Genomic DNA, 72089 nt, shown 5'->3' on the forward strand with positions numbered 1-72089 from the left:
CCACTTCCCCTTTCCCTTTGCCCCTTTTCTTCCTATTTCACATTACCTATTATACATTTAGTCCTTATTTACACTTTCAGTTTCTCACACTAGAGAAACTATTAGGTATTTACATGTGTGTCCTATCTATTTCACTTCAAAGTATCGCCTCAATGTACATCCATTTAGCTACAAATGTCTCTAATTTCTCATTTTTTATGGCTGAGTAGTACTCCATTTTATTAAAAAAACCATATTTTCTTTATCCAGTCTCCAGTTGATGGACATTTGGGCTGCTTCCAAGTTTTAGCTATTACAAATTGTGCTGCTATAAACATGGGTGCACATATATCACTGTGGTATGATTCTTTTAATTCTTTGGGGAAGATCCCCAGCAGGGAAATAGCGGGGTCAAATGGGACTTCCAGTCCTAGTTCTTTGAAGTATCTCCATACTGATTTCCACAGTGGTTGCACCAGTCTACACTCCCACCAGCAGTGGAGCAGGGTTCCTCTTTCCCCACAGCCCTGCCAGCATTCGTTATTGGTTGATTTCATGATAGCAGCCATTCTTTCTGGAGTGAAGTGGAATCTCAGCATTGTTTTCATTTGCATCTCTCGAATGACCAGTGATGTTGAACATTTTTTCATGTATTTATTTGCTATTTCTACTTCTTTGTCTGAGAAATGTCTGTTCATTTCAGATGCCCATTTTTGGATTGGGCCTTTAAATTTGGGAAGTCTGATTGTTTTAAGTTCTTTATAGATTCTAGATAGTAGTCCTTTGTCTGGGAACAGCAGGTGAAGATTTTTTCCCACATTGTGGGTTGTCTCTTCACACTGCTATAACCAGGACTTTCTATGCTAACCCTCCATAGTATGCAGCTAGGGTGTGCAGATTGCAGGGGATTATGGGTGACCTGTAGCCAAAGTCAAAATGAGATGTTTGCTTTTCCAGGAATGCTGTGGAAGAATGATTCTAATAGTAACTCTGATGTTCTAAGGCTACATCTTTGGCTTTTTAGTCCACAAGCTATGTAAGTCCATCCCATCCTGGAGAAAACAAAGTCAATGTCTCTAGCCTCCTTTTTCCATGATGGAAAGGGATGCCCCAACAAGGGAACCAGCTTGCTTTACACACCATTTTCTCAAGAGCTGGGAGTTCCTAGGCTTGGCAGAGGCTGAAAGCGTCCTTTCCCTTGGGTTATAGGAATTCAGTTAAAAACTATGCCTTTAGAAACACTTAGGGGAGGGTGTGGAGTGTGCAAAGAGCAGGAAAAGTCTCCCATATGAAGAGCCCAGGAGCCAAGGGACACTGCTGCAGCCTTCCAGCCTGTGACTCACCAGCCCACTTCCCTGCTTATCCCAGCCAGGACCCCAGCTCTGTGGCCACTGTGTCTCAGCTTCTCTTCCTGTCTCCATTCTTCCCAACCCCAGAACAAAGCTGAAATCTGGAGTTCAAGGCAAAGACTGAAGTGTTGTGTATATATTTGTGTGTCATCAGCTATTTTGAAAACAAAAAATAGCTTCCCTGCCTTCAGAAAAACTTGATGAGCTCTCAGAAGTACATACTTAACATCTGAGACTAAAACCTTAGTTATCAGTTCTTGAAAAATGAGTGGAGAGGATGTATTCTTTTCCATTGATTCATGACAGATAAAGTGTTTATTGAGTATTCACTATGTACCAGGCTCTGTACTGAGTTCTTTATATCTATTACTATATTTAATTTTCACAATAATTTTATAAGATATGTACTATTATTATCTTTACTTTATGAATGAAGAAACTAGAGCTAAGAGGAGTTAAGTAACTTGACCCTGATCACACAGCTCATAAATGGTGGAGCCAGGATCCAACCATGGGTCTCTGCACTTGATCTGAGGCAAAAGGTCGAGAAGCGATCAAACATGCGTCTCTGTCACTGAACAACTCAGGGAACTTGAAGGCCTCCTGGTCCTATTGCCTACTGATTTCTTCACTCCTCTCTAACAACCCTACAGACAGTCACCACTTACTCCAGGGAGGGGAGACCCTGGGAGGAAAAAAGGAAAGGGCTTGTGTGTTGGGGAATCAGATGATGGAGGCCCTGCCTCTTTCATGGTTCCTATCCATTGATCTGACTTTGTCCTTTGAGAGGACAAAAGAAAGCCCAAGTACTTTCCATGGAAACCTCTTTGTACATTGAAAGAGTCCTTGCATGTCTCTTTGTATTCTCCAGTCTAGCTATTTCCAGTTCTCTGGCCATTCTCTACATAAGACCACAGTGCCCAGCCTTCTCTAGGCATTGTTTTTACCCTTCAACATGGTACAAGCATTGAGTACCAAAGTCTGGCTGGGTCTGACCATCTCAGAGATGGTAGGACAACTCCCTGCCTTATCTAGTTATGCAACTGAAAATTTCCCTCACTTTGGAAAATGCAATTTGCCCTGAAAATACAGTCAACAAAAGCCTCTGAAGATTTTTATGGCTAGTGCTAAGGGGAGCAGGTTAAAATGACAAAAGTCAACTTGCTAAGAACCAATCAGCTAAGAGTCTGTTCACCAAATGACAGGTTTTACCATTGTATCCATAGATATTTATTGATCACTACTGTCAGGCAATTTTCTAGGTTCTGGAATTAAAGCAGTGAACAAAATAGGCAAAGGTATACTAGGATTATGGAACTGCTCCAGCCATTTTTGAGTTCTTCCCATTCCTTTTAGATTTCATTTGAAATTTTCAATATAACACTTAATGTTGCATTTCTAGCAATTGGTAAAGGAAAAAATCAGCATTCATTTTGATGAGTTTGGATCATTCCACAAAATTTTTATATTAGTGAAAAATACTACTATAATCTTACACTGAATTGATAAATTTAAATGAATCATTGAAAATGGTTATATTCCTGGGGCTGTTAAGCTTACTTCCCTCAACTTTCAAGTAATTGAAACTCTTATAAAATTGTTCTGTGAAGACAGTAGGAAACAGCCCATTAAAACTTGACAGAAATCTTCAATACAAATTAACATGAACTTTATCACTAATTCTTAAGGAATCTAGTTTATCAGTAAATTTAATTCAGTGAGTTAGTTGGGAAAATTCGCCACTTGACAAACTGATTTTTATAAATCGATCACCGACTAATATATGGCAAACTGTTGCTGTCCAACTTAAAGCTGTTCCTGAGCCACAGTATCTCACCCAAAACTTAAGCAGAAAAATCATATTAACTTTTTTGATTTAGCTGTTGAATCCTGGCCGGTGAGCTCTGTCTACATCTTGACTCCAATACCATATAGCCTTCCAGCTTGTTCTTCATACTCCAAGAGTCTTTGTGCAAGTCTGTAAACCAGGTGGACTGAGAGAACAGTCATTCCTGTGGAGACCTCCATCCAATTTGTGGATGGTAAGTTAACTAATATAATAATAGCTAATCTTCGTTGAATGCTTTCCACCTATCAGGTAATGTGTTACATGCTTGACACACATCTCATTTAATCCTCATCCATGAAGAACAAGGAATACAAAGCTCAAATAGATTAAGTAACTTGTTCAGGTCCACATAGAAAGTAACACACTTTCTTTCCTCTGGAAGTTAGATATTTATTATGACACTGACTTTTTATGCTTAGCTATTGTCTTGTGAATTTATCTCCTAGATAAAACTGCTCTAAAGATGGGAATGCTGAAATGAACACATACGGACCAAGACTCTTAATAGTATCAGATGACCTTAACATGTTCCTTTCACATGTTTGACTGATTTATTATATGATGAATCAGCTCACTGCCTTCCATCATGAGAGAAGATCCTACCCTGTTTCTTATCTCAAATGAGAAATTTTCCCCAAGATATTCAGTACAATGAAATCCTGGCATGAGCTTGCATACTGAGGCTTCAAACCTCAACTGCCTGTTGACAAAGGCAAGGCAGAAACATCACAATCCTGGACTTCAAGTTATACTACAAAGCTACAGAGATTAAAACAGCATTATATTTGCCCCCCTCTCCCCAAAACCCCAAAACAAAACAAACAAAATCAGAGTTATGGACCAGTGAAACAGAATAGAGGGTGTAGAAACAACTCCAGGTGCATTCAGTGATCTTATCTTTGACAAAGGGACTAAGTACTTTGACTGAAGGAAAGATAGCCTCTTTAACAAATGGTGCTGGGAAAATTGGCTATGCACATGCTGAAGACCTAACCTAGACCATATTTCTCCCTATGCACTAAAATAAAATTAAAATGGATCAAAGATCTAAATATTAAAACAGAAACACTTAATCTGCTGGAAAAAAATAGGTAAAACTCTTTTTTTTTTTTTTTTGGTACCGGGGATCAAACTCAGGACCTTGAGTTTACAAGGCAGGCACCAGAACCACTGAGCTAAATCCCCAGTCCTTAGGTAAAACTCTTGAAGGCATAGGCATAGATAAGCAAAGACTTTCTGAACAGAAGCCCAGTTGCACAAGAAATAACACCAAAATTCACAAATGGGATCACATAAAGTTAAAAACTTTCTGCACTACAAAGAAAACCACCAACAAAGTGAAGAGACAATCTAAAGAATGGGGAAAAATTTTGCCAGCTACTCCTCGGTCAATGGACTAATATCTAGAACATATAAAGAACTCAAAAAAATTAGGGGCCAGGGATTGAGCTCAGTGGTTCTGCTGCCTACCTCACAAGCTCAAGGTCCAGAGTTTGATCCCTGGTACCAAAAAAAAAAAAAATTGGACCTCCCCAAATTTAAAGATCCAATAAAAAAATGAGCATCTGAAATGAATAGAAATAGTACTTCTCAGATGAAGAAGTACAAATAGCCAATAAATACATAAAAAAAAGTTCAACATCACCAGCTGTTCAATAAATGCAAATTACAAATACAATAAGATTTCATCTCTAGAAAGAAAGGTTATCTTTAAGAAATCAAATAAGAACAAATGCTTCAATGCTTTAGGAAAAAAGGAACCCTTCTTCATTGTTAGTGGGAGTGTAAACTGTTACAAGCACTATGGAAATCAGTATGGAGATTCCTCAAAACACTAAAAATGGAAATTCCATTCAACCCAGCTATTCCCCAAGTATCTTCCCAAGAGTTAAAGACATCATATTCGGAGGTCCCCAGTCGCATGGAACATGCCGAATCAGCCCGCTGCAGACAGGCAGGTCTGTGCATGCCCTACCGAGGTCCTGAGTCACACACAAGATGCCGAATCACCCCACTGCAGACAGGCAGGTCTGTGCATGCCCTACTGAGGTGCTGAGTCCTACAGAAGACACTGAATCACCCTGCTGCAGACAGGCAGACACCTGATTCCACACTACAAAGACGCAGAGGACACCAGACCACCAGACCAAGGTACGGAGTCCCACTGTTCCTGGCCCAGAAGGAGGGGCTTCTGAGCCACCATCCCACTGCTCCTGGTCCAGAGGAAGGGGTTTCCCGACCACCATCCCTCCCACTGCTCCCAGCCCACAGGAAAGGGCTTTTGAGTCACCATCCCTAACACTGCTCGCAGCCCCTGTCTCACTTCACCCAGCTCAGAGGAGGTAATCCATGCAGGCACTAACAGCCCCCTGCCCCAGTCGAAATGAGAAAACACATAAATAAGTCTCAAAACCAGACTTCCAGATCACCTACAGCAACCTCAAAGGGAAATGAGATGGAACACTCTGATACTCAACCACCTGGACCCACTGAACTGGCAACAAAAGAGGATCGGGAAAAAATGAAATCAGAAATAATTTCTCAAATAACAGGAGAAATTGTGCCCCTAGTGCAAGACATGATTAATAAATCTAGAGAGGAGCTCAGGAACATGATGGAATCCCAACATAAGAAACAAACGGAATCCATAAAACAGATGCAAATAGATTTCCAGGACATGAAAAACTCCACTGAAAGTCTACACAGCAGAATGAGCCAATGTGAGGACAGAATTTCAGATATAGAAGATAAGATTGCAATTAGTGACCAGGAAAAGAAAAATTGCTTCAAAATTATAAGGGAACATGAGAAATCAATCCAGCAGCAGCTAGATGATGCAAAGAAGAATAACATAAGACTGATTGGGCTCAATGAAGAAACAGGAGAGAGTGCAGATGACATAAAAAAAAATCTCTTCACAGAAATAATGGCAGAAAACTTCCCAAACAGGGGAAAAGAGCTTGACATAAAGATAAGTGAGGCAAATAGGACTCCAAATAGCCTTGATCAAAATATCTACACATAGGCATATAATTGTTAAGATTCCAGAAACACAACAGAAGAACAAAGTTCTCCAAGCAGTCAAAGAAAAGAAACAAATCACATACAAAGGAAAGCCCATCAGAATCACAGCAGACTTCTCAACACAAACCATCAAGGCAAGAACAGCTTGGAGTGACATATTCCAAGCCCTAAAAGAAAACAGCCTCCAACCCAGATTGATGTACCCTGCAAAACTATCTTTCAAAATGGATGGAGAAATAAGATACTTTCATGACAAAGAGCACCTTAGGAACTTCGTGAGTACCAAACCAGCACTCCAAAGAATTTTACACAATAGCCTAGGAACAGACATTGAGGATCACAACCCCAGGAAGCAAAGCAGAATGAACCCATCTGGCATGACAAGAAATTAAATGTAAGGAGGGAGAAGCCAACAAAAAGAAAAAGTCATGGCAATGACAAGTCAATACGTTTCAGTTATAACCATCAATGTTAATGGTCTCAATTCACCAATCAAAAGAAATAGACTGGCAGAATGGGACAAGAAGCAAAATCCAACAATATGCTGCAGACAACAAACACACTTAATTCAAAAGGACACTCATAGACTGAAAGTTAAAGGGTGGAAAACAATACTCCATGCGACAGGAACCCGAAAAAAAGCAGGAGTAGTTATCCTCTTGGCAGATCAAGTAGATTTCAAACCAACACTGATTAAGAGAGACGAAAAAGGACACTACATCCTTGTAAAGGGAAGAATCCAAGAGGAAGAGATGACAATCATAAATATCTATGCACCAAACACTAGTGCACCCAACTATATAAAACAAATACTAAGAGACATGAAAAGTCATATATGCACTAATACAATTGTAGTGGGGGACCTCAACACCCCACTGTCACAAATAGATAGATCAACTAGACTAAAAATAAGTAATGAAATACTAGAACTCAATCGAACTCTTGAACAAATGAACTTAACAGATGTTTACAGAGTCTTCCACCCCACAAAATCAGAACACACATTCTTCTCAGCTGCACATGGGTCATTCTCCAAAATAGACCACATACTCACACATAGAACATGTTGAAGTAAGTGCAAAGGAATTGAAGTTATCCCCTGTACATTATCACACCATAGTGCAATGAAATTGGAGATCCATAGCAAAAGAAATGCAAAAAATTTCATAAAAACATGGAAATTGAACAACACACTTCTGAATAACCAATGGGTCACAGAGGAAATTAAAGAAGAAATCAGACAGTTCCTACAATTAAATGACAATGACAATACAACATATCGGAATCTATGGCACACAATGAAAGCAGTCTTATGAGGGAAATTCATAGCAGTGAATACTCATATTAGGAAAACAGAGCAAGCTCAGTTAAACAACCTGATGCTGAACCTCAAGCTTCTACAAAAAGAAGAGCAGGACAACCCCAAAGCTCATACAAGGGAGGAAATTATAAAGATCAGAGGAGAAATCAATGCAATGGAGACTAAGAGAATGATACAAAAAATCAATGAAGCCAAGAGTTGGTTCTTCGAAAGAATCAACAAAATTGACAAAGCTTTAGCCAACCTTGTCAGAAAAAGGAAAGAAAAGGCCCAAATCCATGCAATTAGGAATGAAAAGGATGAAATGACAACAGACCCAGCAGAAATCCAGAGGATCATCAATACCTACTTCCAGAACCTATACACCAATAAGATGGACAACACAGAAGAAATGGACAGATTCCTAGATACATATGAATTACCAAAGTTGAACGAAGAAGACCTAAAAATTCTGAACAACCCAATATCAACCAATGAAATTAAAAACATAATTAAAAACTTATCACCTAAGAAAAGCCCGGGCCCTGATGGCTTCACTGCTGAATTCTACAAGACATTTAGAGAGGAACTGCTGCCACTACTGTTTAAACTCTTCAGAGAAATTGAAAGGGAAGCAGTACTCACAAATTCATTCCTGGAAGCAAGCATCACCTTGATCCCCAAAGCAGAGAGAGACCCAACTGAAAAAAAAGAACTATAGGCCAATCTCACTAATGAACATAGATGCAAAAATCCTTAATTTGATACTGGCAAACAGAATGCAGAAGATCATCAAGAAGATCATACACCCTGATCAAGTGGGATTCATCCCAGGGAGGCAGGGATGGTTCAATATATGAAAATCAATTAATGTAATACACTATATCAATGGAGCCAAGGACAAAAACCATATGATTATCTCCATAGATGCAGAAAAAGCATTTGACAAAATCCAACAGGCATTTATGATAAAAACCCTACAAAAAATTGGAATAGATGGTCTCTACCTCAAACTGATAGAAGCCATCTATGAAAAACCAACAGCCAATATCATACTAAATGGTCAAAAACTGAAATCCTTCACACTAAAATCAGGAACAAGACAAGGATGTCCACTATCACCACTCTTGTTTAATATAGTTCTGGAAACATTAGCCACGGAAATTAGACAAGAGAAAGAAATAAAAGGAATAAAGATAGGAAATGAAGAAGTCAAATTGTCATTATTTGCAGATGACATGATACTCTATAGAGAAGACCCCAAGAACTCCACCAAAAGTCTTCTAGACTTAATAACCAAATTCAGTCAAGTAGCTGGTTACAAGGTCAACACACAAAAATCAATAGCTTTCCTCTACATCAATGACAGACTTACTGAGAGAGAAATAGGGCAAATAATTCCTTTCACAATAGCATCCAAAAAACTGAAATACCTGGGAATCATCCTAACAAAAGAAATCAAAGACCTCTTCTCTGAAAACTATGGCACTCTGAAAAGAGAGATTGAAGATGATATCAGAAAATAGACAGACATCCCCTGCTCCTGGGTAGGAAGGATTAATATAGTGAAAACGGCCATACTTCCAAAACTGCTATATAGATTTAATGCAATTCCAATGGAGATCCCAGCAGCATACTTCATAGACCTTGAGAAAACAATCCAAAAATTCATTTGGAGCAAGAAGAGACCCAGAATAGCAAAAGCAATTCTAGGTAACAGAGACATGGCAGGGGGTATCACAATCCCCAACCTGCAACTCTACTACAAAGCTACTGTGATAAAAACAGCATGGTACTGGCAAAGAAACAGACCTGAGGACTAGTGGAACAGATTAGAAGATGCAGAAACAACACCAGACACACTCAGCCATCTCATCTTTGATAAAGGAGCCAAACACCCTCACTGGAGGAAAGATAGCCTCTTTAATAAATGGTGCTGGAAAAATTGGGCTTCAACCTGCCAAAGATTAAAACTAGACCTATATCTCTCACCATGCACTAAACTAAAATCAAAATGGATTAAAGATCTAAATATTAAAATAGAAACTCTGAACCAGTTGGAACAGAGGTTAGCTAGAACCCTTGAAGACATTGGTGTAGGAAAAGATTTTATGAACAAAACCTCAGTTGCCCGTGAACTAGCACAAACAATCAACAAATGGGATCTCTTCTTATTAAAAAGCTTCTGCACAGCAAGAGAAACCACCAGCAGTGTGAAGAGACAACCCACAATGTGAGAAAAAATTTTCACCTGCTCTTCCTCAGACAAAGGTCTACTATCTCGAATCTATAAAGAACTTAAAAAGATCAGACCTCCCAAGTTTAAAGACCCAATCCAAAAATGGGCATCTGAAATGAACAGACATTTCTCACACAAAGAAGTAAAAATAGCAAATAAATACATGAAAAACTGTTCAACATCACTGGTCATTCGAGAGATGCAAATGAAAACAATGCTGAGATTCCACTTCACTCCAGAAAGAATGGCTGCTATCATGAAATCAACCAATAATAAATGCTGGCGTGGCTGTGGGGAAAGAGGAACCCTGCTCCACTGCTGGTGGGAGTGTAGACTGGTGCAACCACTGTGGAAATCAGTATGGAGATACCTCAAAGAACTAGGACTGGAAGTCCCATTTGACCCCACTATTCCACTGCTGGGGATCGTCCCCAAAGAATTAAATGAATCATACCACATTGATATATGTGTGCCCATGTTCATAGCAGCACAGTTTGTAATAGCTAACACTTGGAAACAGCCCAAATGCCCATCAACTGGAAACTGGATAAAGAAAACGTGGTTTTTTAATAAAATGGAGCACTACTCAGCCATCAAAAATGAGAAATTAGAGACATTTATAGCTAAGTGGATGCACATTGAGGCCATACTCTTAAGTGAAATAAATAGGACACACATATGTAAATACCGAATAGTTTCTCTGGTGTGAGAAACTGAAAGTGTAAATAAGGACTAAATGTATAATAGGTAATGTGAAATAGGAAGAAAAGGGGCAAAGGGGAAGGAAGTGGGAGGGCTAGGGGAAAGGATAGAAGGGAATGGGATTAATATGAGAAAATGGAAACATAGGAACAAAATCTTTGTAAATAGGGAGGACTGGAGGGGTTGAAGGAAGAGCTGGGCAAGGGTGAAAAATAAGAACCAAGAGAGATTATGTAAAGGTGAAAATTTCCAGTGATGAATGTCATTATATTGTATACCTAAAATGTACCAATGATTAGAATGAATAATCGATAATGCAAAATAGGAAGAAAAGGTCCAAAGGGGTAGGGGTAGTGGGAGGGACAGGGGAAAGGAAAGAAGGGAAAGGAAAAACGATGAGAAATGGAAAGGATGGAAATAAAGTCTTTGTAAATAGGGAAGAGTGGAGGGCATGAAATGAGGGCTAGGAATGGGGAAAAAATAAGAACCAAGATGCATTATGTAAAGGTACAATTCCCAATGAGAAATGTAATTGTGTTGTATACCTACAATGTACCAATAAAAGAATTTAATACAAAAAAAAGACATATTATACTGATACATACATACCCGTGTTTATAGCAGCACAATTCATAATAGCTAAATCTTGGAAGCATTCTACATATCCATCAACAGATGAATGAATAAAGAAAGAACAAATATGTACACTGTGTATATATTGTGGTATTTAACTGTTGTGTCAACTTGAGTAAGAAACACCCAACTGATTGGCTTAGCATACTTTTGGGTGTGACTGAATGGACCTACTGAAGACACAAAAGACCCACTCTAGGTGTAAGTAGCACCAACCAATAGGCTTGTACCCTGGATGGAATAAAAAAGGGAAAAAAGAAGAAAGCCTCGCTTTTGTTTCTTGGGAGGAGCTCCAGGCTTCACCTTCACTTGAGATGTCCATCTCCTGGCTTCTGGCACAGACCCTTCAGCCATCCAGTGCACTCTTTGGCTTCCTGATAAGGACTTGCACGGAACTTCATAGTGACTCCAGGCCTTCAACTTTTAACTGGTTCCTTTGGATCTCAGTGCACAAACAGGCCTTTTGCTCTCTTCCACACTTGACTCAGAAGGCAGCCACTGTAAGCCTGCCCTGTAAATCCATATATATATATTTATATTTATATTTATATACATATATATCTTATATTAAATCACATATATATATATAAAGGGGTCCAAGAGATGCAGGGAGGGGGAGAGAGAGGAGGGGCATGGGTTAAAAAAATTAAGAAATGCCACGTACATGTACCAATTCCCCATGATGAATGTAATCAGTATGTACTACAAACATGTACCAAAAAAACACCTTAACTGCCAAACTTTACTTGTAACAAGGTGATAATGACACCTAACACAAGGGCCAATTGCAAAGGTTTAATGAGATAGTACACGAAATTCAATACCTGGCATATGACAGATGATCAACATTAGTTCTCCACCCTTCCCATTTCTACTGACTGACTGACCACAGAGCTACTTAAATGTCCATTACCAAGAAGTGAAGAAACACAATGAAAGTTAAATCCATAATATATACTTATCTAAAAATTCTATTATACCATGATTAAACTTGCGGTAACACTATATGTCACTCAAAATTAGTATTCACTAAAGCTTTTTCTGAGTGAGGATTCTAAATGAATTCTGTAAGATCAGACTCAGGAATAGATTCTGGCATGACAGCCCTTTGTCCTGTTCCTCCATCTAAGAAGCCATGAGCTCTTCTTCAGCACAAAAGGTTACAGGAATAAAAGCAGGCAGAGCTCTAAAATTCACTAATAAAATAGGTGACAAAAGAAGGAGGATGCTTTTTTTTCTCTCTTCATGACAGATCCTCAAGGTAATTTTCCAACAACATTAGAGAGGATAGGGCAGGGGGAAAAGCACAACAATATTTCATGATCTATCCACAATGACTGAATTGAAAGAAAAGTCATTTCTATTAACTTCAAGTATAAGTTTCTTAAAAGATTCTCAAGCTAATTTATACGAAAGTACACTTTGTTTTATGAAATAGATGTATTTAGGAAATATTGTGTGTTACTTGATAATATTTGGAAATGCCCAAGGGGAAATCATTCTGTGAAACAATTTCTGTTGAAGAATTTCTGGTAAAACTGACAATAATAGAATCTACTCTTTCTGTGCTCTGGATTTTCATCTGTTGCAAAAATTTTAAATGAAGAGTAGTAGTGTGAAGGACAATACAGCCCTACTTATAACAAAGATTCCTTGTGCACTGCCATTCAGGCCCTGCCAATGCCGAATTCTTCCCAAATATAATCATAATCTCATTTTGCTTCACAAGTGAAATACAAATTTTACATGAGGTGAACCAGACAAAGATAAGCTTAATTTTCTCAGTCTTCAGTAAGAAGGTTCTTATCTTGTTCTCTTGTGTTTCCAGTCTCAAGGTGCTCCCCTGACAAACATCTATGCGTTACAGAATCTGAAACAGATCCTGAACTCAGACTAGAATGACTAAATAAAGAATGGCTGAGTCAACAAGGAAACTATGCTCAATTCATTACAGTGAGATCATAAAGATATACAGAGAGGTCTGAAATGAGAGTAGAGTCCCGCCTCTCTATGATTCTGTTGATAACTCTCAATCCATGCAGCTAGAGAAATAATTTTAATTACCATCTTAGAAATCTGCCACTTATGGAAACCATTAACAAGGGTCCTCTTGTGTGCCCGGGGTTACCCACCCGACCTACGCTGTGCTGTGATGCTCACATCTTGTTCTAGATTTCCTACCATTTAAATGAGTCAATATCTATAAACTTTTAAAATGACTATTTGGCACATTGTAAGCATTTTATAAATAAAATCAAATAAAAACAAACAAAAGATTACTTAAAGTTTAATATTCAGGGCTGGATCTTTGGCATTTGATTTTTATGGGAAACCTTGCTTTTCCCCAATGTGCACTGCAGGATTCTGTTTGCCAATTTTCTTGTTAACCTGGGGAATGACCATGGGATATTTCTGCTCATGTTCTAGACAGCCTACATTCTCTGTCTTATATCTGAGTTTTTCATTCCCAGTTTTGGTCTCTCTGGGGCAATGCATGGAATGTGGGATATTTTCAATCCTCTTTGTCAGGATATGAGTCATTTTAGCTTAAAGAGATCCCCATATATCACACTCGGATCCCATTATACTTTCCTTGGTTGTACTAGTTCAAAAGACTCTTGATGTGTCAATCCATGTCCCATATCCTATGAGCCATACATGGACCCAGAGTCAGACACTGTGAGAGCTCTTTAACTGAAGAATTTAACATATATTTTCCCTGCTATGGTTTAAATATCTTCCCCCAAATTTTATGAGCTGGAAATGTAAGCCCCAAAGTTATATGTTAGTGATATTTGATGGTGACTTTTGAAAGGTAATTAGGATTAGATGAGATTAATGCCCCCATGAAGGCATTAGTGGTTTTTATAGGAAAAGAAAAAGAGACCTGGTCTAACACACTTGCTGAGTCTCACCACAAGATGCCCTCCACCACGTTACAATGCAGGGAGAAGGCCCTCACTAGAAACCAGAACTCTGCTATTAGACTTTGCAGCCTCCTGAATCAAGAGCTAAGTAAGCCTCTCTTCTTTATAAATATCCAGTCTGTGGCATTTAGTTATAGTAACAGAAAACAGACTGTTTCCCCCAAATACTATTTTCTGAATGGAAAAGACAAACAGAGAAAAACCTGGAACAAAACTAAAAAACGTAGAAAATAAAAAATAAATCAGTGTGCTAATCCCCTTCCCTTTTTCTACTGACATGTATCTAAACATTGCGAGTTTCAAACAATTACAATAGGTATGTTGATTATATGTCCTAAAGTATTTGGTGTAAACAACAGGTGAGGCTAAAGTAAAAACAATCAAACTATACATTTCTCATTTTTTTATTTTTAAACTAAAAAAATAAAACCACTAAATTTTATGTTGCTTTATAAACATCAAAAAATTACATAAAAATCATGTATTGGAAGGGAGAATCTAAGGAACAATTTGATATCTTCTCCCTACCATTCACTTGATGTCAATCACAGTTTACTGCAATCCTTATCAGTAGTTTCCAGTGGAATATTTTTCCCAGCTCAGAGCCCTTATCTCTCAGTCAGCCTTTTTTCTGGGACTGGTATGTTCTACTACTTTAGCTCCAGAATTTCAGGCCAACCTGACTGACAATGTTCTTTCTGGGTTGCTCATCAGATTCCAATCAAAAATAGAATAAACTATTTTATCATTTTCATTTATCAACTAGGAACATTCTCTATTTTCCCAAGAATTGGAATTAAAATTGCTTGCAAAAAAATAGTATTCAGATTTTTACTTACATCTACACCCTTGAAATGGAAAAGATTCACTCAAAAATGTAATTTTATACAAATGAGTTAGAACTCCTATTGAGCTGTATCCTCTGTCTACCTAAGAATGCATGGACATGCCTACTACCCTTAAGGGCTTTTCCTTAGACATGCAAATGTGGGGAAATGTTATGCTTTTTAGCTTTGCTTAACTTTAATATCTGAGTCTGAGGTGGAAAGTAACATGCTAAGGGGAGACAGGAAAATTGGGTTAACAACTACACAGTTGTGGGTTTACAGCTTTTACTTTTCTACTTTTCTTTCTTTGAAGAGGACAAAGGAACTTGCCTTGATAGGGAAACTCAGTCTAAGAGCAATGAACTTAAGCCTCCCCCCAACTTTCCCTGATTTACTGCAGAGGACAAAGGCTTCCAGGAGTAGGGTATAGAGAAGAGGAAGTTAGTAGACAAAGAAGGTGAGGAGGAGACAGAGGGCTTGGAGAGGAGAGAGAAGAAAAGGGAATAAAGGAGGGAGGGCAGGAGCTCAAGGGAGAGTGTGATCTTGCCTAAAACACACCAAATTACTCTTTGAAAACAAGACCATGCTGGAAGTACTTTAAAAAGCCACAATTTTCTCAATACAAGACAAGTGAGGAGAGGAAAAAGAGCTAACAAGATGTATGGTAAGTAGACAGAGGAGGGAAAAGGCCAAACCTCACCTAAGCATTCTTCCCAGGGTGCAGAAAGTTGTTTCTTCATAAAACATTAAGTTTCAGCTGAAGCCAAATTCCTTACATTGGAAACAATACCAGGAGCCACTTAGGAGAAATAAAATCTTTTCTTTTTCCTAAAGTGAAAAAAATCCTGTTTTGCTCTAAGGTCTTTTTCATTTTGAATAACCTAGACTCTTCTTCCACTCATTTGTTGGAAAGGGCTATAATAGGAAGGGCTGAGGAACATTCTTCAGAGACAACCTGACACCTAGTTTAATGGAGTCTGGCAGAAGACACTAATCCACTAATCCCAGCCAACCACCCATTCGGTTAAACGCTGTCCCAGGGAAACACACACACACACACACACACACACACACACACACACACACAAAGGCATTTTCTTTTGCATCATCACGTTGTGCAGAATGTCGCTGTAAAAAGAGAGGGATTGAAAGCGGTACAAAATAGAGACCTCTCCAAACACGGGGAAAAGAAGTATATCTCATAAACAGTGCTGCCATGATTGCTGGTCTGCTTGGAAAAAAAAAAAATCAAAACTATCTCAGTCCATTAGTGAAAATAAATCTCAAATGGGTTTAAATGCAATCAAAGAGTGATTTTAGAAATGGGAAAAACTTCCTTATGATAAGAAATCTAGAAGTCATTTTGAAAAGTAAGATAGGTATGTTTGGTGAGATAAACATTTCAAAATCTTATGTTTAAAAAACCCCACAAAAGGTAGGGTCGCTTAGTGGTACCAAGGATTTGTTATGTAATTGTGCTTACTGAATTCAGGCAAAAGCAATCGTTCAAAATGGCAGTGATGGCTGTGATGTTCTGACTAAGTAGAGAGTAAAATATTGGAGACCATACATCTGCCCCTTGCTTCCCTGGTCTATCCTTCATCCAGGCACCTGTCAAAGGACCTCCACCCTGTCAGTTTTTTGGAGGGCTGTTCCAACAGGCATGAGGTTCACTGGAGGACCACAGAATCATGTATCTCTCAGTCATGTGTTAACTATCTCAAAAGTGCTCAGAATATGACAAGAATGTGTTTGTGTGTGAATTATGTGTATAAGGAAAAGGAGGAAGAAGTAATCACATAGTTGTAATGAAAAGAAAGTTGTGATAATATATTTTTTACTCTGAATACCTTTATTGGTTTATAAAGTATATAAGCATTTTATGAAAACATTCTTTATAAGAAGAAATAAGGGAACAAGTAAAAATGAAGATCAACCATAATTATATCTGATTCCTCCTCCTCCATTTTAGTAATGAGGGAACTGATATAGTAATACAATCTTGTTCAAAGATTCCTTCCTTTTTCAACTTTTTAAATAAAATGACATCAACTGCTGAAAGCATTACAACCTTTGTTATGCTACATAATACTGATACAAATTGTGAATAGTACAAAGTTTATTATACATAATATAAGGTTTTAATATATTACATTTGTTCTACATAACAGACTATAAATATATGTGCCATAGCATGTTTTATAGTCATTGTTCCCAGCATCTCACACTATGGTACCAATTGAAAAATACATTTTCTTTTTTGAAAAAAGGAGAAAACCAGGGTAAAAACCAGTAGAAATAGCTTTATATGTTAAAAGTCTAAATAATACAATAGGCGTTGTTATTACTTAGGCTATAAGGTAATTTTTAAACCTGGTTAATATTCAGAAAGTAAACAGACCAAATCATGTTTTCTGGAGTGCAGAAGGCTGAATAACTGCAACACTGACCTGGGTTAGGGGTGAGAGTGGGTTGGTGGTGAGGGGAGGAAGAAAAAGGTATAATCCTTCCTGAAGTTGTGCTACCACAGCATGATACTGCACTACTGCTTTCAGTCTCAGACACATCCCACCAGGACAGATACGTGAGTATTCATCCAGAAGAAACCAGAAGCTCATGTGGACAGTCAGAACTCTGCAACACGACAGGGAGCCTCGGGCTGAATGTCCTTTCTTTGTGGTGTTCTGAATAAAGGACAGCCTGGGAGACAAGGAGCCAGAGCTGCATCATTTCCTTCCTGGGGCTCGGCCAGGAGACATGTAAGGGTCCGGAAGGAACTCTCATTAGGAGTCGGAAACACCCCAAGGAACTCGACTTTAGCCCAATGCAAAGAGCACGCAACCTTCTAAAACCAGAAACAGCGTCTGCAGTCTTTACATTTCCTAACAGGCCACATGCCCACCTCTCCGGAGCCAGCAGCACAATGCATCTGCAGGCTCCGGTGCCCTCTCCAAGCAAGCTTGCGCCTTCCTTTCTATCACTCCAGATCCCACACTTGAGACTTGTTCGCCACCACATCCTCACCAGAGCCTCTTAGGTGGACTCAGCCCTATACCCTCCCATCTGCAACACCTCAAGCACTTACATTGCCCAGTTCACCTTCTTGTCTTACAGAGGTGTCCACTCCCCAGGTATGGCTAGTTCTTTGGGAAAGGAGCCATTTCTTCAATGTCTTTTGTTCTAACCCATGGTGGGACCCACAGGAGGGCACATTATACAGGCTTTCTTAACGAATGAAAAAAGAGTAAGGTTAACACTGGGAGAAGACACAAACACATTCTTGGGTCACAAGCATCTTCTCAGGAAATGCCTGGAGGACTGGCTCCCTGTAGTCTGAGGTTCTTTTTCTGAAATGAAAATCAAATGTGGCTACTTCCTGGTGGTGGAAAGAACAACACTTGAAAATCTGAGCAGCACCTCTCATGTGATTTCCAGGAGTAGGGTGTGTGGGTATCTCCTTTTAAGCAGGAGGAGAGCTTAACACAGTCCCAGAGTCAGGCTGTTGTGTAGCCTCTACCAGCTTTAAAAGTTCTGCCTCCTCACTGGAGTACACAGTGGTGTCTGTGTCATCTGAGTGATACCCCGACTGGTAGCCGCTGGTCTGGTTGGAGCCTTCAGATGCCACGGACTCCCTGCTTTTGCTGGGCTTCATTCCGCTGTGGAAGAAACAGCAACCCAGTGAGTTGGAAAAGAAGACGGTTGTTTGGCTTTTCACCCCAAACCCATTCCCAGCTCCAAGCAGGCTGTAATCTCCCTGGAGACATAGCCCCCTATCTCTCCCAGTTGCTAATCAGCATATCAGGTTTACATAGACAATGTCTATTTTCAGGTACCAGCACAAATTAGTGGTTGCAGATAAGTCCTCTTATTCAGGTCCAAGTCTTTAAAGCCTGGGATGAGATGAAAGGCAGCTCTGCTAACCGAAGCAAAGCATCGACCCACAGAACATTTTTATGGTCTTGCAGATTGACAAGCTTGTATACTGTGATGGGAGCCAACGTCCCCTTTCATGACATTCAAGGAAATTGGGATGTTCTGAGAGTTCACTGTGCCTGCCCAACTGTGTCAATTAGGGGGCTACAAGCAGTGTGGGGTGTAAATACAGCTCTTGAGCAACTTTAAACTTGAATAACTTGAAGTGTATGTGCAATCAAGCCAGGCATGTCAAAAACTGCTTTTTATTCATGAAAACCACATTCCTTGGATGGGTTGAAGACCAGATCACTCAGCAGCAATAGGAGACTGTTTTCAATGGCATAGTAATCACGTCAAAATTAGAAATGCAGGTGGTGTTAGTCTAAAACTTAAAAGATTTACACTTTCTCAGGCCATTCTAAGGTGTCTTTTTGTCTTTGTAGAAGTTTTGCCAAATTATTCATGCTAAAAAACTACAAAAAAGGGATTTTATTAACTCTGTGTTCACATATGGTTTAAAAATTATTTCAAAGAACTAGGAATACAATTTTTTCTTTCAATCTAATCCCTATAAAATTAGTTTAAGTGTCTTAAGCAATGGCATGGTGCCTGACACATAGTAGTTGCTGAATAAATGTTTTTAATCAATCGATGAAACATGTGATTAGCTCCCAATTTCCTATTGGCAATGAAATAATGCAATGGTACTTTTATTGTTATTATTGCACAGGCATCATTCAAAAGCCCATTGGTATTCCCATTTTACATAACAGCTGTATTACATGAAGAGCAAATATCTTTTCTATTCTTATTTAGAATGAATACTCCAGCAAATAAATAGCTACTTTTTTCCCATGATTTTCATAAATATACATTTTTATAAAAAAATTTTTATGTTGAAACTGGGTGTACCTATTGAAAACAACAAATTCCTACTAAGTCATATGAGGGAGAGTATATTCAAAAACAAATTTAATACTTTCCCACGATTAAGTACTTAATAACTCAGGCAATGACATTTCAGTATTTTGACTAAATATTTATTTACATACCATACTTCTTAAGCACAGATGCACCAATTTAATTACCAGTTTGAGAATTCTTCAGATTTCACTAAGATTTTAATCTTATCAACAGCCTTAGGGATCACATCCAATGACCTCTTTGTTATTTGGCCAGTGCCAGATAAACTACTCACCATAGTTAGTATGCTCAGAAACTCACAAGTATTCACACATTTAATCACTGAAATTGACCAAATCCTCTAATTTATTTCAGAATTTTTTTAGACTTCTCACTTTCATTGTTTGATTTGCTTCAATTCTTTATTAGATTGCTAATTCATGGATGCTAATTTCCCCAAGTATCAAAGATACTAAAAGAGCAAACTGTACCTACAATAAAAGTCCCAAGTTGCTTCTAAAAATGCCTGTTGAAAACTTTTTTATAATTTATCTAAATCTTACCTGAAAGATGGAGCTAATTTGGTTCTGTCTTCCAAAGTTTTCAGCTCTTCTGATGCAAGAACCATACCACTGTCCGTCTGGTTGTCCTTTTTAAGAGACAAAGGGATGGCACAGTTGACTGAGTGGAGACACTGACCAGCTATTTAATTAAATTGATTTCTTACCCAACCTATCAAACAATATACTCCAATGTCCTGCTGAGAAAAGTAAAGGGAACATAGCTGGAAATTCTGTATGCTACCAAAGGAAGTGACTACTTCCTAGGAGCAAACCTAGGCCAAGGAGAAAAGGAAATGCACAAAGAAGCTGAGAATGCCTATCTCCACCCCCCTGTGTACAATGAGACCATTTGCCTCATGGTAGTGAAATAGGATGCAAAGCTAGACTATCCTGAACCTTGGATGAGGGCTTTTTTTAATGGTAAAACCAAAGATCCAGTTCCATAATGACCCCACAGCACACACCCTCAAGGACAGCCTTATAATGGGGCACCAAGACTCTTAATTCTTAGGCTAATATTTATCTAGCTTGTATTTCATCCTTGGTATTATATCTAAGACTATTTTTAAAAGATGTACTTACATCTGGGATTACTTTTACTTCTGGTTCTTCCAATGGGATATCTTCAAATGTTTTTACACTCACTGGCCGGCTCTTTCGCTTATTGTTCTGCAGATACTGACTGCAAAAGAGCAAATATTTATATTTGAGTGGTGGTATATTTGGCTGCAGATACCACAAGTGATACCTAAGTTCATTATCTTTCAACCACAAGTTTAATAGCAACTTTCAAAACATCCTCTGGAAAAAGAAAAACAAAACAAAAGTGTGCTAGCACACACTGAAGACTTAATTTCCTGTAAAAGTCCATTTAAAAGTATAATATAACTGAAGAGTATAGAGGAGGCCCTGTCCTTTGAATCATGCTTCTGAGGTCCAGGACTGGAATGAAGACAACAACAGCAGACTGGGTGATCAGCTGCCTTCTCCTTGGCCTCTTGACTGTATGCAAGTTTTCCACTGAGCTCTGGGTGTATCACCAGGTGTCTCACATGTTTCTGGCCATCTCCTAGAAAGACGTTCTGGATAATGCTCACAGATCAACTTGAGTGGAGGAAACACCTATAGGTCTCCCTGAAGACCAACCCAGCAATGACCTGAAGACAGCTTCCTCCTCCCATGTGTAATACAGGTCTAGCATGCAAAAAGGAAGTCAGACTGAGTCTCACAGTCCCCTCTTTTTAGCTCCCAGAGTTTCCTATCTCAGGAAAAGGCAGTAACTTGAGAATCTCAAGATATTTTGTCTATCATTGACTATATAAACTTGAGAAAGCCACGAATAATTCTGTACCTCCACTACTCCATTAAAAAATGTACTGGCAATAGATATTTCTGTCCAGTCCACGGGCTACTGGGAAGATGAAAACATGGCAAATGTGGGGCTTAGGGTTCCTAGGAAGAGTAATGCTCTACTAACCAAAGCTTGTTTTCCTCTTTTGAAGTCCAGAGTGTACATTGTGAAACTTGTCAGACAACACATCAACTCTTTTCTGGAGGATGTTCATTACCTTACATGTGGCTTTGGGTAAGCTTGCGCCATCCTAGCAAAACACTTCTCATCAAAGTGGAGAAAGGGGAGTCCTTTCTACAAGAAGGGTACACAGGGACAGCTAACACACTCTTCACTCTGATTCCATCCTACTCGTTATCACAAGCAGCCATCTGAAACATGTTGCATAGATTCAGGATCAAAGGAGAGGAAGGAAAGCTGAATTTCCTTCCCCTTCTCCTGGAGGCTGGTTCCTTCCCTCATGGAGGAGAAAACTGAGTCTTACCAGTGACATCCTCACTTAGCAAACTCCATAAGAAATAGGACATGATATACAGGAGCAACCAAAGCCCATTTTTTCCTAATTCCAGCCCTTAAAATAGTGGTTGCCAAAAACTACTCTTACTATAGTCAATCATTCATCCCTTCACTCATTCGGGAGCCCTTATTGAGAATTCATGATGTGTCAGATACTGTGCTGAATCTCTTCAAGGATCATCTCAAGGCATCTTACAGGGTATCTCCTCTCCAGTAGTGGGAATTATCACACCAACTTTTCAAATGAAGAAATTGAAGCACAGAAACTTATCCAAAGTCACATAACTATAATGCATGGATCATTATTTTGAAAGCAATGAGGATACACTGAAGCATGGAACTGACAAGTGCAGACAGCTCTTTCAAAAGTTGACTTTGGCTTGAGACAGATAAGACCAAGGTCAGTGAGACCAATGTGGGGGGGGGGGGGGCATTAAACTTATCTAGAAGAAAGCAGGGCAGTGTGACTGGAAAGGGAGTGCCCATGGGGTTTGGAGAAGTGAATAGATTCCAAGGATATCTGGACACAGACCAACCATAGTCAGGGGCTTGGGCACTGATGCAGCTGCCTTAGGACAGCTCCTTGAATTCTACACCCACTAGTTTAAAAAAGGGCATGGACCTTCAGAGTTGATGAAGCATTTTTCACAGATATTGTTGCATCTGCTCCTCGCCATACTATGAAACAAGATTTCTAACTACATTCCATACGGAGATGAGGAAGCCAAGACTCAGGAAGAAAACGGCTAATAAACTGTAGAACTGGAACTCAAACTTAGCTTTGCAAACCCCAAAAGCACAGGCAGGGTCCTTTTTTCTTTTACGCAAACTGACTCCCTTGCAAGAGCATCAAGAAGGAAAACAAAGAAGAGAGGAGCAGCCATTATTGTTCAAGTCCTTAAAGAGCACCAAGTATATCCACAGCACTGTTCTTGTTTCCCTGAGTGCACTGACCTTGTGGGGTGGAGGAAATGTGGGGGATGGAAGAGATCAAAGGTGGGGAAAGGACAGATCCACTTCAAGCAGTCTAATTACAGAGCCAAATCTGGGAACACCTAGCCAGCACGCTTCCCTGGCATCAATCTACAAGGGGCACTTAATTACCACCAGCAATTAACCAAAATGAAGGAAATGCTGTGTGCCAAAGCCTTTCTCTGGAAGAGAACTGCAAAGAAATCTTTGATAAGCTGCTTGGAGTAGGAGGTGAAAAACCCAGAGGAAATAAAAAAGCAATCACAGATGGTCTCCAAACTGCCCTCAAAGAGAGATGAGTCCAACGAATATGTGTTTTCTTGCAGGAAGTGAGCCAGTGTCAACCCACAGGGAAAATCAGAGACAAAGCTAAGTCTAGACCTGAGCATTCCTTCCCCTGCACACTTTGCAGCTTCTTCTCTAAATAAATACAGAACAAATATTTGTAAAATAGTTTAAAGGGGCAACAAATCATGAGGCTGGCTCCCACAGTGATGTCTCCGTCCAGTTCTATTTATGATGTAATGGAGTTGAAATACGGAAGAGGCAAGAGAGAAACACTCAGCTTTTCTATTGGGCTGGGGACCTGACAGAGGATAAAACACATCCCCTGAGAGGTAGACCTGGGGCACTGCATTCTCCCCAGAGAGGCAGATCCACAGTACAGTCCCACAGTGAAGTGTGCAAGGTGCAGATGCCTCTTCTGCCTCTCTTTTAACCCAGCTAATAATAAGGTGTTCATGAATTTTATTTTTATAAAAAAGAAAAAAAAAGTAGGGGGAGTTAGGAAGGGATGCAGACAAAAGATTCCAATTCTTACTTTATTTTACAATTTATGGCTGGCTAAAAGAGAAACGAGATTGGAAAGACCAATTCAAAACTCACAGATAGAAAACAGGAGCCAGGCCTGCACTGAGAGCATGGTGTCACATTTGTCCGTGCTTCTGGGGATAAATGTTACCAGGCCCATTTGAAATCCAGGATCATGTTTGGCACTGCCATTATACAAACACAGCTTCATCTCCTGCTCAGCACCACATGTAAAGCCCCAAGCAAGCCAAGGGGCTGCCAGCTTGGACCATCACTGTGCTTGGAAACAGAAATATGAGGAGTAGAGCTCATGAGTAAATGGTTCTCTGACTGGGGACACAGCAATGAGAGTGCTGCAGGAATAATGATCATGCTAGGAGGCCAGGTGAACTTGAACTAGGAATTTACAAACATGAGGGTGGAACTGTGGTTTCATTTCAAGAATCCTTTTCTCTCTGAGGCCCCGCCTCGGTACTGGAGAAAAGAGCCTGGAGTTAGGCATCAGAGGAATGGGTTTCATCTCAGGGACGTAACTGTGAGCAACTCACTCGGTGCCTCTCCTTTAGTAGGTGCTTTCAACTGCCAGTCACTTAGATATACATAATATTATGTAATTCTTCAAACAGGCATTTTCAGACGGCACCAGTGGTCTTGCCTCACTTCACAGATAAAGCAACTAAGAGAGGTAAGATGATTTGGAACTTGTCATACAATTGCTAAAAGGCAGGCTAGGAAGCTCCACCTAGTTCTATCTGACTCTAATGCCTTAATCTTTACCCACTACACTGTACTGCCCCAGGCAATCCAGCAGAGCCTCACATTCAACATCTACACCCAAAATAGATCAGTCTCTACCTCACCTAACTAGAATTCTCAGAGGGGCAAAAGCTGATAATATATGGAAAAGTTCTTCCAAAATGCCCAAATACTCTTGACAACAAGCTCGCTTGTTGGCATTTAACATTCTAAGCGTGCTTTCTTCTCTTATCCTGCAGTTTTCTGTGGGGCGACTGCCCCATGTCTCCTCAGCCTGCGTGGTTATGTGGCACCCTGGTCAAGGGCCAGACACAGGTCAGAAAGCGCCTCACTCTTTCTTGCAGCCTTAGCACTCTCAGGAGGGCAGGCCAGACCCGCGATGTGGGGGAGGGCACAGCAAGAGGAGGAAAGCAAAGCAAAGAAGCCTCAGGCATAGGAAAGGTGATCTTAATACCATATTGCAGAAAATCAGATCACTCTTTCCTTATGCACAGGTGAGGAAGAGAAAAAGCAAGCTCCCTTTACAGATCAGGACAGCACTGCAGTGCCTGAGTTTCAAATAAGCCCAGATGTCCCATTATGCAAAAAAATGCAGATCAGACTTGGAAGGGGCTCCTGAGACTCGGGGTCCAGTCTAATTCAGGACACAACTCTGTGGCATGCTGCATCCTCACCAGAGAGCTCTGAGTGTGTTTTCATATGTGCATATAACTCTTACTCCATGAATCTCTCCAAAGCCATTTAATTCACATTAATAAAAGGGTACAGGGCCATGCTTTAAATACAGATGTCTTGGTAAAAATTGGCCTGTTTTTCTGGAGATTAACTATGGCATTTCAGCTATTTGCAGCTGCAGGGAGAAGAATTCTTAAAAGAAGAGCTGTGGCAGCAACATGAGCTACAGATGGGAAGCAGGTCACCTATCCAGGCCTCTCAAGGAGCATCACCCTCTATACGCAGGTCAGCGCTCAGGTTAGGTGGAAGTGGGATCTGGTAGCTTTACAAAATGTCTTCCCTTCCACCTTCCCCTCCCTGAGAAGGCCTTGAAGCCCCCATGGGGATGTTGGCCATATATAGTACCTGATTCCTGCTGTGTTGTCATAATGGAATTTGGGGTCGCATACTTCCTCTTCCTCCATACAGGAAACAGGTGAAGTAGGCAGAGAGAGTCCAGAATCCTCTTCCATGCTCAAAGTCTCTGATATTGGAAGAACAATGTAGTCTTTGCCATCCTGAAACAATAAATACCGAGTGCTATTGTTATGGCTTCTGTCCTTCAAGGGCCTTTTTGTAAAAACAAAGACCACAGGGGCTTCTTGACTACGGAATGAGTGCGTTGCTTTCCAACTTGAACATGTCCTCAAGACAATATTAAAAACAGTTTGTCAAAAACAAAAGGGCACTTGAAAGGGACATGTGTATAAAGGCAAATTAGAGAAGTTAAGACAAAGCAAGGTGGGAAAGGAGACCACAGAGAACTGAGCTTCCTGTGAAGACCAAGGAGGCTGTAGTCCCAGAGGAAACAACTAAACACACAGAGCTACGTGGAGCCAAGAAACCATTTCTCCCAAAGCCCTCTCCACAGGAGCCAGGCCCCTCAAAGGGCACAGCATCTGATGTTACCTCTGCATTTCAAGGCAATGGAAGAAATGGATGATAGTCTAAAGAAAAGCAATAAATGATTAAGAAAAAAAGAAGGGCCTTTTGAGGAAAGGTGGCACAATTTAACATTATTTTTCAAGAAAAAAAAGAAAGGATAATTTGATACATTTAAATGTCTGGAAGGTTTACTGATAAAAACAGATTTGACCCATGGTTCCCCAGCTTTGAAAAGAAAAGAAGGAAAAAATTGGTCTCCAGTGTAGTAAGAGATGCTGACTGAGATTAACTTGCTAATGGTAAAGGGTACAACTTCATGTGATGGGAAAATTATCAAGGCCTGAGATTTTACCAAGGAGAGGAAAAACATCGATTTTACATAGTTCAGGTATATTTTTGCCTATAGAATTTATTTTAAAGTTCCTAGAAATTTCTTTCATTATTGATATTCTTTGGATCAACCAGTTTGTTTTTTTTAACTTTAGAAGAGCATTTGAACAAAAAGATAAGCAGTCATGAATAAGAGCTGTCTGCTCCCAGGCTATGAACTAAGATTTCATCTTTAGAAAAGCATTGTTTGCTCAGATCTGGAAGACTTCGGCTCCTTCTTCAGTGGCCAAGAAGACAGCATGGTGGCCAGAAGAGGATTCAAGCAGTAAAAGTCCTTATACCCAGGTACTCTTTGTAGAAGCTTCTCAAATGGAGGTTTACAAACCTGCTGAGCATTAGCCTGTAGAAGATTTCCCAAGTGTTCCACCAACTCAGAAAACGTGGGTCTCTGACTGGGCTCCTCATGCCAGCAATCAAGCATAGTCTGGTACCTAGAGAAGGAAAATACTGATTTCATTAACTGCTTCTATCCTCTTGGATCAGATGCTCAAAATACGCACTTGGGTGGTAAACATTTATAAAGAGCAACCATGAGCTCTGAAGTGAAATAGACACACATAGAGCTCTATACTGGGAAGTTCAAGTATGTGGACATTACCATCTAATAAAAACTAGATGCTTGGTAGAGATAAGCAAGCACTATTGCTTCAAGAAACAATGACTGTGCTTGAAATTACCAAGGAAGGCTTCAACGGAAAAGTAGAACACAAACTAGACCATAAAGGAAGTATCAGTAACAGGAAGCTCTCAAGGCAAGAAGAATTTGTGAGCAAAGACAGAGAAAAGAAGGGTATTTTTAAACAGTCTTACATTTCTGGTGTGGTATAATCAGGGGCCCGCATTCTAGTTCCTTCTTTTAATCGCCTGCAAAATTCTTCATCAATCTTTACCCCAGGATATGGGGAAGCACCTAAAATAAAACAAGGGGCATCATGTGATTTGATTTTCTTTTATAGAAAGCCCTGAGCCAGATTCTTGCACATCCTCATTATCTATATATCTATTTTTTCCTTCTAGATTTTGCAATCCAAAGTTTCCAAGAAATACTACTTTGTGTGGTGAAATACAGGAAGGAAAAGACATATTGGAGGTCATCAACCTGTATCATCCTGCGTGGAGGGACAAAGAGAAGTGACTTACCTAAGGAAAATATTTCCCACAGCAAAACACCAAAAGACCACACATCACTCTGAATTGTGTACACTCTGTCAAAAATTGTTTCTGGGGCCATCCATTTCAAAGGGAGGCGGGCCTAAGAGAGTGGAAGATAATGGATAAGAACCCAAATTAGCAAATATTTAAAGAAAAAAACCCATTTTTTGTTTCCAAACACAGGTCCTGAGTTTGAATTCTGAAATGTAACAGATCACAGATTCATCTTTGAAACTTACATCTCCTTTTCTAACATAATCTGGATCCTTATAGATGTCTCGGGCCAAGCCAAAGTCACAGATTTTGACCACGTTCTTCTCCGACAAGAGGATATTTCGTGCTGCCAGGTCCCTGTGGATACACTACAAACAGAACCATGTGTATATTAGGTTTCAGCACAGCTGATCTCTTCTACATCTGTTGTGACCTAATGCTTCCAAAAAAATTCCACATCAGAGAACCAACTGATTAACAAGGACTGGGTTAGTATCTTTTATAAACACTTCAGGAAAAAAATCTGCAAGTTTCATTGAGTGAGACACACATCTGCTTGTTCCATAAAGAGCCTCAGCCTCCGGAGTTAAATAATTAAGTTATAGTATGATGGTGGAGTCATAAATAGATTTCTGTAGGGCACAATTAAAAATGTGTTTCTGGTCACATCCACACATCCCTTTTACATGATGCCATGTAAGGTTAAAAATGTTTTACTCTAAGATGGTCCCACAATGGATTTATTTTGAATGAAGTTGCGGAAATCAGAAACAAGAGACTCTCATTTGTCTGGAGCTCTTGGTTGGTTTCCCTATTCCATACAGAACTGAAACTGGACTGGTCCCCACAGGCATCTCTAGGTGGAGCTCATCCTTTTAATGAAGTTAGCTTTACCATAAAGGTCTATTATGGCAATGTTGGCCTATCCCAATTCAGGTTCATTCTCTAGTGCCCTGAAAAGTAAAATGGAACTCACCCTGGCTTTAAATATTCTGTCCTTTTCAGTTTCTCAAATTCTTTCTTTCTCTCCCCTAACTTCATCTAACTTCCCACTTCTCAGCAGCTACCATATTTACCAACATAATTTCATCTAAAGTCCCACAGGATAAATTTGTCAGAGAATAAGAATCTTGGAGAACACTAGAAATGAATGGAAGGTTTAGATGAGAATCTTAAGTCAGAGCAGGAGTGATCACAAAAGTTGGGCAGTACTGATCCCACCCACCCCACAACCTGGGTCTCTATATCATTCTCCCCCAGATGAAGCACATTGTCTCACATAATTGAGCAAAACAGGGATTCCAAAAGCAGGTAGTACTTCCTACTTGCCCCACAACCTCAAAGCTACCTTTTTTGGGCCAACAAGCCCAGCAGTATTTGAGAATCACCTGGTAGATGCAAAAGAAGTTAAAGGATTCCCACTCCCCACCCTCCAACTGCAATGCCCATTCTCTTCTTGACTCACTGGTGAGCTCAAAGAGCAAAAGTAATAAATCATAACCTCCCAGAAGGGTGAAAGGCTTCTCTCTTTGGGAGAATCCAGTAAGACCTTATTTCTTTCCTGTCCTCTTAGGAGAGTACACCAGTGTCATCTGGTAGACATATCTAAGATCTTCAGGCTCTGAGTTCTGTGAGAAGCTTTAAACTTCAGGGCAAAAAACTGATTAAGAATTTCAATGTAACTTAGAAAAAAACACTTAACTCTTTCTTTCCCTACTAGGCTGCAGCAAATTCATTTTGTCAAGATAGCCCTTCTCGAACATTTATTTGAATTTTTCCTATTCAATGTAGAGCACTGCATCTAACCCTTTCCAGGGTTGGTGGTGACTTCCACTGACCTCGCCCTGCTCCCCATGGTATTTACAATCTTCAAAATATTTCTAACTTGTCACGTCCCCACCTCAGCCTTTGTTTGGCCTACTTCCTAATTTTAGTTCTTTTAACTGCTCTCATCTGAAGCAGTCCTTCCTGGTTTCTAATTATACTATTAACAAATATTTTTGATGGATGTTTATGAATGTTAAATAAATTCAAAATAGACCCTGACACCAGGATATCTGCAAGACCTAGTTCTTCAGTTCTTGTAGGTTATTGCTCAAATGTCTCATTCTTAATAAAGCTTTCCTTGTCTACTTTGTTTAAAACTGAAGTACACACACATAGAAGGAAATGCACACACAAAAATGTCCCTCCTCTACATGCTATAAGCCTTTCCTTACTTTTCCGCACTACATATACCCCTGTGTAGCCTACTATGTATGTTACTTCTTTATACTGTTTATTTACTGTTTTATCCACTAGAATATAAACTCCACGAAGGTGAAGACTTTTGTTTATTGGTTTACCACAACTGTGCTTAAAGGTCTGCCTGGCACTTAGCAGATGCTCAGTAAGTATTCATCATTTGAATGAATTACATGAAATTCCTTCATCGGCAGAAACAGAGCCTCTCCAGTGGACCTCTTTATAGTCTTCCAAGTGATGAATAAATTTCCATCCCATACAAACACTTGTGACTGGCTCTGGACATCTTGTTTCCAAGCCTGTGATCTGAAGAGCTTCCTTTCCCCCTTTGACCTGTCTTACCTTACGTGATGCCAAGAACTCCATGCCCTTAGCCACTTGGAAGCTGTAGCAGATGAGATGTTCCAAGGTCAGAAAGTCCTTGTACAGCTCTTCAGAAGCTAGAAGAGGCAAGAGGACACAATTGAGTATTCCCACCCGTCAATACTCTCTAAGTTCGCTACAGTAATCTTTTTCAAGACTTGGGAAGAGATTTTCAGAAAATAGAAGCAGAGAGAAAATGCCTGTCTTCTGTCAATTTGCTGGGTCCCAGTATTATCAGCCTTTGTCATATCACTAAGGGAAAAAACTGTTTTTTCCATTTTAGTCAAATTGAACCAGTAAATCCAGAGGACAGAATAGAGGTAAAACTGGCATAGATACAGGAAGACAAAGGACTTTTTCAAATTTGCCGTTTTAAACTGTTATGGGGTTTTTTCATGTACCCAGAGGGATAAACAATAGTTTCATATCAAGAAGTCTAAAAATAAACAACAATATTCAGGGTCATCAAATCTCTTCTCTCCAGGCTTTGTCCTGGGACAAAGACCAAAGGTTAAACTACACTCTACAACAGATAACTAAAAATACCAGAAATAGATTTACTTCTCTTGCTTTCATGTTACAAAGTGCTATAAACACATTAAATTTGGCCTGCACCAAGGATGCATTTTCCTCCAAGGATATAAATGAGAGGTAACAGGAACATGAGAGAAAGATGAATTTAGGTAAATTGGTAGTATTTATTTCAGTGCAATTGGTAGAAATAAACATGAAGACATTAATGGGTGTTTCAAAATGATCTCCTAACTATGGTCAGATAAGATAAGACTCATGGCTTCTTTCCTGGACACAAATAACACAGTAAACACAAACTTAGTTATAATAACTTTTTTCTCAATGACTTGTTATGTACTTAGGGCTAAAGGGCTCTTCAGATGCAATTAGTGAGATCCCTGCATTTCCCAAATGAAGAAATTAAGGCAAAATTTCAGACCAATGTTCTTTCTACTCCAACATATTACCTCAGTCTCTTGGGTCTCCAGCTCACTGACCACCATTTTGGAGAGAAAAGGAGAGGGGCAGAGATGGCTCCACTCAATAGTGGGCCCCATTAGATGAGGCTGAGACAACCTCGCCAGGCCTCATGCTGCCTACTTAGCTTCTAAGAGAACAATGTTAGACTTAAGTTCTATCTATAGCCTTGTGTCAAGGGAAAAAAAAGTGCATTTCTTCTCACACCTTAAGAGGAGCCAGAAGTCAGGAAGCCCATTACCATCCAAGAGGAAGTCTCTGCTCCTTCTGAGGAGAGCAGATACAGTGTATCCTGGAACTAATTGAAGACCTAGAGGTTAGGCTGAAGCCATAAAGAGCACTAAAATATCACTGGGAACACATGAAAAAAAGCCAAGTCTATTTACCAAGCCTCCACCATATGCCACTTGGGGTAGAGTAGAAACAACAGACAGCTACTAAACTGCCTTGGAGAAGGCTGGGTATGTTGAACTGAAAGATTTCTGTGGTACTGGTGAAGTGGCTGAGCCATTTAAGGCATACAGAGGCTAACTGAGTACCAGAGAGCCTCCTTTCCCATTCCAAAACGTAGCGCTGAGCCTCTCCTGCTAGTGAATGTTGATGCAGTACTTTGAGGATATTGGTTAGATTGTTAGCAACTGCTTAGCCCACTTGGGCTACCAGATTTCTTGGGATAGTTCTCCTTTGCCTCACAATATAGCCCACTGTTTGTTTAGGGCTTGAACATTTCATTTCTGGAAAGACTGAAAAGAAGCTGCCAAGTACTTCACAGCTCCTTCAAATATAAAATTTTTCCCATGACCAAATTATTTGCAACACCCTGTGACCTTGTCTATTCTTATATGAGCATGCACTGGGCATGGAGGTAGCAACAGCAGGTACCTTCTTCTTCCTCCACATCACTGAGGGACTTCTCTTCAACAAACCCAGAGCTGGCTGAGCTCTGGCTACTGGTGATACTGTCCAAACGGCGTTTCAGATCCACAGAGATTTCTCCAACATAGTCTTTCCCTTGACGGAACCGTGCCCCTTTGGTCTATAAAGAAGTAAACGAGCAAATTCCTTGAGTACAAAATGGGTCTCTACAAGATAGCAAATTGTACAAGCCATTGAAACTATTAAAAAGCAAACAAAAATGACATGAAATTCAGGGTTATGCAGTTTCTAGGTTGAAATCTGGGGCAAGTATTGTACACATAGGGTTTCTTCCATAAAGCCAAGCTCCTTGGTTAGCTGAGATAAATCTCACTTTAAGTTGTACTCAGAAGACACATCACAAACTTTAGCACACCCTTTGATTTTCTTTTGCTGTTGTTGTTTGTGGTACTGGAGACTAAACCCAAGGAGCATGGAGCTACATACTCAGCCTTTATTTATATTTTTATTTTAGGACAGGGTCTTATTAAGTTGCCCAGGCTGGGCTTCACCTTGTGATCCTCCTCCCTCAGCCTCCCAAGTACCTGAGATTACAAGGCATGCACTACCATGCTGGCTCACTGTGCCCTTTATGGAGGAATATACCTTACACAGAGCCAGATGTGGCTAAGGGAAAGAAAGCATAATCCAGAACTGTTCTTTCCTCTGCCCTTCCTTTCCCTTCATCATATCTACCTTCTCCCCATCTATAATGGACTAGGGGATTGAAGCTGCAAAATTAAACCAAGAGAAGCACATGTTCCCCAGAAGGTAATAGCGGAAGTTACAACTATCCAGAGGTAATGTGAGAAGATTTCTCACATGCTCCTCACAGAATTTCAACTAAAAAGCCAACCTGTACCACTATGAGTTTTCCTCCATTTTATAAGATGAAGCTGAGCTAGGAAACCACATACCTTGTAGGGGACAAATTCATTTCTCTTGCCCCGTAGATAAGTTGATAGGTTCCCAAATTTGCAGAATTCCACAATCACCATGAGAGGCCCTTCAGGCAGATTGTATGTCAAGAAAAGAAAATTTGTTCTCACTAAGTGCTTAATATATTGACAAACCCAAAATACCTGGCAAGAAGGTTACATACAACCTTTCCTTAGCATAGATTGTACAAGTCAACTGCTTCCAATTCCGCTATCTTATAGTTTTTCTTTTTCCAAAAGGCAATACCACCATGACATTATACTAAATTTGAGAAACTCTATCCATTTATTTGCTTTTCAATGCAATCACCAGACATGACTGCATTAAGGGGAGGTGACAGAGATAGGAACTACTCTTAAGGTCTTTTGTTTTCAAGTCTTTGGGGGACGTTTATTTTTCTAATCTGAATACATAGTGATGTCACATCCCTTAATTCAGAGGAACCGTTAGAATAATTTGATTGTAGTGCCCATTAAATTTCCATGAAATATCTATCTAGGAATCTGCGTAATGTTCCCAGTTAAGGAAATCAAGGCAGTAGGAATTACATTGTTTCTTTCAAATACTAACAGAGCAGCAAGTGTCAAAATCAGGCCACCAGAACTATCTACAGTGACTCACCTCCTGGCTTGGTACAGGCACCTAGAAGGTTGACCACATTGAGATGGTGGCCAATATGAATGAGGATCTTGAGTTCAGACATGAGAGCTCGGTGTTCACTGTGTGTTGCTCCTTCTACAAATTCAGGATAAAGAGGAAGATCATAAATGTGGCCCTTACCTTAGCATTATTGATAACCTTCTCTCCATTACATATAACTGTGCAACTTAGCATATCAGAGGTAATTCAACTATAGCTTAATCTACATCCAGGTGCATTTTCTGAAAAAGCAAGTTTGAATTTTACTTTCTAATTAAAAAATCAAATTTTTAATTAAACCCAAAAATGTTTGATATTTATAGGAACCCTCTGTGAAGTCTTCTGCAAAGTAGAGAATATAACTGCAATGGAATCATGCCCAGATTCTCTTCTTGTACAAAACTGTATTTTTGTGTTTCAGGGTATATACTATGTTCTTTAGAATCTGATCCTCCAAGTGCTTCCTCTGAAGGAAGAGGTGCCATGTTTTCCATATTCTCATATGTATACTGATGTTTCAACTGGTCTGTGCCAAGAAGGCAACTTCACAAGGACCAGCTGGTAGAGCCAGGTGAAGCACGACACTGGCAGGGCTAAGACTGTGCCTTACACCTCATATGCACGTCTCTCTAATTCACAGGCATGTCACACACCTCAGGGCCTGATGGGCCACCTCAAAATTACATACTCCCAGGCCTCTAGAGAAAAAGGCAAAAGGAGAGGGAATGCTTTGAAATGCATTGGCAAAGGGTCAGCTGCAGAAGGATCAGCAGCACTGTCTTCACCAATGAAAACACATCATAACAAGGGTAAAAAGCTATATACGCATCACCTCCCCAAATCAAAATGCCTAGACCAAAATTCATTATCGTTAGTATTAATAAGTATTAATAATCATTTATAAAGCTTCTAATTTTTTTTTTTTTTTTTTTTGGTACCGAGGATCAAACTCGAGTCCTTGCGCTTGCACAACAGGCAGCGAAACCACTGAACTAAATCCCTGGCCCGAAGCTTCTAATTTTTAAAGAATAACCTATAGTCTTTTTTTCTTACCATAACCATTAATGTTTTTGTTTTGCAAGTTAAATTTTATAGATAAAATTATTTTACATATTCTAATTCTAAGAGAACAAACTATTTTTGCAATCTACTTACATCAAATTCCTTTCTATGTTTCTAGAGGTTTACCTAACACCCTAATATATTAAGAAGCAATTTTAATATAGCTAGATTCTTTTTCCCCTATGACCAGGACTACTAAATACAATTATGCAAGCTGAGATCAGCCCAAGGGCTTACATGCAAGGTAGGTGAAATCCTTCCTCAACTCTGCTTGCCAGGCCATGCCCAAGGTCAGGCACATTGGCATGAGGCTATAAAGGAACAGGCTTTTTCCAATTCGAACAAAAGAATCACATAGGCTGGCTGCACGCTTGCCTAGCTGGCCCACCTAAGCACAGAGCTACTGATTAAGCTTTGCTTCACGTTAAATGCTTGTGGGCAGGGCAGGGAGAGAATGACAAAATAATTTTGCTTTTACCTTTCAACATTTTGACAGCCACTGTCTTGCAAGTTGCTGTCTTGTCAATTCCAAAAGCATCTGCCTCAATCACTTGGCCAAAGGCACCACGGCCAAGAGGTTTACCTAGAATCACAACAGATCAACAAAATGGACTTGGATTATTACATCATCAAAGTGACAGGCAAAGATTCCAACTAGATAAGGTGACCACCCTCCCAATTTAACGTGGAAAATTCAGATTACTTCTTTGTCCTACCTTAATTATTACATGAATATCACTTTATTCTTCAAATGTCCTATTTTGGATGATTATACAGGGAACCTACTTCTAAGAGGTTAAATGGATGATGACCCAAATTTAAGAGATAGAATTAATATTTCTGAGACAAAGTACAACATCTGAATAGACTAGATCTGTCATCATCCTAAGAGGGGAGATGACATGGTAAACCCAACATTACATTAACATCAACTGAGAATGCACCTAGTTTCAGCCGGTCTCTGGGGAATTCCCATTTGTTGGCATCATAAGGCAAGCGTTCACAGTGTTCATCCAGGGGCAGTTCATCGGAATCCATGACAATGGACAAGTAGCCTGTCTTCAGTTCTCCTTCACTGGCCTGGAAAGCATCAATCCTCCCAGTCACATAAGCTCTGTTGTTTGGCTGTTGTTCTGTGTACTTATTGTTGTTATTTAATAGGGGCCTCATTCTGACATCTCATTTTCCAATAAAACTCATGGAGCTTGAGAGTAGTCCTATTATATTTGTGCCTGCAGTGTCCCCTTGCCCCTCAAATGAATGCAAAATTAAGTTTTAAAATCTTAATTACATTAGACAGTCCAAACCCTTTCCTCTCTAGTGATTTCTACCAATTAATGCCCCATGATCCAGCCAAAGAAAATGAGCTAGAATGTTATTGTATTAAAATAAAAATGTGCCCAGTGAGCCAATAACAATGGAAAGAAACAACTCAAAGAACCCCAGTCAGCTTTCATCAATCATGAAAACCAACATGCAAGGAACTGAAGGGGAATTATCTTGTTACCCGCTTAACGGTCCGTAGAATGATGACAAGAAGTAGCCAGAAGAACATGGCAATCACCGCAGTGCCTACTAGAATAATGACTTCCAAGCTGGTCTTTGCCTGGGCACCTGGAAGACACAACTGAATGAGCATCAATGCTAGAAACTCATAGCCTTTGCTATAAGATGACAAGGTGCAGCACTGAAAGGCAAGATCTCAAGCTTACCCACTTTGAAGCATCCTACAGAGCAGTAGCCATGACCCCTAAGTTGGATGGAGTGTGTAGCTGTTCTTTTCTTTTTTTGGTACCGGGGATCAAACTCAGGTCTTTGTTCTTGCAAGGCAGGCAGTGGAACCACTGAGCTAAATCCCCGGCCCTGTGTAGCTATTCTTAATGGAAATGTAAAGCTTCCAAAATATTGATTGTGAAAATTTCCAGCAATAGCATGCGAAAGTAATTAAGAATAGAAGTATAAATGCCTTAAACGATACACATATAAGTGTTTGGAGAAAGAGTACTTTTTGATGGAAAGAAAACAGATGATGTTCTGCAGAGAAAAAAAAGATTTTATCCCAGTAATAAGTGTTTTGTGATCTGTGTGGAGTTTGAAAAGGATCATTTAAGAAAGCACATGGGAAAATAAAGTCTTTTGACCAGAGACTGACTAGCAACCACATGCCTACTATGCATATTACTTTAAATATGTTATCTCACTTAATCTCAACAACCTTCAGTTTTCAGACCAAGAATTACAAGATCAGAGAGGTAGTTGGTAGGCCAGTCAAGAGTGAAATAAGTTCTGTACTATTTGGGTTGAGCATTATACTCCCCAGCCCCTGTGTGGCAAGTGCCTGCGTAAGGAAAAGAGAGAACCAAGCTGAGCATGTCATGCCTGGCCTAGTAACAGAAGTTCGAAACCACTCATGAAAGCAAAGAGAAAAGGAAAAGCTCAAGGTGGGCAGGAAAAGCTGGTGATGCTCAGGGGTCCAAAGGACAGCTCCAAGTGGGAAAAATTAAATGCAGAAAGGGGCTTGCAACTAGGAGGGATGAGCACAGAGGTGATAAGCAAACAATTACCACTTGGGGTCTCCCATCAGAAGAGTACAGTGGGAATCAAACCCAGCCACAGGCTGTGAGAATGGCCCACTGTGGCCTCAAGAAAGCAGAAGACAAGTGATTAATAAGTAGGCAAAATAAGTGATGACAGTTGGGAGACATGTCCTGAGTGTGTCAGGAAGTAGATTTAATTTTCCCCATGGTCCAAGGGAACTAATTATTTATACATAGAAACTAAAAAGTCCACAAAGACAGCAGAAAAGTCAAAGAGTCAATTGTCTATGTAAGTTTGTGCATTAGATTTCCCATATAAGATTTCGGGACCTGCCAGGAGTATTAAATATCTACCTCTCCCTTTCTTGGTCTTCTCTGTAGGTACCAAGTACCTATACTCTCTGTTCCCATAGATTCTGTTAGACATCAATAACCAGCTGCAGACAGCTCACAGAGGAAGGCAGAGTACCAAGAGTATCTGGAAGTTCTCCCTAAAATTCGCCCTAAAACATGATTCCCTTTGGAGTGACAAAATTGCCACATTTTTTGAAATCTTTATTTGCAAGTGCAGTTTAGGAAATAGTAATAAGCCTAGAGATTTGAAATCATGCCGATGTGTCTAGCTATACAACTTAGCAACACAGATTTGACAGATTAAAGGGACCAACATCTAGACTTTGAGACAAGTTAGAATGAGCTCATAAGAAGCTGTCAATTTCCCTTCTGTCACCATTATTATTTCTTCCCTTCCACACCATTCCTTCACCCACATAATGTAGTTCCATTGCTCCTGTGGTGGTTTACCAAAAAAAAAGATTCAGGAATCATTTCGTTGGGTGAAATATTTTGTCACAAATTACTTTTCCCATCTGAGAAAGTGCCAGATTTCACAGCACTCCTGCATGTACACACAGGATTTCATATTTAGATAAGAACCCCAAAATTTCCATTTCAGAAAAGCAATGGTCTACTATTTATAAGTGAAGTTTAATTGTCTTTATTCCAATGAAAACTCTGTTTGTGATTAACTGAATGGCACCAACCTTCATGATTAGACAGCAATTCTAATGTTTTTTTCAATACAGAGGTATGGTTTCTATAAATTAATTGGGCCATTCAAACAAAGACAGAATCTGAGGCAGAATGATGTTCATCCTACCTAACTAGGAATTTTTCCACAAAAAGAACTACAAGGACAGGAAATGTGACAGAAGCAGAATTAAAACAACATCAGTATTTTACTGGTTAAAAGAATATATACTTATTGAAAACTTATACAGGAAAAATTATACAGGTTAAGCATCTGTACTCCAAAATGCTCAAAATCCAAAAATTTGAGTACTGACATGACAACACAAGGGTGAAATTCCATACCTGACTCATATGATGGGCCACAATCAAAACACAAACACAGTAAAAATACCATATGGTACCTTCAGGCTCTGTGTCAGGTTTACATGAAACATGAATGAATTTTGTGTTTCAATTTGGATCCCATTCCTGAGATATCTATTATATACATGAAAATGTCCCCAAATCCAAAAAAATTGCAAAATCTCAAACACTTCTGGTCCCAAGCATTTTGGATATGAAATATCCACTCTGCACAGGAGTACTAAAAATCACCCACCTAAATCATCCACCTAAAGTGTATAATATACAGAAGACACAATATACCTGTTTAGAAACCACCCAATGTAGCTACGGCTTCACACTGACCTTCTATGATGAAAAATGTCTCCACTCTTGAACATCCAAGAACATTGCAGGCCTGGCAGGTATAGAGGCCTTCATCCTCTTTCCTCACTCTGCGGATGGTTAGGTTCTGGTTCCCATCTTTCAGTACAATGCCTAAGAGAATAGGGAAATGATCATCTTATTTCTGATGATGTGATCTGTAGAGTTTTTCAGAAAAAAAAAATTTAAAGGTAAGTGCTGTCCTTTAACTCAGGCCATTATCCAACTCTAAAGAGTAGCACAGGATCAACTGCTGACTGATCTCCCATGAGGCTTCCATGAGAATTCCACTTCCAAGACTAGGAAATGAGGCAGACCACTTACGCTAACCTTGCTTTTCGTCTATCATAAAAGAAACTGAGAAATAATAGAGGTTTTATGTAATATCTTTGGGAAAATTCTACAACCAAAGAGATACACAAGTTCTATTCACCTGAGTCTTCCACAAGTGTCTCATTATCTTTAAACCAGGTAATCTGTGGAGGGGGGTTCCCAAATGCTGTGCAGGCAACTTCGATGGTTTCGCCAATACTTGTCGTCTGATTCTCAAGGTTTCCTGTGATCACAGGTGCCATGCGCTCTATGCACATTAAAAAAAAAAAAGAAAATCACACAATCTGTAGTTACAGCTTTAGAGATGATTTTAGTATCAGTAAACTGTTAAACACTTTAAACTCAGTCAACAGCAACCTGCTGGTTTACTAAACTGAAAATACACAGAAGCTAATAATAGCACTGCTGGTCACTGAGTAAAATCAAATAAAAAGACTAAGGACAGTTCAGACAGACCCTTGATAGTCTTTAGCATTCATGTTAGTCATTCCAGCTGGAAATCACAAAATAAAGGCTCTAAACATGGCTTTCCACTGGGGTAAGTTCCCTTCTCACCAAACTTCAAGCCCACTAAGATCTTAAATTTCTGCCATTTTTTCTCACAGAAAGTACCAAGCTTTATGGTAATTCCACAAAAAGCACTTTGTATTTATTTGGTAATTTTTACAGAATTCATTTGTAATATTTATGTTACTATCAGTCTTACATGATGAGCAGGACAGGTCTAGTAGATTTATTTTTAGAAAAAATAATTGCAATTCAGAGGGTGAAATAAGGTCCCTATAATTGCCCAGGTCCCTATCATTAAGTAAGGACTTGAAATAATAGAATCTGGTGAGCCTAAATGTCCAGCGCTATTTGTACTAAAACATAAACAAGGGCCAGGGATAGAGCTCAATGGCGCAGCGCCTGCCTGGTAAGTGTGAGGACCTGAGTTCAATTCCCGGTAACAAATAAATAAATAAACTAAACAACAATACCCTAAAGAAGGCCAAAGATATAAAGAACATAAACTCCAATGATATTTGTTTAAGTGTATAGCAAAACATCAAGTTTACCCATTTCCTAAAAGCATCAAAGTGCTTTACAAATATCATCTCCAAACCAACCGAATATCAAAAGGAATCATGCTGAAAGAATCTACTTCAATGCTTAACAAAATACAATTATTCCAACTGAGCCCTACATTAGGGTTTAAATAAATGTACTGGACTCTAGACTATTTCTAAGAATAGATTTCAGGAAAAAAACATAGGCATCCTTAGAGAAGCAAGCTACCTAATTGTGAACAAACATTTCCCAGACCAGCAAAGCCAGGGGCCTCCTCCTCTTCCTGAATCCTTTGATTAGCTCAAAATCATATCAGCCACATGGTCTTATGTGTGGTGTGATTCCAAGGATCCTGGGGAACAACTTCTTCTGTCACCTGAATATGTGAAGATACTTCCTAAAATATACCCAAGACATATATCCAAATATACCCTCCAAAATATACTAAGCCAAGATGCTGTTCCTCTAAAACTTTGATACAGGTAAGTTTACCTAGCCAGTTTCCCCTTCCTAGCAGTAAAAAAAAGAGAGGACACATGCATGCTAGGTCTTAAGAAAGGGACACTATAAGAGGATAAAATGGAAAAAATGGTACAGAAATTCTCCAAATTCACCTAATTTCTCCAAAGACAGAGCAGGCACAAGGTTAGACAAGGTGTACAGGGCATCCTGATAGGGAATTTACAAAGCTTTCTGATACCCAGAATTATGACTCCATTGACCTTGATTTACTCTGGACCATAGAGATGTCCCAGACCCACAGGCAGTTTGTGTAGCAAGCCTCCTATGACTCTTCTGGGTCCTTATCTCAGCTCATCATCACACTATGCATGCAGCAGGAATCTCACTGAGCACCTGCAATATGCCACTAGGTTCTATGAGTAGAGCTACAGTAGGAAGCAAGGCAGGGACCAATGCCTGTCCTCGTGGACACAGACCCCTCATTGTGCTATGGACTCCACAGTGGTTGGCTATGTTCTCATCTTGTCTGTCTTGTTACCACTGTCAGATGCGGGCATTCTCCTAGCTCACATCAAGTGTTCCACAAATGTGAGTCGAATTAATAAAGAAATGCCCAAGAATAATGCAGAAAGTTCCCTGGGTCAAGCTAATCCTTTGTAGATACTCGTTAGCTACACAATTAGAAAAATCAGAAAGAACCATGTTATTTTCTCTAATATACCATTTTACAAATATTATTTGCTGTGTTCTACCTTAATGACTTTCAGTGAGTGTGTCTCAGTCTACTCATAAACTCCTAACAGATAGAAATCATCACACAGTACCTGAAAGCACTACACTTTTTTTTTCTGGTACCGGAGATCAAACTCAGGACCTTGCACTTATGAGGCAGGCGCAGCACCACCAAGCTAAATCCCTGGCACTTCCAAACACTACTTTTTAGTATATGTGCTGCCGAAGCGAGCACACTTGCAAACACTACTTTTAAGGCATCCAACTGTCTAGGGAGAATGACCTCGAGTTGCCTCCCTACCTAGGACTGTGAGCTGCCAGACCATGCAATGTTTTTTCTTGGTTTTCCTGTCTTGAGCAGAGCAGACATATTCTCCTTGATCCTGCAAGGACACATTCTGGAACTCCATGACCAAAATGTCATTCGTGCTATTAGAGAACATGGTGGCATTCAGTTTCCAAAGAGCATCCAAGTTCTTGCAAATAGGTGTAAGCTGCTCTTCCATGTGGACCAATGGAGGCTGTGGGCCAACCTTATACCATGTGAGGCTCTCCAGTGTTGCTCTGTCTGCGTGACACCACAGAGACACACTTTCCTGCTCAGTTGGCTGGGTGGTAGGTTGCAAAGTAATTTCAGGACCCTCTGAAACATAAAGCCCATTAGAGAATGGTCATCAGTACACTATTGTCTTCTTGTTGCCTTCAGACTGCAGAAAGTACCAAAACAAGTATAGTTCTATTTGTCCCCAGTGACTTGATGACAGCCACACTGAATGATTTAGGTCCCAAAATGTATTATCTGTAAATATAAATAACTTCTCCAGATATTTCTTACATCTCTACTTTAAAATGAAAAAAAGAAAAATCTAAGGCAAGACACCTACTCATAACAAAGAATTTAAAAAATTATATCCTCATTAACATTATTTTTTTACCATACAGGGCCCTTATACTGTGCTACATCCCCAGCATGCTCCTTCGCTCTTTTGCTCTTTCTTTCTTCCTTTAGATAGGGTCTCACTAAGTTGCCAGCCTGGACTTGAATTGGACTTGAATTTGCAATCATCCTGCCTCAACCTCCCAGAGTGCTGGGATTAATGGTGCTCACCACCATGCCAGGCTAAATACTTAGCGACAATAAAGCTGCATTTATTAGAACTAACCAGCTAAGGCTAAAATACTTCATCCAGTACACTGAGCTAAAGTTTATTCATACAACTAGTTTGAACTCAGCAGGCAAACTCAGCAGTGTTGGAGGGTACTATTCCTATGTCGTGAAAGCCCAATCTTTCAACTGTCCAGCAGCAAGTCCACCAATATTACTGAACCACAATAAGCCATGCATTGTACTAGACTCTGATGACCAAGACAGATGACATACATATGACACAGAGCTGGTGGTTTAGAGGAGTGAAATCATTCTCTCTCCAGTGCAAGCCTATGAACTGATTGCACATAAGCCCAGGGGCAGTTTTAATGTATCAACAAAAGCACCAGTAATCAATCCGAGTCCTCTTTCCACATGCCATGTCACTCACATAAACGACAAGGTCAACTGAGAATTACACAGCAGCTTAGTACCCAGTTTGTGAGTGATCCAACCCACTCTCCAGAGCAGAGTACTCACTGGTCACATGGAAGGATATAACCCTCTCTCCTCTCCCAGCTTTGTTGACGGCTTCACATTTGTATAAAGCTGACACATTTGCAGCTTGGATGACAAGAGTACTTACAGTCTGTGAAGAAAACAAATCCCAAGCCATAAACAATGCAAGCTGTGTCTGTGCACAGGCATTCAAGCTAAAATTCAGCCATCCCACAGTTGCTGCAGCTATCTGCTCCACTCACAGGGCCACAGTGACCACCTTCAAATATATACAGCTATAATGGGACTGGTATGTGGCTCACACACTACACATAAAGGGCTCAGGAAACCATTAGATTAGTGATATGTTTTATTATAACATTATGAACATTTTCCCACTTCATGTTTACAAAATCAGAATTATCTTACAACAGATACAGAGTAACTGGCATAGATATTTCATTTTCCTCTAATGAGCTATTATAAGTTAACGGTATTGCTACAAGTCAATGATGTTCTCAAAATGACTTAATATACTAGTATTTTATCATCCAGTCTACTCTATTATTAATCTCCCATATGCCTCACATAATATCATACCATATTATCTACCAACGAGAGAAAAGTAGAGATTTTCAAATTAAACAATTTTATACTCACTTTGTTTCTTCCTTCAATTAGGGCATATTGATTTTTGTTGACTTCAATTTTATTCCCCCCCTGGAAATCCTCCACAGTTCTCCATTCTTTACAAATATATGGGTTTGCTGTTAAGACAGCTTGGCTACAAAAGAGATAATAGATTATTTTATGATTTAACTTTTCTTTATTCAAATCAATAGTAAGAGAAGGGGGAGACTTTGGTTATGTGTTTAGAAATACTTTCAATGCAGCCTACCATTTTACAAGACTTGGCACCAATTAAAAATAGGCCCTCAGCAATGAAGGAAAAGTTCCTAGGTAGATTCATTCAGGATACAGGAGGGAAGCAGCTATTCTGGGAACAAATCTCCATTCATAAATTGGATCGACAAGACCATTCAAGTTAATTTAGTTCAAAGGAAGATAAGGAAACTTAGAAGCCACTGGGCTTCTTAAAGTCATTTCTATGGGACCGTGGCCTTTCTGTAGGAAATGGTCAGCAGCTCAGGAAGAAACCAGTAGTGGCCATTTCAAAAACAACAACAGGAAGTGGAGTGCTTGGGTGGTGGTGGGACCGTGATTGTTGTTGTTGTTCTCCCTAAGGATGTCTGGACTTGTGTTAGAACTTGATAAGCTGGGTCTGAGACTCTGCGGGCTGGGCTAGGTTTATCGCTGCCTTCCACCCATCAGCACTTCCTCTGTGAGATGGGCCTTCTCACAGATAAGAAGGAGTGAGGTGGGCATCTCCACTGACTGGTATAAGGAGAAAACCCAAAGATTGGAAATTAGCAAACTAAGCAAAGAGAAGTGTATATCACCTGAGGAAGTATACATCAGGGCAAACCAAGGAGACAGACCTGGTGAGTCACAAGGTGGACTGTCCCAAGCAAAAATATCTGCTGAAACGTAGCACATCAAGAAAGATGGAAGGAGATTCTGAGTACCCCTCAAAGGGCAACCTTCTTAAGGGTCACTTTTTCGGTTTAGAATGGAGGCACAGCACAGCTCAGCTATAAGAAATGCAGGACGGCAGGAAAAACAGAGCATACAGCCCTCCTCACCTGGGCTCGTAGGAGCACTCTTCCTCCAACTGCCAGTACCAGTGGATGTGATGCAGGGGAGGGTTGGCATAGACAGTGCATGTCAGCGTCTGTGTGGTACCATACTGGTAGGAATCCATGGGCGAGATCAGGGCCTTCTCGCCAATCTGGGGTGGGACTGGAGATGGGAAAGATCACTTCTGAATTTTCAATCAGGTTGGAGGAATGAAAGCAGAGGATTTCAACAACCAGAGCTGGATTTGGTTTTGTTTGTTTGTTTGGGTTTTTTTGGCACTACTGGGGATTGAATTTAGGCCCTCTATTTTAAGTAGGGCCTTGCTAAGTCACTAAGCTGCATAGGCTAGAGATCCTCCTGAGATCCTCCTGTCTCAGCCTGGGATTACATACATGTGCCACCATACCTGGCCAAGCTGACTTTGATTTTACCTCACTTTCTTTTCCAAAGAACATCTATACTTGGAAACAAGAAAGCTGAGCTCTATGTGTAGTACTCATAATTACAATAAAAACTATTAAGGTGAGCAACTTCACACAAGTCTCACAACCCTGTGACTCAGTTCTTCTCATCTGCACAACACAGCTCACTCTACCTGTGCTCCTAACCTCACAGAACCAGGGCCAGGCTACAGAAGGAAAACAGAATAACACAGTATGTGCCAATCTTGCTCTAAGAGCACTCCATTTATCAATCCACTTGATCCTCAAGACACTATTATTTTTCCCCATTTTACACGTGACAAAAATGAAACAGAAAAGTTAAAAAGACTTGCCCAAGGTTGCCCAGCAAAGCCCAGGAAAAACCCAGACATTCTAACCTCTAAACCCAAGCACTAAACATACAAAAGAAGATACAAAATCCTCACACAATACCCCTCTTCCCCTCCCTCCCTCTCTGCCTCCCTCCCCATTCTTCCCTCCCTTCTCCCCTTTCCTCTTCCTTTTTTTCCCATCCTCTATTTCTCCCCTTTTTCTTTCTCTTTAGGCTCAATGTCACTAGTATGAAACAGTAGTTTTATATTATCATTGTACTTCTGTTGTGTCAACCTAAACCCTCTAAACCGAGAGAGAGAGAGAGAGAGAGAGAGAGAGAGAGAGAGAGAGAGAGAGAGAATAAGGAAGACAAGAAGGGAGGGAGGGGAGAAGAGAGAGAAAGGAAAGAGGCAAGTCTGACGGTCACAGTGATCCATTTCATAAAGATTTAAATCCTCCTTTATATTTTCAAAACCTGACTTCCTTTTTGTATTTATTTCATACAGCAGGGTAAATGTTAGGGAGAATCAAATGCTTAGTGACCTCACAAATTGATGAAATAGTTATTTGCTGTCCACTTTTCTGTCTTCGCTGCTCGATCATTTCCTGCCCCCATCTCACTAATCAGCTTTCTAGTTCTGTATTCTCCCCTCCCAAACCTCCTACACTCACACTGCTTCCAAGCAACCTTTACAGAACCTGTTATCTTTACAAAACTCCCTGAAAACAGAAGGGAAGTCAAGTTCAGCAGACATACAGAGGAGTATCAGGATACATGGGGAAGCAATTTTATGTCATGAGAGAATATCTTTAAGTTTTAATGTGCCGTGCCGGTAAGGGGCAAGGAGAATTACAACAGAGAAGCATTTCTCCAACTGTGTGTGGAGCAAGGTACTAATGGATTTACTCAGGAGGAAAAAGATGCTATGCCCAAGTAGGTCTTGTTAAACCCTGACTGCTCTGTTTCTCTCCTTCAAGAATGGTGATATCTCTTAGCCCAGTAAAGGTCCTAGAAACCCCTGCAATAAAAAAACTTTCACTTCACCCTAGCATTTCCCAGGTTTATTTGACCATTGTACCCTTCTCTCCCCACCCTAATACTTACTTATATCTTTCAGTTTGGGATACCAAAATTCAAATCATCTTTTAATTAAAAGCCTACTATCTCCCCTTCATGGACTCTGAGTCAAATCCTAAGTCCACTGACAAGACCTTCTCAGTTGGGATCAGCCTGTGGATGCCCGATCCAGCCCTACAACATCAAACAAAAACTTCACCCAAACTCAAGAAGAGTCTTGCACGTCTGCACACCAGGTGTGCAACCCCCTGAGACAGGACCAAAGGTAGGAACCAAGGTGGCCTTACCTCAAGCACTTGGTCATCAACTGTACCATCTACTTTAGTCTTGCATTTGACCCTCAACCAGCTTATTTAAGGAAGTGTGGCCAGAGCACACGGTCCCATACCTCATTTCAATCCAGCCTCTCTAGATCATTTTCTTTTTTTCTTTCTTTTTTTTTTTTTTTTTTTGGTACCAGGGATCAAACTCTGGACCTTGCACTTGCAAGGCAGGTGGCAGAACCACTGAGCTAAATCCCCAGCCCTCATTTTCATTTTTATGTGTCAGCCCTGTCATGATGTGGATGAGAGAGGGGGAATGATGGCAAGATAATTTAGGAAGATGTAATCATACTCTTTGTAATCTTGGGGAGAAGGGAAAACTGAAAACAGACTCACCATTCACAACCAGAGATACCATGTGACTCTGCTTCTCCTTTGAAATGGGATTGGTAAGGATGACAGTATAATTTCCTGTGTCTTTTTCACTCACTTCCATAATCGTCAGAACATGCCCCACTTTAACTGTATAATTAGACTCAATGAGTCTTCCATTTTTATACCTACAAGAGAAAACAATACCAGGAATTAATACAATTGAAGGATTTGTTTTCAGGTGAAGCAATGCTTTACATTTGCTTCCAATAGTTACCATTTGATTTCAGGGGTGGGGTAACCCAGGTACTTCACAGGGATTCTGACACGGTCTCCCACCATGGCTTCCACCAAAGATTCCATGCCACTACCAAAAGCAACAAAAGGTTTGGCTAGAAGAAAATAAAAAAAAATTGTACTCATAAATATCAGCTTATTGTAAATGGTCCTTCATTTTCTCATTTCAAGTGCAAAGTCAAAGACCTTAGGGGTCTGAGGACTGCAGTTCTGATGCCATATGGTCTTTCTTAGGCCACATTCCAATTTTTCTCTAGTCTTTGCATTGTGCATCCATGTACCTGAAGCATCTACTACCCTGTGCAGCTCCTCTAAGACCCCAGGGGCCCTTGGGTACTTCTCTTCTTCTGTTCACATGTCAGCCTCTATGCACCTGCCATATGTTCATGTGTCCCAGGACTCAGTCCTCAGACCCTTTGTCTTTATCTGTGCTTTACTCCAGTCTCAGATGTAAAGTATCACTTACATATACCTTAAATTTGCATGTTTTGCCCTAATGTCTTTGGATTCCAGATTTATGTATTAAATATCTCCATTTGGTCTATATAAAGAACGTCTCCAAATGAGCACGCCCAACACTGTTCTGAGCAATTTTGCTCCACTGTGATATTCCTGACTTGGAGCCACCCTGAAATCTCATGAACACTTTGAGCCAAATTAAGCCAAACTGAGTCCCAGAGATGGGAAAATTAACTACCCTTGTCCACGTCATCCACCATCTCTCATCTGGAATACTGAAATTAGCCTCCTAACTGTTCTCCCTTTTTCAGCCCTTACTGCCCTAAAGTTTTCCATACAAATTACACAGTAATCGTATAAAAGCATAAGCTAGAACCCATCTCTTTCTGATATATTCACATATATGAAACCCAAAGCCCCTACCAAAGCTTGTATGGAAGAAGCTATATAAAGTATTTAAAGTAAGACATTTACACGAATGAGAATAAGTGAAACATTAAAGTGATCTCCCAAAGCTACACACACACACAAGAACTGAATATGGGTTTCCCCAATCTGCAAAGTGTATGCTTATTCAAGTAAGCCTTTCAGCCTTACAATGCAATGACATTTTAAAAATCATCTTAAATACTAACACTATACTTATTATAGTAATACTTGTAATCACAGCAATAACTACAGGAAGTAATGTGTACTGAGCACTTGTTATATTAGCTTATTTCATTTTAAAGTCAGGATGTGTACTCAAGTGTCTGACTCCAAAACCATACTCTTGACCATAACTCGTGTGTCTTGCATAGCAAGAGCTCAAAACTGTCTTCTGAATGAGCAAAATAGGAATCACTAGATGACTTAAATCTATTCACTTTTCTAGGCATAGCATAATTCCCCAGGAAAGCATAGCTCACCGTGGACTCTGACATATGTGCTATTCTTCTTGGTCATTCGCCCACTGGATGCTGAGCATGTGTACAACCCCTGGTCACTCCGGGATACACTGTCTATAGTCAAGGTGCTGAAAAACTTCTTCACATCTTCTTTTATATCCCGGTTTGCAATTTTCTTATGCTGATGCCAAAGAAAGAGTTTAGTTAATTACCAAAATCCAGGAGACATTATCCAATAGCTTCAAGAGAACCACAAAATCAAGTCTCTGCCCTTGGTAATCATCATTTAATGTTAATCACAAGGACTTTTAGGATGTAGACAGGAAGCATATTTGGATTCAGGAGAAATAAATGAAAGCATCTGAATTAGGATTTTAAAAACTTCACATGGTAAGAATGAGAACTGCAGAAACACAAGCAAATATGACTATAGTTTAAGAGGTGTGTCTTGGGATACTTCTTAAGAGATATTCCCTTAAAGGGAAACAGATCAAGGACTTTTAAGAACAAAGACTAAAAACAATGTGGAAAGATGTAATCACCTAGCAAACTAATATTGACAGCCTGACTGCAGCAGATTGGGACAGAGTGTGTAACAACTGTATCTTTGCGTGGGCAGCTGTGTGTTCTGCAATTCTCCAAAGGAATGTGTGTGTGTGTGTGTGTGTGTGTGTGTGTGTGTGTTAAGGGCCTTATATTTTATCCGGCCAGAGGCCAGAGAGTGGCCTATCTCTCAAGCAAACTTCGTTAGGGCTTATGATCAAAGCAGTGAGAGGTCTGGTTTTGACTTATTAGTGTTACCTTCAAAGAAGGGCACTGCCAGCTGAAGACAAGCCCCACGTTTAGCTCAGTTTTTGCTGTACAATTTAAGACAAGCTTCTCTCCAACAGATAGCTCAATTCCATGAGGAGGGCTCAGAACCACATCATAAATCTTATACCCTGGAGCAAGTAAAAGACAGAAAGTAGGAGAGAAAAGAAACCTATAACTTTGCACACAATTTTTTAAAGTGATGCATTTTTCCCTGAGACTCACCAATACTTGGTGGACAATGGCTTACAGAGATCAACAAAGCACTACCTACAGGGATCTAAAGATGGTGCAACCCATTGGATAGAGAAGTCTACAGCAATACACCCAGCTTTAGCAAATGGCTGAACTTTTCATAAAACAGGTACAGTTAAAAGACTTGATGCCATGCAGTAGTCTGAATACTGAATTTTTCTTAAGATGGGTACCTATAATGACATTCTTTTTCATCCTTGGTCCTTGCAAAAATGAGAAAACTCAACTGCACATGGGGTATTTTGGAAGGGAAGAGTGGATGCAATGAGCTTCTCAATCCCATATCCTGAGTTATATTTTTCAATATCCCTTGTCCTTCACCCAATACCTTCCTCCCCAGGCTCCTCATGTGGAAAATCACTCTTTACTGTCTGGAATTCGCAATATGGAAAGGAAACAGCCTCTTACCTACAACCACAACTATGTACACAATCGACTGGTAATTTTCATCATTAATTTTTGCTTCACAAATGACCATGGCAGCATAGCTGATCATGTAGCCGGGAATAGTAAAGCCTTTCTCACTGTCCCAGAAAATTCTGTTTCCATCAGGAACAAACCTCCTTTCAGGGTACCTCTGAGTAATGAAAAGAAATATCAAATATTTCATCCAGTGCTATCCGAAAGTAAAAACCATACATGAGAAGCACTGAAGAATTTACCTTATTTTTAAGAATACAGGTTGCTTTTATTCACTGTCATTTTTACCCTTTCTAAAGACTCTTTAAAATTTAATGTGGATATCATATTGAAAACAGGCTATCCTGTTGAGAGGATTAAAAGTGATGCGACTTACTGCATAAAGTGACACGTTGAGGTTTGAAATGGACCCACGACATGGAACCACCACACTTTTATTTTTGTTCTCAGTAATGTACACAACGTCATGCTCATCACTAACAGAAGCAATGAAGGGTGATCTGTAATCTAGAAGAAAATTTAATTCCATCAGTGATTTACTGGCAGAAAAGTTAGCCATCTTTCAGATTCATAAATTTTAACCAAAGAAGTAAAGGATTGGAAGTGATACCCCATCCAGGCAAAGGCATCTGCAAGTAAGGCTGAAGATAGATGTCTGAGGCCAAAGATATGCTACATGTGTGTGTGTGTGTGTGTGTGTGTGTGTGTATGTATATATGTAAAATTTGAAAGAAAACTCCCAGAATGAGACTGACCCCCTTTACAAGGAATATCAACAAATATTTTATAGGCTCTACATTTTTTTTAGGCTCTACATTTTTAACAGACTATTCTGCAATCATATTTCATATTCATTTCAAAATGAAGAAATATTTATTTTAAAATTTAAACCTAAATCTATATATTTTGCCTACAATTTTACTGATGTTAAAAATTCATCTTCTCTCTAAGCAAATAAATCCCATGAAAACAAATGGAAATCTTCAAGTTAAGAGAAAATAAGTTCCAATATTTTGATGCAATTATTAAAGAAAATGTTCTATATGGCATTTTAAGCTTGTGAAGACTTTAGAAAAGAATCTTTCTAAAATCATGATTAATATTTACTGCATTTAATTAAGATTCAGTAGTTATTAATTTCTCCAACAGTAAATGTTTGAAAAGTCATAATACCAATGACTGAAGAAAACTACAGAGATTTTTAATGTCATTCAAACACTACTCATAAAATGTTAACACACTGCTGGGAACTTACTTCATTCCCTAGAAATAAAGAAGATAAGGTGCAGAGTCATGCTTGAAATTTCAGAGATAACATTTCATCTTGCTATGCCCAGTACATCTCATCAAGCGTTTTCAGAGGTAAAGAAAGAGTTAATTAAACCAAAGAGGAGAAAAGCAGCTAATTCCCTGCAACAGCAAAAGTTTGATTTCCTTCCCAGCTGGAAAGCATAGAAAAGAAGCCAATCTAGTCCCCCACATGCCATACCCATTATCTTAGGAGGCCAGGGCCCACTTCCTGGCTCAACCCATTGCTGAAGGGAATGGGGTCAGAAGACTAAGGAAGTAAGGTGAGGAACACAGGGGAAATTAAAGGACCTGTCCATAGGGGATACTGTATTCAATGTTTTCTTTCCCATTGTTAAATCTCATGATCAAAATCTTGGATAGTTCAACTTAGAACATTAAGCTAAAACAGGAAGCAGAATTTAATAGTATAGCCAAAGACTGCTAGAATACAAATAAACAATGCTAGGAATCATCACTGCTTAGTATTGCCTACCTTTCATCCACATGTTATGAAAAATTATGTAACCTGCTTACAGAGCAAGCCTTGGAAGCTAAATTAACCCTTTGACCTAAGAGTAAAGCTATTCAGTGAATAAACTCTATTTCGGTAGCCCTCAAAAAGGAAGTAAACAAAAGAAACCCAAACAATCACCTATCCTCTCAAAATAAAATATTTACTGTAACTCATGAAATGAATTTTCACATATCTCCACGTTTTCTGACTTGGGGAGAAGGAAATATCAAGATATTATAGGAGAGGTTCATCTTTAGTATTACCGGACAGTCTGAACACAGGAAATCCTTGCAATCTTTTAAGAGAGCCTCATCTCCCAAGACGGCCAGATCAAAAGGAGCCAGAAATTCTCCAAGATCTGAGCCTTGCTCTCAAATCCTGTAGAGGGGAGGAGGAGGGCACAAAATTCTTTCTTGGATTATGCTTACTCTGAGCAAAAATAATTCTCAAACACCACACCACTCAGGAGTGGCACAGGTGATTTTAGTGTGGTCTGTACTTCTTTTGTGTGTGTGTGTGGCACTGACCTACACCGCACTACTGAAATATAAAGACAGAGAGCCAAAAGGTGTTTCCCAAAGTGGATGACATTCCTGTCCTGTAAAGGTTGCTTCTGGAAAAACAGTCTAAGTCATTTTCACCTCCCGCAAATCCTCTGGGGTGCAAAGTTGCACATAAATGGTGAAATAAAATGTCTAAAAATCTATCCCTCACTGAAAAGAAAAATATTTAGTATATCTTAACAAAATATGATGCAACTCTTACATTCTTCAAAAGCACGCTATATTATAAGTCTGTCATTCACAGGTTTTCATAAGAAATTTAAGGTAGTGTAAAATTTTTTGAAACAAAAAATAGCATAATTCATACTACAATACTGAATAATATAACATTGTATTTTATATGATATAGATAGATATTAAGTTGGCCTCCCTGGTATCCATCCCAAAGGCAATCCTTATCAAGTCACACAGTAGAGGAAAACAACAAAACACAGCCTTCACAGGGCCTTTTAAACTAGAAATTTTTCATATGAGTATGCAAATTAATTTTCTAGAAGTATAAGTAGCAATGAATCCATAAGCAGATTCTGTTGACTGCACCTTCCAAATATATGCACAAAAAAACCTAGAGAACCCTTGGCTATTTCCCTATGCATTCTCGTGAAAATCTCTCACACTGCTGAAGATAACCTATCTTGCCACAGAAACCTCTGTATAATTCACTTCTCAGTCTTCCTTGATTTCAAAGATTTCAGCTTTTTTTTCCCCTTAAACACCAAAAGGTTTTTTATGAGTCTCTGTAGCCTGCAAGGAACACAGATGTACTACAGAAATACAGATTAGAGTCCAACTACTTGGGCAAAAGCAATGCAATGCAGCCCAAACTCCAGAACCAATCAGCAGGTCATTCCTCAGAAAATGCCTTGAGAAAGTATTTTGTATATTCTGTTCAGCGGTCAGCTTTCACAGCTAGCCTTTTGTTGGACTCCATTCTTTTCTGTATCTATTGTATTTTGTAACTCGTAAGTGGATGAGGGAAATTAATTCTATTCCACCACTTACCTTGAACGTAGACGTAAACAACTGAGGTCACGTTGGTGTCTCGGTAGAAGCACTTGTAAGCTCCAGTATCATTTCCTATCACTTTTGGAATCCTGAGTGTCTTGCAAAATAAATCATCACTGCACTCCGTCACCTCCACCCTTTCCTCAGAACCACTCTGATTGTTGGGCCATAGCCAGTCTAAGTCCCGCTGCCCCCTGAAAAATTAATTCCAAGAATGTATTAATGTGAAATGCCATACCATGAGGTTGCTTGTAAGACAACAGAAGGCTGAGTTCTCAAATTTACTTAAATGGACATATTTAAAGCTTTCTACCACTGATGACAAGTTACACTGATAATGACATATGGCCATGGACTCAGTTTCAAGCATCACTTACAGAGTCCTAAGTTTTCTATTAAGTCACACAGTCATTCCTTTAATAGATATTTATTGAGCTTCTACTAGTGCCAAACACTGTTAAGAACAGGATACATCACAGAAAATAATTCTACAAAAATCAATGCCCTAAGGGCTGGGGATGTAGCTAAGTAGTAGAACACTGTGTAGCATGCACAAGGCCCTGGTTTTGATAACCAGTACTTCAAAAAAAGAAAGAAAGAAAGAAAGAAAAAGAAAGAAAGAAAGAAAGAAAGAAAGAAAGAAAGAAAGAAAGAAAGAATCACTGCTTTCATGGAATGTTAGTCTATTTGGAGAAGACAAGCAATGAAAACATAAGTAAAGTTTATCATATAAAAAGTGATGATTAGTACTGTGGAGAAAATAAAAGGGTGAAGATGGAAGGGAGATTAAATTAGCCATATGAATATTGAGAAGAACAGCCTTTCAGGCAGAAGAAACAGTAAATGTAATGGTCTAGGGAAGGTGCATATCTGGATTGCTAGGGGAAGAGCAAGGGAGCCAGAGTAGGCAGGTAAGAATAGGCAAAGGGAAGTGTAAGAAGGGAGGTTATGATACATGGAAATGGTTGTAGGTCCACACTAAAACATGGAATACTTTTATTGTAGCATTTCTCTACAAGAGCCCCCAAAACATAGTGAACACTAAGAAGACTACAACATTAATGATCATTCAACAAACCTGAAATATCCACGAAGCTGTAGCTACATCAATGAAATTACTGATGGTAATTCAAAACTGGTGGCACTAGGGATCAAACCCAGGACCTACACACTTAGCTACATCCCCAGCCCTTTTATTTTTTATTTTGAGACAAGGTCTCCATAAGTTATTAAATTGCCTAGTCTGCCCTCAAACTTGTGATCCTCCTGCCTCAGATTCCTGAAATTACTTTAAACTCATGGCTTTTTCAAAACCTAAGAAATGTTTATGCAGAGTTCTAAAAGGGAACATGCAGTATTCATGATTTTAAATAACCTTTGTTTTCAAGAGTAGGTAAGAGGACAATCTACTTAGAAATGTCTTGAACTAGGAAAGCCTGAGAAACAGCACCTTCTACTGTGTTTTTTCCCAAGGGCTGGATATTAGTGACCTGGCCTTGAGAAGGGGACTGGGGTACCCTTTACACTCTGCAATCTGAAACAGATCTGTGCCACTCTGTGACCACCTGTTGTTCCTCAGTAAGCTGCCCCAGTTCTTGTGAACCCCAATGCTCTTCTTGGAGGGCAGCACTGTCACAAACTACCATGGTTTCTGCCAAAAACATACTGGTCCTGAGAAGTCTCTGGGTCTTTTGTGATCACTCCATGAAACCTCAAGGTCATCTAGCTCTTCTTCCTTTCTGTCTGGCTGGAAAGCAAAATTTAAATGTCTCTTCTTGTCAAAGATGTCTGTTTTCCCAGCTATCAAAAATCAGTAACATGACTTCATGCTGACAAGTGGAATAAGAGGCATCCAGAAGACCAAGCCAAGACATGAAGTCCATAACCGTGCAGGACACGCACACAGTGTTATTATTAAATTGCCCCTACAGTCAGAATTTTACCCTGAAGAAAAGTTCTCAAAAGAGGTAAAAATGGGTCCAAAAGCCTTTCTGGGGTAAATTAAATATGGTTCATAATTTCCTCAGCTCTACTCCACAAGCTATGGCCTCAACTTCATCATATTCAGTACTCATTGAGTGTCTGCTATATGGCTGATATTGTACTGGTGTGTTAAGGGTGTGTGTGTGTGTGTGTGTGTGTGTGTGTGTGTCTGTGTGCTGGAAGATTAGTAGCAATATAGTACACAATTTTTAAGAGAAGATCTTTCTCATTGTTTAATTATTACATTAATTCTTAGAAACCTCACTACTTATAGACAACACTACAATACTATTATAAGTACACCATAATGAACATTATTTTCCCTCAATAAACAATTAATTCTCTAATCCAGGAAATCTGATTCTAAAATGAATCCTTACCTGCAAGTAATGTGAAGAGTTGTATTGGCCATAATTGCAAGTATATTCTTTTGTATGCTGAGGCTGGGTGGATCAAGGGCAACACTAGGCAAACCTAGAAACAAATTAAATAAATGAGTGTGGTTGCCATTGAGTTAGACCCAATAGGAAACACCTTCCATAAACAATGCACACTCTATACTTTAAAAGACCTCTTCAGCAATTCATTGTATCAAACTGGGACTTACTTTTCACCATTCCCAGTAAAACTTCACAAGCTGTGTCATAACAGGAAGAATGGGCAGATGGTCATAAACCAACACAACAGATCTGCAATTCATGGAGTTAGGGTGGAGTTCCTGTTTTCCTGCATTGCCAACTTCAAGGTCTTACAAAAGGATATGGGATATTGAAACCAAATGAACCTTCATCTCATGATCTCACTCCCTTATAAAACATAGGATGTACACATCTGACTAAACTGCTGATTAATGAATACTACTTAGAGAATTCCATATAGTTCATCTACCTACACTGAAGCAGGGGGGAGGGTGTCTATGGCCTTGCCTCATTATCCTTTATCAATTTTCTAGTGTACTTCCTCTGGTAACTGAGTCACAAAGGTTGAAACAAAAGCTCATAAAGACTGTCCATTAAAATAGAAGGAGGGGAATTAAAGAAGGAAAACGTTTCCTAATTTCATACATACATGCATATCAATGTACTTTTTCTCATATGGCGGGAAGAAAAGTAGTATAAGGCTAATAAATTACAATTGCAGAATCTCAACTTATTAATCAAAATTCCAAGTTCATCCTGACACCAAGCTTGGAACACAAGAAATCTATCTTTACTTAAAGGCTCTTTAATGGAAAGATAGAAGGAGGTATAATAATAATGTGACACATATTGGAGACTATCAAATAAATAGACTAGATTAAATCAATCTGAAAAAACCATTGACTTTTAACAGCAACAGAAAAAAACCATGGACATATTCTTCATCATGGATCACTTCACAGTAAGATAATTGAGTTCTCCGTCAACTAAACAGGAAGAACTATCAGGTGTTGAAAAGCATCAGGAGGGCAAGGGAAGGGGGAAAAAATAAGAACCAAGAAAGATTATGTAAAGGTGCAAATTTTCAATAATGAATGTCATTATATTGTATACCTAAAATGTACCAATAAAATTAATTTTTTTAAAAAAAGCATCAAAGAAAGAAAGCCTATCTATTGTGCTAGATTCTTAACAAATAACAACATCTTCAAGATACCAGCCTAAAAAGTAATTGGGCAAGCACTCAACCTTTCTAACTCACGTTAACTAAGAAAAAAATGACTTTCCTACGCCTAAGTTGGCATTGATTTTGATGAGGAAATGAGTGTGAATAAAGGCAAGTATGAAACAGTATGAATAAAGAGAGTATAAGCAAATATCCAGTGTAATTATCCAATGCATTGAATCTGTGGCTCCCAATGGGAACAACTGAAGGCAAAATGAACAACTGATTGTATACACTCCCACACAGATGTGCAAAATAGGTCGCTGACAGTACTAGATCTATTGATCTGTAACAGTTTTAAAAAACACTGGAAATTAAGTGACATCAATAAATCCCAGAAACTAATTGACACCAGTAGTGATTTACAATATTGTGTTTGCTGCAGCGATTCTGAAACCTCATGCTGTATTAGAGTACTAGACCTAAATAGCTGCATTTTAAAAGTATTTCGGGTGGCCCTATAGACAGTCTATGGGCCACTCTTGGGTAGCTATTGTTCTGGGTAGTCATGTTCAGTTCATTGGCATCATATTTTTCAATATGAAGGAAATAAGTGTCTCTGACATAGGCAAACAATAAAGCAATATGTTTAAAAGCAACACAAATGTCTTCCAATAAAGGAGTCTCATTCTAAGGAAAATGGAAACAATTCATTTGGATGAATAAATTTCAAACTTGACTAAGAAACATTAGACTGAAAATAATAATACAACTCACAAAATGATCCAAATGAGAAAGAATTCATTAATTGGGTACAATTGTGTGAGGGATAAAACAACAGTAAAATGACTAGACCCTCAGTGAGTTATAGCCACTCACCACCAAGTAAGAGATTGTTTGGGGGAGAGTGTGGGGGGACTAGGGATGGAACCCAGAGCCTCATACATGCTAGGCAAGTGCTCTGCCATTGAGCTACACCGCCAGCCTCTAAGTGACTCTTGAAGTTCTCTCCTCAAGTATAGCCACAGATAATCTCACACTCTGGACACATTAATGATGCAAAGTATTTTTAAAATACGTTCTTCATTCACAGGAAGCCAAGACAACTCCACACTATTCTGGCGGCATATGCACAACAAAAATCTATTCAATAAGGTTGTCAGTAATAACTTCAGATTTATATCTGTAGCCCAACACAATTTTAGGGGCTCCATTAAGCCTCGTTCATTTTCATCAGTAAGTTTGAGTTCAATTCCTCAAAAAATTCTAAATAAAATGACTGCAAGAGATACATACGCTACTACTCAATAAAAAGCCCTTTATGTTCAAATCCCATAACCAATATTAATTTGGGCACTGTTACCCTTCCAGTGCAAAGACAGGAAGGAAAAACAACAGTGGCTCTGTCTCTAAAATTTGATGGCACCAATTATAGCTCAATCCAATTAAGCAAGTCACACACTCCAAAAGGGCAACCTCACCATTATATTCAGGGCAACCAGATTACCGTTACTACTGCTGCATTATGAAACACCCCAGGCTTAAAAGCAACTCGCTGCTTGGTGGGATACTGAACGACCACATGTTCCAGACCTTCATTCTCTTCCCCAAAGAGGGGGAGAGCAAGGGCTTGTCAGGGACAAATGAGTGTCCCTGGTGGAACGGCCCTGATGAACTAAGTCATTATTAAGAAAATTCAATAACAGGAGACAGATGATCTTGATACTGTTATGAGTGCCAGTATCTTGTTTAAAACATGCATTTCTTTTCTTTTGATATAAGGAATTTTTTGCAGAACTATTTGACTTATTTTCCTTCTTTGGACCGTATCCTCTATGCCTCCAAAATGTAGAAATGTGGAAATCTGCAAACTGTGGCCAAGAGAAAAGAAATGAGAGAGGGAGGCAGAAGAGGAGAGAGGAAAAAAAAAGAGGAGGAGGAGGACGAGAGGAGAGCACAGAAGTAATGCACCACGAGTGTGTGTGTTCTTAATCTTGAAGGAGACAAACTCCTTCAGGTATCTACTTCTAGGTACCAAGAACCACAAAGGTTTTCACAGCTTGAGCTTCTGACTATGCGTCCATGCTAAGACCAATGTCCTTTGAAAGATGTTTTGTTCAGAAAGTTGACTGCTACTTGGAGAAATTCGGGGACACTGTCCCAGATCTGAGAACAAGCTCCAATGTCTCCCCTTTCTCTGTCTGGAGGAGAGCGGTGTCCTGCACTAAGAAAGGAAAAAAAGGGCTCCCTTCATCCCGATCCCACCCCAAATAGTAGGTGTGTTCGCGCCGGACTGAGCTAAAGGGGAACAGGGGGTCTGGGTCCCGGCTCCACTCCGGCGGGTGCAGAGCCCAGCGCAACCTGCGAGCCGGGCTGGAAGGGCGCACCCTTCACCTCCCTTCCCGGAGCCGAGACGGGGATGCTAAGCCGCCAGACCACTTCGCCGCCGGTGCTCGCCTGCGGGCTCCTCCCGCCCGCCAGCCCTCACTCTCCCTGAGGCCAGTGGGGAAGCTCCATAGGACCCGATCCCCAGTACGAAACCAGCACAGTGGAAAAGGAGCTGGACGACAGCTCAGGAGACCACCGATTCTCTAACGTTGGTCGGTCTCTGGGCCTCAGTTTCCTCACCAGTTAGTGAAAGAACAGTGTCAAGTTTCTTCCGACTCTGGCTGATCTGAGTTCGATCCTCTCGCATCCCCAGCTCTCCCCCCCCCCCCCGCACCCGACCTCTCCACCTTCCTCCTAGTGAGTGGGCCCCTTACCCACAGAGGTGGCCCCGGTCTCCACACAGAACCACAGGGCGAGGGTCAGTAGCGCCTTGCTCTCCATCCTGCACCTCGCGCTGCGCAGTGCCCGGGACTCGAGCGCGGGTTCTCCTCCCTCTCCCTCTCCGCGCCGGTCCCGCAAAGAGGGAGCGGAGGTGGAACGCGGGCCGCAGCGCAGGAACCCGGAGGGCGCAGGGCGAGGGGGCCTCTGCGGCTGCGGGTAGGAGAGGTTATCCTGCCTGAGAGACGAGATCTGGGCTTTCAGTAGCGTCAAGGAACGCGCACAGGCCTAGGAAGAGCAGCGCCCAACTCCGCCGGCTCTCCCGAGTCCCAGGACTCAGTGCCGGGTGGGAGGGCCGGCAGCTACACTAGAGAGCGGGGGCGGGGCCCTGGGGCGGGGCTGCCCAGCGGCCGGCCCGCCCCGCCGCCCAGACACCCGGCGGGGGTCCTCTGCTCCCCACGCCCACCCGTGGTCGACTCTCTCCACCTGCCCCGAACCGACTGCGCCTCGCAGCAGGCTGCCCCGGGTAGAGCGTCAGGGCGCAACAATACCATTTTTGGTGGAAATAAAATGTAGCCCGTTCCTGGCTCTGAGCCACTCGGAGGTTCGTGGCTGGCCCCAGAGATCTGGCGAGCATCCCGGAGCCCAGCTAGGGGCGCTGCGTCCCCGCCAGGTGGGTCTAACTGCGGGACCGCGCGCGTTCCGAGTGGCCGGGGATCCGCAACAGGTTGGAGCCACTACCGAGAAGCGGAGACTGATCCTAGCCACATATGGGACTGTAAACTGGCAGTGACTCAGCCAGTAGTTTCGAGTTTTGTATTAATGTTTGTTTTAGAGAGTTTTGTTTGGCCAGCACAACTGCGGTTTTAAAATCCCGATCTGAATGCCTTTAAGGAGAAAATGCACCTGCCCAGTTTGCCCGCGTCCCCGCTATTTCCTCTTCTACCTGGCAGCTTCAGATATTTGGATTTACCTGCGTAGCCCCAGAAAGCATTTCGGTTTGGGACTCTTGACCGGCTCCGGCTAAAGACCTACAGGAGGAAGCGCGCAAGTCCATCTCCGGAAGCTATCCTTGGGAGAGGGCCTTTGTCCACCGTGTTCCCGGACGAAGAGTCCCCAGAGTGGCTTTGGCCGGCCCATTTTCAGAGCAGAAGTTCCAGCTGAGTTACCCTTGGGAACTTCACTTTAGAGCAACTGAGTCAAAGCTCCCAGACCCCGCCCGCCCAGGTCACTGCGTGACCAAACCTCGCAACCTGGTCCTCGCGTAGGAGCCGTCGTGTGGCGCTGTTTGGAGGGGCGCTCTGATTCCTTCTTGACAACATCTGCTCTTTCTTGAGTTCTCTCCCTTTTTCTCCACATCTGGGAGGCCATCGTTCTGCTAGATTAAGAGACATCAATTTTACTTATACATCATTTGTACCTGCTGTCGTGCACCCTCTATTTTAAAATCTTTATTGTATTTACTCTCCTACTTTTGCAGGTTGACAGTTGAAATATTCTAACACTGTCTTGAAACGTAATGAATGTATATGGTTTTTAAAAAAATATTTAAAGTTTTGTAGAAAGACCTTCCTTTGGCAGAGGCAAACATTTTCTCACGCAGGTTCTATGGACATGTAAATATGGTTATATCACACTCTTCTTTCCACAAATGGCAGTTTTGTATAAACACTGTTTTGAGCCTTTGCTTTTTTCACTTTGATATACACCTTGGAGATCAACCCTAAATGTCCATCTCATTCTTTTTAATGGGGTTCCACTGTGTCAGTGTACCAGTATTTATATGGGAGGTATTTGTGTAGGGAAGAGAGAAGGAGCTTTAAGACACCTCTTCCTGAGAGTCCATGCAGCAGATAAACTAGAATGGGTGAAATAAAGCAGAGCAGGATGAAGGGAAGGAGATGGATCCTGATTTGGAGAAAGGATGTTTGTTTCTACACCTCCGTCTCCAAACAGTTCTTCTCTGCAGCTTTATTTACAATTCATGACACTTCTTCCATGTCTCACTTAAGAAGATAGTTCTTCTCAGAGTGCAAATGAGAATCTGCAGCCAGGGTAACCACCCGCTTTAGTAGTCTTAGAGGAAATGATGCATCTTTGATGGCTGCAGGATCGGAATTTAGCAGGTTCTCAATGGAATCAGTCTACCACTTGCCCTCCCACTTAGAACTTCAAAGTGCCTTGTGCTTGTGAAAAATAGCAAAGTCTGTTTAAAAAAAAAAAGTATGTTCCATGTTCAGTGGCCTCTAATCAGGGTGCATTGCAAAGGAATGATTTTGTGGGCTAATCTGGCAATATGGGTATGGCCACTATGCAGCAAAGTGTCCCAAGCATATTCACTGTTCCACAGGTTGTATTCAGGCATCTGGAGAGGCTGGTAAGTTGAGGCAGGTGCACAAACTCTGGGTTTTGACTGGTTTTGAAAAAACCCAAAGCTACCTGGTTTTGACTGCCACACCTTTCACTTACTAGCTGTAGGGTCTTGAGCAACTTACTGGTTATTCTTCTATGCAACATGCAAAAGATTCTAATAGTATTTTCTTCGTTGGGTTTTTACAAGAATTAAATGAGTTACTGCATGTAAAGCACTTAGAATAGGCCTCAGCAGCTAGCATTCGAAGGGTTTCAGTCACAGCAAGCACCAGATAACTTAAAAAATATTCTGCGAAGGTTAATGATACTATAATGCATGAACGTGCTTCATGCAGCCAAGATCTAAACTGCAGATACAATTCCTTCATTCCACAACAATAGTTTAGCATATTCTGTGCTCTATGCACTGTACTATGAACAATGATGAAAATAAGGGTAAAATAAGGCTGAAATAAGCAGAAATGAAAAGCCATCACAACAACATCACTATTACTGCAGATTAGTTTGATCTGAGAGTACTCTGTGCCTGTGGCTATTTCTTTGGGCTTGTACACACAGATTACACATTGTTCATATTGAAAACACTAAATTACAGCCTGTGATCACCAAATTTAGTTTCCATCATCACCAGTATTTCCAGATTCATATTTTAACAAGAAATGCAAAGATTGGCAAAAGGTTAGTAGTTGTGGAAGTTGGATGATGGATACATAAGGATTCATTTTACTCTTCTCTACTTTTATATGTTTGAAATTTTCTGTGATAAAAATGTCTGCATCTACTAACTACATAGTCAAAGTGATGTCCAGTCCAATATAACACCAATGATTTTCCAACCGAAAGTATCTTGATATGGTGAAAACAAAGATTTAGAGTGACCCTTAGAGTATATCTTTTCATCATTTCAGGCATTTGTTTCTATGTTTATAAATGAAAACTATAATTCTTATCTGTCTTACCATAGTGATTATTATGGGACTCGAATCAGATACCCTATCAGAAGTGTTTTATAAACTATAAAGTACTTTATGCTCATGGTTATGGTAGTGATAAAGATTTTCTCAATAGATGCTTACTCTTTCCTAGAAATGCTTACTACCAAGACTTTTAATTAGCTGGTTGATAGCAGTTACACACATCTTCTTTACCTGAAGTGTTTCAACATTAAGAATATCAACTTTCAAAAAGAATTCTCTATAATTGTACATATAAATGTTGATATAAAAATAGACATACAGGGCCGAGGATTTAGCTCAGTGGTGCCTCTCCCTACCTCACAAGCATAAGGTCCTGAGTTCAATCCCCAGTACCAAAAAAAAAAAAAAAGAAATAGACATACAAGTAGATAAGATATATGTAAAACATTTGCAGAAAATATCTAGAAGAATACACACCAAACAAGTGCCTACCCCTGGGAAAAGGTTGAGGCAGAGGGTCAGTGAACAGGAACTTGCTCTTCTTGCTTTGCATATTTCTGTAATATTTTTTTCAGAATAAGAAAGTATTACTTTTACAAATAAATCTAAGACAACTCTCTTTTCTAGTAGCCACTATATTTTCAAATATTGCCATTTATTAATTATATATTTGCACATCACTTTCTCATGTTGACTTCATGTGTTTCCTATATTTGTTCATGTTGTAAATTACCAGAACCTATGACACCTTACCAGAGCTTGGCTTAGTTTCAGAATCCATTGTAGTCATAACTGTTTGTTCTATGAAAGGTTGAGCATGCTCATTATTTCTCATCATCTGCCTTATTCACACCCTTATGTTTATTTTACTCCTTGTATGATGTGTATTTTTAAATTAATATTTTTTTGTGTAAGAAAAGAAGGTTAAATCACCACAAGTTAGGCCTGCCCTGGATATTCCCATCAATTTAATTCATAATGTCTTAAATCCTAAAAAATGTATAACAAAATCCCCATCCTTTTTGTGAAAGAGGTTAAACAGATAGTCACTATTTGCTCCCTCCAATGAAAAAATATCAGTTACTATAAATATGTACACCTATGTTCCCTCCCCCAAACTCTCTCCTATAGTTTTTTTAACTATCTCACATAAGGATAAGTATAACAATTTACAAGTGTGTAAAAGATTCAGAAGATTTCAATAATTCACTGAAAATTCAAATAGCATTTTAGTATGAGAAGGATGCCTGAATATAATAGAAACAGGCAACATTTATAGACCACACAATTTGAGCAGACATTCTCCTGAATGCTTAACTTCATTCCCTACTCCATCTTCACAACCTCCATCAGGGTAACAAGCACTATTAGTAACCCTTAGAAGAAAAGAAATTATTTATTTTTAATGTAAGAATACACTCCTGTGCCTTCTTAAAAATCGTGCAAAGTAATCCATGACATATTTGTTTGAAAACATTTAATGCAGTTTTTTTCATCATTAGTGAACCACAAGATGAAAGTTGACACTCTTCATTTAAAATAACAATATAAAGAAGTACATTTGACAAGTATTTTTTATGTACCAGGTATTTTCCTTGGATTATCTTATTTCATATTAACTCAATATATAAGATACTGTAAGTATTCCTATATAATGGAAGGAGAGTGAGACTTAGAATGTTTAAGTGACTTCTCTAAGGTTCCACACCTTTAAGTGGTGGAATCAAGATTTAAAACTAGAGAGGTATGAGGCACCCAAGACAGACTCCTTCAAGTACAAACAGGTTCTCACTGAGGGATGATTTTGTTCCAGGCATAATGTCACTGGCTTCCTCTGCCTCTCTGTGGTTATCACTTCCATTTTCCTACACAGAAGGAAGGCTGAGAGCCATTTAGGAGAGGAACTCAAAGAGACTGACCAAGAAAGACTGAAAGGTAGAGCTCTCTCTCCTCATCCCAGGGAATCCAACCACACTGAGTTTTTCCCTTCTACTTAGTGTTCAAACCATTGGTCTTCCCCTCTAAAGACAGAAAAGCATTGGTTTCTATATAAATGATCACTTGTGCATTTTTTTTTCTGCCATGGAGCTGTCTTTTGTCCTCCTGGATGTCCTTCTATACCCAGCTCAACTTTCCACCCAAGTGATGTATCTTGTTTTTCACTCAGCCAGCTTCCTCAGCTGAGACCCTGCAAGAACTAGGCAGAGGCAGAACCTCAGCCAAGCAAAGTGTTAAGTTTCAAGGAATGGTTGTTAAGGTATAATAAAAGTGGTTAACCTCATAATCATTATGCCCATTCAATAATCTACCTTGTATGTACTCTAGACTTATTGTGATCTGTCTAATTAGAGCTACTATAAAGATGCTATGGGCTTAAGATTATAGGTACTAGCTATGTAAAATGTTCTTTCATATATTCACTCTTAAAATCACATTTAAATAAATTAGTCATACATATCATAGATTTACAGAGTTATTCTTTATCCCAGAAAAAAATCAATATGGGTATTTTATATTCACAATATTAGGGGATAACTTTCTTCTTCCTACATAAACACAGCACTTTATGATATGATAATATCATCATATAAACAGTCATATATATAATATAGTCATATATATAGTCATATATAGTCATAGTTATGCAAATGCTTCTCCTTCAAAAGCACAATTTAGATCAAATCTTTTTTTTGTTGGTGTTACCAGGGATCAATCTCAGATCCTTGAGCTTGCACAGCAGCTGGCGAAACCACTGAGCTAAATCCCTGGCCCTCTATTTTAATTCTTAATGCATTAATGACATTCAAATTATATTTTTGGTCATTTCTGTTTCTGCTACTCTTAATTTCTCCTGTGTGCCCCATCCTAACCCCCAAATCACATGACTCTTAGGTGCTCATCACAATTGTCCTCACAGAGAACAACTTGTTGAAGTACATACAACTACACATAGATACATAGATAACATAGATACAGAGTGAGTTACTTTTTAATTAAGCAGTAGAAATTGAAGGATTTTTTATTTTGAATGATCAGAAAGAAATATTTATATAACTTACATGTGTTATACAAGAAATTTGTGATTTGAAATTCATGTCTGTCCAATTTTCAAACTGTTAACTATTTTCCAGTGAATATGAATCCTTCCATCTTAAAGTTTGTCAGACTTTCAAATGCTTTTTTTAAAATAGAGATATGTTACAAATCACCAACCCCACACAAGAAGGATATATATACTTCCAGGTTAGTTGTAACATTTTACAGTATTGTTCAGTTACACAAAATAAAGATAACAGTTCTCAGTTATGTTGTTTTACCAGCATTGAAAGCTAGTCAATGACAGCAGAAAAATTGTATGCACTTTGTATATAAATTTAGCCTCCAAAACATTGATAAATAGTCCCTTGATGCACAAATAAGAATGCTCTTTGAGTAGTGTTCATTTCTAATGTATCATTAACTCACCAAGGAATGCCTCACACAGAAAAAATTTTTAAATAAAATGAAAAATATAACTTTAAAACTAATTGATAATCATCCAAAAATTGGCCAGGTTGGTTCTAGGCAGATGAGAAGGTATAAGGGAGTCATTTCAAGCATCTGATCATGTAATATAAATAGAAGTTCCAGATGTGCAGAAAATTAGTCTAGTAACAAAGCACCACATCAAAAATATTATACATTATAATTATCTTTGGAGTACACAAGAACACTTGTATTTCCTTATCCTAAGAAAATATGACTTTGCTTCTCCCTAAAGCTACTTTATTGTTGACACATTTATCTTTCCTTCAGAAAAGTTCCTGAAAAAGAGTAGGCCATTTCTCATCTTCTTTCCTCAAATGCAATAGTCTCTTCTCAGTGTTGGGTGTACCAGCATGCCCATGCATTCATGCTATTGTTCACTCCCTTCCCAGAGCTCTGTATTTGAGTGATGGTGATAACCTTGTGTACAGCTGCCTATTCAGCCAACACTCTTCCCCGGCTTGGGCTCCTTTGCTCAACTCTAAATTCACAGATTCTCTAAATCCATTTTGCATCATCCTTCATGCTCTTCCATAAATTTCTCAGGAATATCTTTCTCTCCTTGTACTTTCAACTATCTTTACTGTGAGGATGACTTAAAAAATTGTACTCTCCAAATCTGATTTCCTACCCTAGCTCCAGATTCTAGTCTCCATTGCTTCCTGGACATATCCATAGGTTTGTTTCACCAACTTTTTCAACTCAATGTCCAAAACAGAACTCTGTCTTTTCACTTCTATACTGCCTCCTTCAGCCTTCTCTGACTCAGAGTCTTTCTGGATACTTACATACCATACCAGGGAGCTATATTATTCCCTGATATTTCTTTTCACTCAAATCCAATCTAGTCCACATTCTTTACATCTTTTATATGCATCTCCTATTTTCATTTATCAGACTTCCCTGATTCATAACCATTTTATGATTTCCCTGGAATATTCTAATCTATCACTTTGCTTTAGGTTATCTTCCTAAAACACAAAGTTCATCTTTCCTTCACCTTTGCCAACTGGCCACAGCACCCAGTGCAAAGTCCCAAATTCCAAGACTCATGTTTTCTTTGCTTGCTTCTTGTTTCCTCAACCTAACTTCCAGTACACTGCATATATACACTCTATGATTCAACCATATTGGGTCCACTGGCCACTTCTATAGATGTTTTAATCCTCTGGTCACTTGCTCATGTAATCTCTGCTCAGGGGGTACTTTATTCCACTATCTGCCTATACAAGAGGAGAGGATGGTCTCCCTTCAAAATCAGACCCCAAGAAGTCTCCTCCCTTGTCCTCCAATTGACTTACTCTTTCCCTGCTGCAACAGGTAGAATCTTTAGGTTGTAAGCAATAGAAACATTAACTCAAGGTGGCTTAAATTTTGTACACGATTAGGTTGCTATAATTGTGGGCTGGCTTCAGACTCAGTTTTGTTCAATCTCCCTGTGTCATTTTGGTTTTCCCTGTAATTTTCTCAATTCTGTCCTCAGGTTCTCCTCATACTAAGAAAAAAAAATGACTGCATCTCCTCATTCCACAATATACACAGGAAGAGAAACTATCTTTGCCAGTGACTTCAAAAATTAAGAGGAAAACTCTGCTCTCAGCATACATCTTACATCTCATTGCCTCATCCTTACACCAACTACCAAGGACAGAAAGGATTTGACAGGCTTATATCAAACAGAGTCCACCTTTGCAATTAAAAGTGAGTAGTCAGTAATACCAAATTATATAATCAAACAGTGGAAGCCCCGGTCCTCAAAAAAATCTGAATATTTTGTAGAAAACAAAGGGAAATGAATGTTAAGGAGACAACCAATCAATGACAACTATATCCCCCGTGTTCCAAGGATCCATTTTTCAGTATCTGTTTTAGCATATATGCCTTATATCAGGTTTATTATGCATAGGCCTCTTTCTCCCTCACTATTTTATGAGGTAAGAGGTGGGTTTAGTGTAGCTTTCGCAACTGTTTTCTCTAAACTTTCAAATAATTGAATAGGTTTTATTCTTCCTCCAAACAGGTTTTCCTTCACCCAGTGACATAATCATGAAGTAGCTAACATGCATTGAGTTACCATGTGTCAGACCTTGTTATAAGCATTTTGCATGCATTGACTGTCTTAATCCTCACTACCTATTTCATAGATTCAGAAACTAGGACTCAGGTTAGGTTAAGTAACTTTCTCGCATAGCTTGGGTATAGTGGAGCCAGGAATGTAGACAAAATAGTGCAAAACTAAAGTCTACACACAAGAAAACCTGTGTTTCTGTTTTGTGTTTACTTGTTTTCTCAATAAAATTCACCTTTGTCAAAAACATTCACAAAAAAAAAAGCTATTTCTTGTTTTATAGCTTTTTCATTCAGAGTATTTATTGCTCAATCTTGTCAACTCTTCTTCTCTAATATATTGATTCTTTGTAATTTGTTCTTACATTCTGACCAGATCTTGGCTAGACTTCTAAAATAAGATATTTGAGAATCAGTCAATCTCTCATCTTCACCCAAAAGGTATCTTCCTAACCTCAGTAGTCTTCCTGATCTGATCTGTAATATCCAACTTTATTGACTTCACACTCAAAATCTAGGTCATATCTGGAGTTGCTCCTGACAAAGTTCTTTCACCCAACACTCTGTACCCAGCAACCTGCTGCAGTAGCAGATAGCTGTTGCCTGAGTAGAGGTGGCAGGCTGCTGAGCAGCTGTATTCATTCAGCAAAGTTTGAACTTTCCCTTTGACATCAAGGTAATTATGACATACATAAGCAAACACTAGCATTTAAGAGTTTTTAAAGATAATATGCACACACTAATATACAGTTCCTGCTTTTTATTCCAGATGTTTTTATATTTGATTTGTTTTTATTTTATTATTTATATGAGACTTATTCAAGGGTTTATTTATTATTGTTAAATCAAAGATTCCCAATCCTGGCTACACAGAATTTCCTGAGTCCAGGGAGCTTTGAAAAAAATACTGACACCTTGCACCTTCCTGTATCAAATGTCTGGGAAGAAAGTATAATCAATAGATTGTTTGCTTCTAGTGTGATTGTATTGTATAGCAAGAGAGTCATCATATTAAACTTTTGTTCACGAGATCAAAAGAAAATCCTTCTAAAACTTAGAAATGAAAACATTATAGCTCTAGAACCATTTTATCCATTGTGTGCTGGAGTCACAGTGAACCTTCTAATAAGTAGCAAAAATATGTGAGAAATGTATAAAGTGTAACTCATAAGAACAAAATAATTTTTAACAAACTCAAAATTATTAAGAATACTTTTAAATATTTTTCAACTCCCAAAAATTTGTTAATATTACCTGTGAGTGAATTTTAATATGTTTGCTGTGATTCAGTGTGAATCTTCCACTGGGAACATCACTATAACAATGTCCCAAAGCATCCATAAGTATTTAAATTTCTATTCTGTATTTGACATTATGAAATGTTCCCATTTACCACTGAAGGCAATAGCTTGAAAATACCAATCCATTTGGGTAGAAAATGAAAGCTTTCTAGATCTTAGTTTCAAACAGAAGATAAGTTTTTCATGTTTTTTTCTGAGTTATGCTTTTTGTTACATACTACTATGACTGAAAGAAGAACTTCTTGGGAAAAGTTAGGTGGGAGAAAGACACCAAAATTGTATTTCAAGAAAGATGAACTGGAGATTCAACATGGCTGAATAGAGGAGGAGCCACATTGGAGTAACTCAGAGAAAATTAACCAAAAACACACAAGTAATTGGAAGAAAGAGAAGGACATACATCCAAATGCCAAAATCAATCTAAAATGAGAGACTTGCTGATCAAACCAAACATAGGCATAGAACTTTATAAAACAGCAAAGCAGCCCACAGAGCTGCCTGCAGGGCCTCTGCCTGCACATGGAGCAGGAACTGCCATTCTGGGAGCAGCTTTTGATTGATTCTACAACAGCAACAGGGGCAGCAAGTTGGCCGGCAGCATTCCCCCACCCTGCTCCCAGCAGCATGAGAGAGGAGAGAGATGAACAGGAAAAGAGGAGAGTGTGCAAGGGCTGGGTGGGGTCAACTGTACACAGGTCTGTGAGGAACCTCAGGCTGTCTCTGTCTAAGGGTCCCACACCAACTAGGAGAGTGATGCAGAGAAAAACAGGGTAATGAGACATGAGTGGGCTGTCAAGGGACATCCTGAAAGTTACTGGCTGAAGACTCTGGTCCAATACCCCACATCCAGAGGCCAAGATCAGATCCATACCCAGCACCAATTCTACTGCAGACTTGGTGGGGTTATATAACTGTAGATCATGTGGATTGCGGTTAGCAATAAAGAAAGATTTCTTTAAAATATCAAGAAACCATGAAAAAATCAATCCAACAGCTGCAAGATGAAGCAAAGAAGATTGTTCAGAGTCTATGAAAAAGAAGGAGACAATGCAAATGACATAAGAAACCTGATTACAGAAGTAATAGCAGAAAACCTCCCAAACACAGAAAAAGAATGACATACAGATAAGTGAGACATTTAGAACTCCACTTAGCCTTAACGAAAATAAATCTACACCAAGGCATATAATAATCAAGATTCCAGAAATTCAGCACAAGAACAGAATATTAAAAGCTGTTAGAGAAAAGAAGCATATCACCTATAAAGGAAAGCCCATCAGAATCACAGCAGACTTCTCAACACAATCCCTTAAGTTAAGAGCTTGGAGTGAAGTATTTTAAGTCTGGAAAGAAAACAACCTCCAACTCAGATTGATGTATCATGCAAAACTATATTTCAAAATCAATGGAGAAATAAGATACTTTCACGACAAAGAATAACTGAAGAAATTCATAACCATCAAACCAGCTATCCAAAATGTTCTGAGGGATAATTTAGAAAGATATAATGATGACTACAATTCCAAGAACACCTATAGAAAGTATCCAACAGGCAAGGCAAGCAATTAA

The 72089-nt window shown here is 39.6% G+C and overlaps 1 protein-coding gene across 1 annotated transcript; it reads right to left on the minus strand.

Annotated features, from left to right (window-relative positions):
• Positions 1 to 16660: 16660 nt before the first annotated feature.
• Kdr (kinase insert domain receptor) lies at positions 16661 to 60678 on the minus strand. Its single transcript, XM_087187672.1, has 30 exons — positions 60334 to 60678; positions 56368 to 56461; positions 54002 to 54198; positions 51009 to 51139; positions 50621 to 50789; positions 49949 to 50088; positions 49169 to 49328; positions 47782 to 47896; positions 47529 to 47692; positions 45042 to 45198; positions 43999 to 44122; positions 43381 to 43489; positions 42055 to 42396; positions 39610 to 39756; positions 39159 to 39290; positions 36410 to 36516; positions 35847 to 35982; positions 35381 to 35485; positions 33823 to 33936; positions 33180 to 33268; positions 32230 to 32383; positions 30337 to 30434; positions 27996 to 28118; positions 27745 to 27856; positions 27415 to 27514; positions 26930 to 27035; positions 25696 to 25847; positions 20793 to 20892; positions 20211 to 20296; positions 16661 to 18485 (listed from the first exon to the last, which is right to left on the minus strand). The coding sequence occupies exons 1-30, from the start codon at positions 60398 to 60400 to the stop codon at positions 18290 to 18292; spliced, it is 4026 nt and encodes a 1341-aa protein (XP_087043798.1). The 5' UTR covers positions 60401 to 60678; the 3' UTR covers positions 16661 to 18289.
• Between the last annotated feature and the right edge of the window lie 11411 nt (positions 60679 to 72089).

The sequence above is a fragment of the Heterocephalus glaber genome, unplaced genomic scaffold, assembly GCF_053883595.1.
Source record: "Heterocephalus glaber isolate CG9 unplaced genomic scaffold, H.glaber_assembly_v1.0 deba00001509, whole genome shotgun sequence".
NCBI lineage: Eukaryota > Metazoa > Chordata > Mammalia > Rodentia > Bathyergidae > Heterocephalus > Heterocephalus glaber.

Excerpts from the sequence above, each read along its gene's own strand:
- Kdr (XM_087187672.1), bottom strand. The coding sequence starts at position 60,400 with ATGGAGAGCAAGGCGCTACTGACCCTCGCCCTGTGGTTCTGTGTGGAG. Across the intron at positions 28,119-30,336 it reads AGTTCTTGGCATCACGTAAG|TGTATCCACAGGGACCTGGC; the intron begins GTAAGACAGGTC and ends TTCTGTTTGTAG. Across the intron at positions 20,893-25,695 it reads GACAACACAGCAGGAATCAG|TCAGTATCTGCAGAACAATA; the intron begins GTACTATATATG and ends GCTCTTTTGCAG.